This window comes from Phocoena phocoena, chromosome 20 (genome assembly GCF_963924675.1).
Source record: "Phocoena phocoena chromosome 20, mPhoPho1.1, whole genome shotgun sequence".
NCBI classification, from domain to species: domain Eukaryota; kingdom Metazoa; phylum Chordata; class Mammalia; order Artiodactyla; family Phocoenidae; genus Phocoena; species Phocoena phocoena.
The window spans coordinates 22,970,284-23,041,521 of record NC_089238.1 but is presented as its reverse complement, the minus strand read 5'-3'; the positions used below and the strand labels follow the sequence as shown (position 1 = coordinate 23,041,521).

Below are 71,238 nucleotides of genomic sequence, written 5' to 3'. Positions count from 1 at the left end.
GCCACCCAAATGTATGCAGCTTCACTAAGACCGAGGTCACTCCAGTTAAGACCCCAATCAATCCACCGTATGAAAATAAACCATGACCTAGGAGCTTGTCTTGGCTTTTTCCTGATGCTACAATTAGAGGAGCCATCGTGAGCCAGATTCTTACCTTAGCTTAATTATTGTTTAACATCTTTATTGGAGTATAATTGCTTTACAATGGTGTGTTACTTTCTGCTTTATAACAGAGTGAATCAATTATACATATGTTCCCATATCTCTTCGCTTAGCTTAATTTTAATAATAGTGTTTTTGCAGGCTGTAGAGCTTAACAGTCATTTCTCTTTAGAGTTAATTGGAGTCGTCTTGGTCTGCTTACGGGCCATCAAAGACATTTGACAATAGTGAAAATAGGGGATTTTTCAGTATTTTGTTTTTCTCTGTGGCTTTGTTTCATTGTTTGTATCTGGCTTTAGTATAACTTGTTTTCAAGTATAACTACTGTCTGCTTTGTTATTAGTGAGAAAACAGTATTAAGATGGAATATGCCCAACAATGCCAATGAATAAAGGATATTTTGGGAGGTTATGGTTTTAGAACATTGCTTCTCAGAAAATTGGATGTTACGTTAGTACTCACAAATCTTTAAACTGGTCTTTATATATAACCTTTTTTTTAAAAATCTTTTATTGAAGGCATACAGAAAGTTAGCCAAGGAATACCATCCCGATAAGAATCCAAATGCTGGTGACAAAGTAAGTTATTTGAGACTTTTTTCCCCTGAGATTTCTGTTTTAAACTTAAATCACCCTTCTTGGGAAAAAAAGGGAATGTTGTAAGAAAAGTCCATTTATTCCCATAGTGCTAAAGTTTTATGTTAAGAGTATTTTGGTTTTACAATGGGAATACTAACATTCGGGGCAGTGGTAGGTGGTAAATAGGACCAGAATCAAACCAAAGGTAACTTGTAACTTTTCTTTTAGAATTAAATGAATTCTAGATTCCTATAGCTTTTTATTTGTAAATCCAATTGTTTTACTTTTTCTTTATAGTTCAAAGAAATAAGTTTTGCATATGAAGTACTATCAAATCCTGAGAAGCGTGAACTATATGACAGATATGGAGAACAAGGTCTTCGGGAAGGTAGCGGCGGAGGTGGTGGCATGGATGATATTTTCTCTCACATTTTTGGTGGGGGATTATTCGGCTTCATGGGCAATCAGAGCAGAAGTCGAAATGGCAGAAGAAGAGGAGAAGACATGATGCATCCACTCAAGTGAATATCTTTTTTCTTTTTTAAAAAAAATGCTAAATACTTTTTTTCAAGTAGAAGTACTCAGTAAAAGAGAGAAGAGGCATCAAAAAATACTCTGTCCATCAGAAAAAAAAATATCTTCCATTTACCATGCTGTCCTCATTGGGTGACTAAGTTGAATTTAATAACCTGAATGTTGGTATTTTGCTAACAGATCTTAAAGGATGGTTGGTGTTTTTACAGAGTAGGAAGATTGATTTGGTATATGCTTCTGAGGCTGCTTGTTTTTAAATTTTCAATTATGAAGATTCTTTTCTTTGAAGTATTTAGACCTCCTGAGTTACTTTTTATTTAAAAACTTACAAATTGAGTGACCATCTGGCTAGTTTGTTAACATGTTACAGTAACTCATTACTTGTTTCTCAGTCTGAACTGTCCTAAATTGATCTCCACTGAGCTTGCTGGCTTCAAGCCTGACATTAACCTACCAACATATGAATGGTACCTGACCTTGATCTTAGACTGTGAACCCAATATGAAAATAACTATTTTACTGTGCAAAATTTGTGAGATCTTTTGTCCCGTTAACTTTTCATGGACTAATAATGGTTATACTAGCAAATGCCAGAGACTGAAGTTCAAGTGTTTATTTGAAATATTTCATAGTATCTAGTTTATACATTTGAGTAGGTAAGAGGAAGTAAAGTGTAATTTGTTAAAATTTTCCTGTTATTACAATATTTCATTTTGGGTGGCTTTATAATATTCCATTCCATCATTTATTTAATCATTCCCTTTTCTATAGGATGTTACCAGTTTTTTCCTATCATAAATAGTGCTGCTGTGAGTATCTTTATATACAGCTTTGTCTCTCCTTGGCAGAGATTCCTGGGCAGGCATCAGTGTTTTGAGGCTGATAAATATAACTAAATTGCCTTGTAGAGGATTGTGCCAGTTTAGCCCCACTGGTGGAGAGTGCCAGCTTCACTAGACCATTACCCACATTTTTCCTTCTTTTGCCATGTTTGTTGAAGTGAAGATTTTTCTGGCCTCTTACACAGCAGTGTTGCATACTAATTGCAGTTTAATATGTTAGGGGAAGAAGACCTACCTATCATGTAAATGGTTGGTTAAAGGTTCTTAGGAGGAGGTTAAAGCCTGATGGAACCAAGTGCTTCGGTCTAAGGTCTAGATATGCCGTTGTTTGGAAGTGCTGGTAGTGTTTTGACCATAAATGTTTTATTATACTGTCTAGAATGTATAAAAGATAACAATTTTGAGAAAGTTTGAATGCCACAAAATAGTATAGGTGCTTTGCAAAGCACATTTAACTTCTTTTGTTCCTCTATTTTTTTTTTGCGGTACGCGGGCCTCTCACTGCTGTGGCCTCCCCCGCTGTGCCAGGCTCCGGACGCGCAGGCTCAGTGGCCATGGCTCACGGGCCCAGCTGCTCCGCGGCACGTGGGATCTTCCCCGACCGGGGCTTGAACCCGTGTCCCCTGCATCAGCAGGCAGACTCCCAACCACTGCGCCACCAGGGAAGCCCTGTTCCTCTATTTTAAAGTAAACCTTTACCATTAAAGGAGATTTAAAAACACCATGAGAAGGGTAAAACCAAATTAAATGCATTGCTTGCAAATTGTAAATAATATTTTAGAGACTTTTGATTTATATAGAATTTTTTTTTGATGTTTATTTGGAAATGAATGGTCCTGCAGTTCAGATATGCTGTATGAATAAAGACGAGTTGGGTTTTATCAGTTGGGATTTTTAATAGGCTTTTTAACTTGGCCATTTTGGGGTCATAGACCCCTTCGAAATTTTTGCAAAAGTTGTTCAAGTTTTGCTTATAATTCACTGTGTTTTTCAGACATCTAAAACTTGTTGTAGGCTCTCTCTTGGAAACCTATTCTTCTCATCTTTCACACTCTAGATAAGGCCAATTTTTTTTTTTAAGACATATGCAATCTAATTGCCTCCCGTAAATTGTAATGTAACTTTGTAGCGTTTTTGAATTGTCCTTGAAGGGGACAGAGCCTTATAGTAGAGCCTGGACTCTGGAGCCAGACTGCCTATGTGATCTTGGGCAAGTTACTTCTCTGTGCCTCAGTTTTGTCCTGTAACATGAGGATAATAATTTTACCTCATTCAGGGGGTTGGATTAGGTGGAGGTCTTCCTTGAGCCCAGAAGAAGGTGTGATGTTTTGAGTTTGTGCAGTTATCAGCTTTATCAGGAAATGCAGCACAGTAAATTATTGGCCTGATCCTTTAAGTTCTTGCTTTCAGCAATACATATATTGTTTATAGCCATAAACAATTTGAGCTACAAAATAAAATCTCACTCAGTTGATTTATGTAAGATGTTCTTGAATTCTTTGTTTAAAAGGTTATAGTGGAATTTGCTATATCAGCTATCGTTTAATCTTGAATTTAAGAGAACTTGGCAAAATTTGAACCTAATACTTTTCTCCCCAGAGTATCTTTAGAAGATCTGTATAATGGCAAGACAACCAAACTACAACTTAGCAAGAATGTACTCTGTAGCGCATGCAGTGGGTAAGTGTGTTTTCTGGTTATGAAATGAATTTCATCTATTCTTTCAGTGGCACATTGAGTCCATATCAGATAAAAATTGTTCATGACTTCAAACTGACTACCCAACCCAGAACACTTTCTGATACCTCTGAAAGTCTTTAAATACCAGTCATTGGGCGTTGAAGATGAAGGTGAAAAGCACAATTCCTATTTGTCATGGCCTAGGGGGAATATTCTAATTTATACTTTTGCTTGCTTTAGCCAAGGTGGAAAGTCTGGAGCTGTTCAGAAGTGTAGTGCTTGTCGGGGTCGAGGTGTACGCATCATGATCAGACAGCTGGCTCCAGGAATGGTACAACAGATGCAGTCTGTGTGTTCTGACTGTAATGGAGAAGGTATGCATGCCAGTGTTTCTCTGCTTTTATGTTGGATGGATTGGGAATGCAGAAGTTGGAGAGGCTTACAGTTCTTCTTTTTCAACGTGTGTTTGTATTCATCTTATTAAAGATACAGAGGGTTCTGAAAGAGAAATGTAAAAATAATATTTCCTTATGCATAGGCCTAGTGAACACAGATAAACAGTAAACTTATATTATGTTGAGTGAAATGTTAGTCTTTTTTCATTCCAAAAAGATGGGGCAAAGTTTTTTGTCCCTTTATATTTTAAAAAGTTACATTTGGTAAAAGCGAGAGAGCAAATTGTTCAGTTCTCATTCTGATAAGCGGAGAATTTTACTGTAAGCTTTAGTTAGCTTTAGAGGATAGATTATTGCAATTGAAGCTCTTTTTACAGAAGTAAATATTTTAGGCTTTCTGGGCGAATGTTTTCTGAAACTGCTATTCACTTCTGCCCTTTTAGCACTTTTATAGCCACAGACAATATGTAAACAAGTGGGCATGACTGTCTTCTAGATAAACATTACTTATAGAAACAAGGGCATGCCCGTTTTGTCCTGTGAGCCTTAGTCTGCCAGCCCTTGTTCTAGAGCAGTGCTATCCAAAAGAATTTTTCTGTGATGATGGGAAAGTTCTGTGTATATAATGTCTAGTATAGTAGCCACTAGCCACCTGTGTATGACTGAGGAACTGAACTTTTTTTTTTTTTTTGTGGTACGCGGGCCTCTCACTGTTGTGGCCTCTCCCATTGCGGAGCACAGGCTCCGGACGCGCAGGCTCAGCAGCCATGGCTCATGGGCCCAGCCGCTCCACGGCATGTGGGATCTTCCCGGACTGGGGCACGAACCTGTGTCCCCTGCATCAGCAGGCGGACTCTAAACCACTTCGCCACCAGGGAAGCCCTGAACTTTTAATTTTAATTATTTTTAAATTAAATAGCCACATTGGCTAGTGGCTACCACATTGGGCAGTTCTAGAACATCCTTTTCCAAATTGCTTCTGGAAGAGACAAGATAATTTGGAGAAGCTGCATATCATATTCCCCTCCTGGAGCGTCTCAGGGCATTTTACCTTATTAAAGTTGCTAACAATTCCCACTCTCAAGAAATCAGAAGTGACAAATCTTTTCCCATGTGCCATTACCATTTTAAGGAACTGGTGCTTTGCAGAACATACTTTGCAGAAGTAGTGTTCCTGAAGTCACTTACACATATCATCTGAGCATTAAAGTGTGCCACTAGTCAGCCGTCAGAAATTGATGGTATTTTTTTTTCACAGTATACTATGTACAGCTTTGGTTTTATTTTATTATAGCACTGATCAAATATTTCAGAAGAATACATAGAAGAAAAAAACTGTTAGAGTTATAAAGGATGTTTAAATCTTTATTTGGGTTGTCTCTCTCCATTGTTAAATTTAAATGAAACTAAGACAAAAAAATGAAAAAGCAGTTGTAGAAGTTCCAGCATCCGACCACCCATTTTGTTTGCTTGATCATTAGGCTTTGTTTTAACTTAGGAAGTAGAGTCAGGAGTTAAGAAAATATTGTTTAAGATGCTTTATACTCTGGAGTAGAGGAGACTAGGTAGCTGGGTCCTTTAGGTAGCCTGCAGTAAGATGTGAGTTTTTGTTATTAAGAATGATATTTCAATCAGAAGTTCAGGTAGCAGTTTAAAGACATTCAGGAAATTTATTTAGTGAATAAAGGCATTATCAAGACCTATCTTACTTAAGAGTGTGGTATAGTACCCTTGCTGGAAGTTTGAATGACCTCTTTTTCCAGGGGAGGTAATTAATGAAAAGGACCGCTGTAAAAAATGTGAAGGGAAGAAGGTGATTAAAGAAGTCAAGATTCTTGAAGTCCACGTAGACAAAGGCATGAAACATGGACAGAGAATTACATTTACTGGGGAAGCAGACCAGGCCCCAGGAGTGGAACCAGGAGACATTGTTCTTTTGCTACAAGAAAAAGAACATGAGGTAATTTCCTTTTTGTTTTTTATTTTTGCCTCAGAAGACCAGAAATGGGTCTTGTATGCAAGATATAGGTTAGATCAGTTTGAGTTTCCTGAAGCAACACTGAACATAGATGAAGTTGTTAAGTCCTTAGGCTGAGTTCATAAGAACTGACTTCTTTAGTAGACCAACAAGACAGGTGCTGTCAGAAGCACTGTAGAAGGAGTTGGTCTTGGTCCCAGCTCTGCCATTGACTGGCAGTATAACCTTAAGTAATCCTGTTGTGTCTGTACCTCAGTTTCCTTATTTATGAAAATAAGGGCCTTGGACCAGATAATCTAGGCAGCCTAGGTTTCACTGTGAAACTCCTTGGATGGTTGGTGAGGGCTTCAGTCCTCAGTACTGCTCTGTTGACTTGTTTTACATATTGGGTATCTATGTGAGCTTTCTTGAAAGAAAAGGTTCTGCAGTTTTAAAAACATTTTATTAAAAAAATTTTTTTTTTTTGGCCGAGCTGCGCAGCTTGTGGGATCTTAGTTCCCCAGCCAGGGATTGAACCCGAACCCATGGCAGTGAAAGCACCGAGTCCTAACCACTGGACTGCCAGGGAACACCCTATTTTTAAATTGCTCATTGACTCTGTATTGTATCCATTAATGTACATGGCAAAATGTACTGGGCTGATGATGTGGCCTGGTATATGTTATTTTGATTATACCATTGTATCTGTATTTTTTAAATGTGTGATGGAGTATATTTTAAGTTTTTTGTTTGTTTTTTGATTTGGACCATTTTTAAAGTCTTTGTTGAATTTGTTACAATATTGCTTCTGTTTTATGTTTTGGTTTCTTTGGCCACGAGGCATGTGGGATCTTAGCTCCCCAACCAGGGATTGAACCCGCAACCCCTGCATTGGAAGATGAAGTCTTAACCACTGGGCCACCAGGGAAGTCCCCTAAATTCTTGGATATAGAAGCATTTGACAGGATTCTGGCTTTGTACTTGATCGCATTGCCATTTTGAGTTTCTTTGGAACTATTTAGATTACAAGTCAGCCACCTTTTTTAGTTCACACTAAAATTTTCTCCCATTTGATGGTGATTTCTACAAATGAAGTAAATTTTAAAAATCACTTCAAGAATCCAATAGAGATTAAAGCCATATTGAGATGCAGATTCTGGGAATTTGACTTGATTCATTCCCTCATTAGATTGTGGCTTGCTCTCCTAGACAAGCCTTTCTCAAGGTATACTAGTCGAATTTATTGCCTCAGCAAAGCTGTAAATTGCTATATATCTTGGCCTTTTGTGAATATTGCCAAACCTACCAGTGGCAAGGGTCCCTAGATTGCTTTTGTTGTTGTATTTTTTAAGGAGTAATTTCTAGAATTCTGCCTTAGAGTGTTATGGATTAAAATATTCTGTAAGAATTTGGGATTTTAAAAAATAGAAATCACTGACCTTGGAGACAAGGGACTTAAGTTCTGGCTCCCATTTATTAGCTTTAGCTTCCCTGGGCTTGGCTTTGCATACTAAAAAAAAAAAAAGTCATCCCTCAGAAAGATAGTGTAGAATCAAATGAGATAATGAATAAGCTGCTCTTCTTTCTTGGGGCTGTGAGGAGGAGGCATTTGGAAGTAAATCACCTCCAAAATTATTGGCAGCAGTGGAATTGCGTGGAATTTCCAACAGACAGCAGATGTTACTGGTTGTCTAAAGTAGAAAGTAGAAGATGATAAAGGTTAGAATGGAAGTTCATCTAGTAAGAGGTCAAAGATTGTTCCTTCTTGGTTTTATTGTGACCGGTAAAGTAAATTTGAGCCCAAAATGAGATTTAGGTACCTTGTTTCGTTTATACCACTGAGAATATTCTTAACCTTCTTAAGAAAAATTGATTAGTTTGACTAGTTCATGAACATACTTGTTTGTTGTTTGGGGCTTTCTTTTTTAAAAAAACTCAACACTTGTGCTGAAGGAATTGTGAGGCCATGAGATCAGGGTGGGTACTGTAGCTGAAACAGTGTAAATCTTCTGATCAAAAAACAATTCAGCTTTGAGAGTGCTGTGTATGCATGTGTGTCATCTTTCAGTACTGGTGTGTGTGTATTTTGGTAATCTTGCTATCATGGTGCATTTGTACAGCAAAGAGCCACAGTGGTGGGTAAGATCTGGTGATGTTAGTCTCTCTTCTATACTCTATATTTTTATTTTTCAGAAATTATTACAGCTTTTATGTGTTTTACTGTCTGGTTCTTGGTAATTTCTCATTAGTCTGGTTTTTCAAAAATTTCCTGGCCATTCTTGCCTTTTTATTCTCTGTTTGAATTTTAGCATCAAATTGTCTAATATAACCACCCTTCCTGCTGGTCCCCTGCCCCCCTCAAAAAAAACCCTAATACCATTTTTTATTGGAATTACTTTAAGTTGAGCTCTCCTATACAAGAACATAGTATCCCTTCATGCTTCCTACTTCTTTTTTTTTTTTTTTAATTTATTTATTTGGTCGCACTGTGCAGCATGTGGAACTTCCCCAACCAGGGATGGAACCCGTGTCCCTTGCATTGGGAATGCGGAGTATTAACCACTGGACCACCAGGGAAGTCCACTCCCTACTGCTAATATAGCTTTAACCAAAGGATATTTGGTTAAAGATAGTTTTTGGAACAGTAATGTAATGATATGTTCAGAAACACTTTCATTTTATGAACTTGCAAAAGCATTGAAAAGTGCTGCATGAAAGAAACCGTATTGAAGTTAATTTTTCCACCCATTGTGAGAAACACCTGAGTAAACTCTCATAGGAAATATACATTCAGTGGTTCTCAAACTTTAGCATACATTAGAATCCCCTGGAGGGTTTATTAAAACTACAGATTGCAGGTCCTCACCTTCATAGATTCTGATGCAGTGGTTATGGGATGAAGCCCAAGAATGTGCATTCCTAACCAGTTTACTGGTGCTGCTGAGGCTGCTGGTCCAGGACCACTGGTCAAGATAATGGTTTGAGATTAACTTTTCTTCATAGGTAAATTTAGGAGGATAATTTAGGAAAAGAGGATATCTTTCAGATTTCCTCTCTTCTCTGACTGAACCAGCCAGGATTATTCTTTAGAAGAGAGAGCTATTGTATTGAAAAAAAATTAGGTGACCTTTCACTGCAGTTAATTTTATTTCAGCTTAAATTTCAAAAGTTAACTGTAGATATTTGTGAATTCTAATAAGCAAATGTTATAAGTTGGGCATGTGTGAAATTGGATGTATTTTTCCCTACACATTGAGCGCTCATTTTTTAATGTTTATTGAATAACCTTTGCGTTACCTAGTCCATAGGCTTATGGTGTAATAATAAGCCAACTTTAGCATTCGTTTTACATTCACCTAAGCAAGTTTTGAATTTTAGGTGAGGTAAAATTTGTTTGTATTTGTATGAAGCATGGGGTTTGAGCCCCTTTACTGGCTGAGCATTACTGGTTGAGCTTTTTTAGTTGAACTTGGGCCTTCACCTTTCCCTGTTAGAATCACATCTGGAGGAAACTCGAAGTGAACCTGTTCTCCAGAATCCCACTGGGCCTTGTACACCTTTTCACTCACAGGCAGTGTTTCGAAATGGTCCATAATTGTAAAATATACCTGGTTCTGTTTTCTGTTTGTACCTTATGAGTCATTGTTTCCCCAATTCCAATTCTTTCGTGATAGTAGTTTTTAGTATATTACTTGAGAATAGCTAGGTTTCCTTATATAAGTTTAGGAAACCTAGGGATGGTGGCAGTTTGGCTTTTGCAGTAAATGGTAGAACTAAGGTTTTGAAATTGATTCAAGGAGCACAGAACAACAGAGTATGCCTCCATAATTTTTTAAAAAGATGTTTCTGGTGTGCTTTATTTGTAGGTGTTCCAGAGAGACGGAAATGATTTGCACATGACATATAAGATAGGACTTGTTGAAGCTCTATGTGGATTTCAGTTCACATTTAAGCACCTTGATGGACGTCAGATTGTGGTGAAATACCCCCCTGGCAAAGTAATTGAGCCAGGTAAATCTTGATTTTTGCCTGATCCAAGATTCTTTCTGCAGTAGGTGACTCAAAAAAATAGTTGTGCACCTTCTTGGGTAAAATTCTTAATATTTTCCCCTTTATTTACTCCAATAATAGGATGTGTCCGTGTAGTTCGAGGTGAAGGAATGCCACAGTATCGTAATCCCTTTGAAAAAGGTGATCTTTACATAAAATTTGATGTGCAGTTTCCTGAAAACAACTGGATCAACCCAGACAAGCTTTCTGTAAGTGTTCTCTAAATTTAGGCAACAGATGAGTTAAAGTTTAATAATAGTTGTGTTTCTGTGTCACCTTCCCTTTGTTTTGGGTGCTAAGATTAGATTACACAGTTTATTAATTTGAGTGATTGATGGGCTGTCCTGGTTGTTTTTAAAGTGAGGATACCTGATGTAAAAGTTTATGGGGCCAAGTAGGGAATAGTGAAGGAGTAAAGCAGACTGCATGTGAGGTGGTGGTGGGAGGATTGGGGCTCCTTGGAGAACAGATACCTCACCTGAAGAGGGCAACCCCCCAGCTTAGCGTCTACTGGTTGTTCATGCAGGAAGGCATGTCTAGTGTGAAATTTTCCAGTGTTTAAATGTTAGCAACTAATTCTGTTTTTTGTTTTCTAAGCAATAGATGGGTTGCACAAAAGATGTCTACAGATTTAGTCTGTGGGTCATCCATTTGTGATCTCTGGCTTAAAGTGCAAAGACTAACTGTCAAACATATACCTTGGATTGTATCAAAAGGGAACTTGATAGTGGATGAAGATAATCTTCCAGCTAACCTAATTTTTGTTTATTTTAATGAAGGAATTAGAAGATCTTCTGCCATCTAGACCAGAAGTTCCGAACATTATTGGAGACACAGAGGAGGTAGAGCTTCAAGAGTTTGATAGCACTCGGGGCTCAGGAGGTGGTCAGAGGCGTGAAGCCTATAATGATAGCTCTGATGAAGAAAGCAGTAGCCATCATGGACCAGGAGTGCAATGTGCCCATCAGTAAACTCTGCAAACAAATTGCACAGGTGGATTTTCTTTCCACACTTGCCTGGTTTGTTTTCAGCGATCCAGCTGGTCAACCCAGATGAACTGATGGACATCTGTTGGTCTATGTGTAACTTTTAAAATTGGTATAGTATCTACAGAGTGTATAATTTAAACTAACCACAAAGCTTTACATCTTCATTTCGACTGTTCTGTAGCAGAATAAAGCACTTGAAAGGAAACAAGACTCCCTTTCACACGTGGGTTATAAGTTTCAGTCCTGGTATCTGTGCTTGATTTTTATCAGTTTTGTGTAGATTTTATGTTTCATATTTTAAATTCAAATCCCACATTGTAAAGTTTGTGTACAATTTGTCCTGAAGCTTTGTGTTTGGCTGCACCTGCATAAGCTGCTACAAATAGAATAAAGAATTTCATAGCCTGTATCTATCATTTAGATGCATGGAAAAATGGGCTTTGCACACAATGGGTTTGGAGCTGACTGGGAAAAATGGAAAAAATAACATTAGCTGAGCTGTGGTTGTAAAGTTTGGGGTTTCTCCCCCCGCCCTTCTTTTTTCCCTTTTTTTTCTTTCCTTTTTTTTTTTTTTTTTCTACCATCTTGTGAAAGGTTTCTGAAACTCAATAATAAAAAGCAGTTGGTGTAAATTACTCTTTGTCTCACATTTTTAGAAGGAAGAAGTATTTTGAACTGTAAAATCTATCCTTAAACTGGAGAATGTACCCTTAGTTCTGGTTCTTAAACAGCCCTTAAAAACCCATTGGCCTGAAGCTTATGCCTCAGGCACATGCCCATTTTATAGTTTCAAAAGACAAAAGAAAGTTTGATATGTTGGTAGAAACAGGCTTTATTGGCTTCAATTAATGCTTTGTAGAGTCAAGGATATCTGAGTTATGTAACTCTTAAGTTATGATCCTGAGCACTGGGGCCAGGTTAACCTGGCCTGTATTTCCTCACCTCACCCCCTTTTTAAAAAAATAAGGTAACAGTAAATCAATATTAGAACCATGTCTGCATAGAACCTGTTAAAATGCTCTGTTTTCATTAAATGTTAAGTTAAAGATTCTCTTGTGTCCATTAAGTTGAATATTTGAGATTGGGGTGGGGGAAGCATTGATTACTATTGTTTTATAGAAAAGTAAGACTCTTAGGCTGGTATGAGAAAAACCAGGTAAAACTACTATGAAAAGGATGTTGTATTGCTCTTCTTTCATCTTCTACTACCTTTTCATTCCCAGAGTAGGTATTTTTAGAACACACTTTAATTTTAGGGAAAAGAGACATCATTTATAGATTTTACATTTGTAAAAGGACAAATGGGAGAAAGCCGAAAACTAAAAATTTTCAATGTATTATGCCATCCCTGAGCCTAATTGTAGTACTTGTAGTTTATTTCTAGGTCTACTAGAACCTGAATGAAAAAAAAAAAAGGTGTCCTGGCATTAATCAAGGCCTTGAGGTTTAAATTATTGCCCTATCCACTCTACCTCCATTGTACAAAAACTATTTTACAACCAGCCTGGGCAAGATGGAACAGCATAGTAGTTTTGTATCCAAGGTTACTTCCCCACAACAACTTTAAGTAAGAAATGCAGTGGCAATACAAAGTTTGTAGCCATTCCAATAAAGTTTTATAAAACATTAGAGCTGTTCAGTGTAGTCTTTCTTTCAGTTCTACCCAGGTTTTTGGACTACAGTAGAGAACCATATGGAAGGGGAATAAAACCTTGTTAAGGTCTGTTATTTCACTGAGTCTACTGGCTCTACGTTGTAGAGCATCTGTCTAGAGAATAAGCATATATCATCAGTACAAAGAACCTTTTATAACAGCTTTATTGAAATACAATTCATATATCATTAAATCTACTTTTTAAGGAATGTGTGCAGGGAATTTCCTGGCAGTCCAGTGGTTAGAACTTTGCATCCACTGCTGGGGCCCTGGGCTCTATCTGTGGTCTGGGACTAAGATTCTGCAAGCTGCGCAGCCAAAAAAAAAAAAAGTGTGCAATTCAGTGGTTTTTAGTGTATTCACAGTGTTTTGCAACCATCACCACTGATTCCAGAATATTTTCATCACACCAGAAAAGAAAAATCCATTAGTATTTACTTGCAATCTCTAGTTTCTAAGTATTTGCCTATTTCAGATATTTTCTATAAAATGGAATCATAACAATATGTAGCTGTTTGTGATGTGTTCATTTAGTATGTTTTCAAGGTTCATTCCTGTCATAGCATGTATTGGTATTTCATTTTTATGGCAAAATAATATTCCATTGTATAGAAATACCATATGTTTGTTTACTCATCCATCAGTTGGTGGACATTTGAGTTTTTTCCATTTGGAATAATGCTGCTGTGAACATTCATGTACAAATTTGTGTGTGGACATGTTTAAAATTCTTTTGGATAAACCTAGGAGTGGAATTGCTGGGTCACATGGTAACTATTTAATCTTTTGAAGAACTGCCAAACTTCCAAAAAGGCTGCACCATTTTACAATACAACAATGTATGAGGGTTTCAATTTTTCCATGTAACTGCCAACACTTGCTGTCTTTTAGTATAGCTATCCTAGTTGGTATGAAGTGATTTTGATTTGCATTTCCTACAACTAATGATGTTAAGCATCTTTTCATGTACTTACTGGCCATCTGTGTGTTTCTGGAGAAATGTCTATTTCAGATCCTTTTCCCATACTTTATTCAATAGATTTTCTTACTTTATAACCTTTTTCTGTTCTAGGACACCATCTTACACTTAGTCATATCTGCATAGGTTCCTCTTGGCTGTAACAGTTCTGATTTTATTTGTTTTTGATTGGTGACCTAGACAATTTTGAGCAATAGTAGTCAGGTATTTTGTAGAATGAACAATGTAATATTAGTATTAACATGTAAAAGTTGATTCTGATAGTACTAGTTGCAGGAATGTATCAGTATGATGTTTAAAAGAAAAACCTGTTTTCTCTACTCATAACACTTGATACTACCTGGAGTTAGACCCCACAGGTTAAGGGCTCAGTCCCATAAGACTGCCTGGTCTTCAGACACCAATCACAAGTCCCAGATTGTCACCTGTACTTTCGACCAACTGGTTATAAATGCAGGGTATCCACAACCCCCTCCTCGGTTTCAGTAATTTGCTAGAATGGCTCATAGAACTCAGGAACACTTTTCTTACTAGATTACCAGGTTATTATAAGAGATAAAACTCAGGAACAGCCAAATGGAATAGGGTCTCGGGGTCTCCTCTTCCCAGTGGTCTAGGGGTGGGACCGAAAGTTCCAACCTTCTTACCATATGGTTAGTTCACTCTGGTAAGCAGCCCCCCTCATTAATATAAACTCAGGAATAGCTGAAAGTGGCTTGTTTTAAATTTAAAGACACACCACTAACCCCTATCAGGAAGTTCCATGGGTTTGGGGAGCTCTCTGCCAGGAACCAGGGATGAAAACCAAATTATTTTTCTTATTCTGTCACAGTGTCACAGTGTTATTGATATTTCAGTGAAACGGCTGCATATTATAAACTCTGTCAAGACGTGTGTAAAAGTTATTTCTAATGGTCTTACTTGCATGAGTGAATCATTGTGTGTACTTTAGGAGAAACATGGGAAACGTTGCTCCCACCATTTGCCAACTTTTTGCTTAGTTGTTCAATTCCAGTATACACGTATGGTAGTATCAGAATTGTTAACCCATACCCACATGGGAAAAAAAAAACCTAATCAACTGGAGTACAGTGCTAAGCATAGTTTCTTTTATCTTTAATTTCACAGACTCCATTTCCAAAGTTACTTAGGAAAGGAGCCTTTCCCCCTACCCCCTTCCATGAGATTGTTTCATACGTTTGTAATATAGTTAAATTGTGTGATTGCATTCTACATTCTATCCTAGGAACCACTCCACCAACACCTCCTAAATGATTTTTTGAAATCTGCGTACAGGGAATTCCCTGGTGGTCCAGTGGTTAGGACTCCATGCTTTCACTGCTGAGGGCGCAGGTTCAATCCCTGGTTGGGGAAGTAAAATCCCACAAGCTGTGCAGAGTGGCCAAAAATAAAATCTGCATACATTGAGGGTCACTCTGTGTTGTGAAGTTCAAAATGTCTTGACAAATGCGTAGTGTCATGTATTTACTAGTATGTCATACACAATAAAAAAAAATCCCCTAAACTTGACCTATTCAACTCCTCTCCCACTTCTGATTCTGTGGCAAGCACTTACTGTTTTGCCTTTTCCAAAATTTCATATAGAGTAATATAGTATGTAGCCTTTTCAGTCTTTCACTTAGCAATATGCACTTAAGATGTGTTCATGTCTTGGGGACTTCCCTGGTGGTCCAGTGGTTAAGACTTCACCTTCCAATGCAGGGGGTGTGGGTTCAATCCCTGGTTGGGGAGCTAGGATTCCACATGCCTCATGGCCAAAAAGCCAAAACACAACAGAAGCAATATTGTAACAAAAATTCAATAAAGACGTTAAAAAAAAATGGTCCAAATAAAAACCTTAAAAAAAAAGATGCGTTCTTGTCATTTTGTGGCTTGATAGCTCCTTTCTTATTATTGCTGAAAAAGATTCCATTGTATGGCTATACCACAGTTTATCCCTTATCAGATTTATTTATTTGTTTATTTTTGGCTGTGTCGGGTCTGAGTTGTGGCACGTGGGCTCAGTAGTTGCGGTGCTCAGGCTTAGTTGCCCCTCAGCATGTGGGATCTTAGTTCCCTGACCAGGGATCGGACCCACGTCTCCTGCATTGGAAGGGGGATTCTTAACCACTGGACCACCAGGGAAGTCCCACCTTATCAGATATTTGATTTGCAAATATTTTTTCCCATTCCATGGGTTGTCTTCACTTTCTTGATAGTGTCCTTTGAAGCACAAAGTTTTTTTAGTTTTCATTAAGTCCAATTTATTTCTTTTATTACTTATATAAAATTTTTAACCAAAGGGTATAACACTGGAAATGACCTTCAGTGTTCATTGAGGTATAGTAGCTGGTTTTTTACATACAGCAGTCATCTGGCTCTGGGAGTACGTAGGACATTGTAGACCTTGCTTGGTTATTAATAATTTACTTGGGAAGCCTACATGAAGTTACTGTTCAACAGTTACATCAATTAAGTCTTGGGTATTTTGCCCCAAGTACTGATTTTATTATAAAGAAATATTTCTTTCAGTTTTATTGAAATACAATTGACATAAAGCACTGTATAAGTTTAAGGTGTGACAGCATAATGATTTGACTTTCATAATCATGAAATGATTATCAATAAGTTTAGTGAACATCCATCATCTCATATAGATAACAGTAAAGAAATAGAAAAATATACTTTTTATGTGTAACGGGAACTCAGGATTTGCTGCCTAAACTTTTATATAATATATAGCAGTGTTAATGACATTTATTATGTTGTACATTACATCCCTAGTACTTATAACTGGAAATGTGTGCCTTTTGACTGTCTTCATCCAATCCCCCCCCACACACACCTCTGCCTCTGGTAACCACAAATCTGATCTCTTTGGCTATGAGTTTTTGAGTTATAATTGACCTACAACTTTATGTTAGTTCCTGGTACACAACATAGTGATTTGATATTTCCATACATTTCAAAATGATCCTTTGATAAATCTAGTTGTCATGTGTCATTATACAAAATATTATAGTATTATTGATTGTATTCCCCACACTGTACATTTCATACCTGTACTCATTTATTTTGTAACTTAAAGTTCATTACCTCTTAATCTCTCTCATGTATTTCTCTCATCCCCCCATCCCTCGTCCCTTGGCAACCACCTGTATGTTCTCTATATCTATGACTCTGTATCTGTTTAGTTATGTTTGTTCATTTGTTTTGTTTTTTAGATTCCACATGTAAGTGGAATCATATACTATTTGTCTTTGACTTATTTCACTTAGCATAATTATCCTCTAGGTCCACCCATGTTTTCGCAAATGGCAAGATTTCATTCTTTCTTGTGGCTAATATTCCACTATATATATATATATATATATATTTATCCATTCATCTATTGATGGCACTTGGGTTGCTTCCATATCTTAGCTATTTTAAATAATGTTACAATGAACACACGTGCATACATCTTTTCAAATTAGTGTTTTCGTTTTGTTTGGGAAAATGAATTGCTGGATCGTACGTATGGTAGTTATAGTTTTATTTTTTTGAGAGCTCTTCATACTGTTTTCCACAGTGGCTGCTACACCCACTCATTTTCTTGCTTTTCCTTGCTAACCCATTTACTTATGCCACACTTAGTAAGTTAGATCCATAAACCTAGTCTTCCTTTTCTGGCTTACTAGCTTGGAAGTTTTTATAGTATTTCATTAAGTAAACACATTTTATATTAATATAAATAGCTGGAGTTTGATTACAAAGGGATGCATGTAATCTAATAATAAAGACACCCGGGAATTCCCTGGCAGTCCAGTGGTTAGGACTCGGTGCTTTCATTGCCAGGGCCCTGGTTGGATCCCTTGTCAGGGAACTAACATCTCGCAAGCCGAGTGGCTCAGCCAAAATAATAATAATAATAAAGACTCCCAAAGTCTTGTGATTAAGTCATCTCCGGTTGCAAGGGATTTGATAAAATTCTGGAGCCCACGTAATCTGGCACAGACTTCTAGAGAATATTGTTAGTGTAATTCTTGTTTTTAATTTCTGAAATTTCAGTTAAATCTCTAGTCAAAGTGGGCCAAATGAGTCAAGCTAAAGATGCTAGAAGACCTGACTTCTCAGCTATAGGAAGAAAAGGGCCTGAGAAATCTCTTTAGCAGGGATAGGTTGAGAACTTTCAATCAGTTGGTGTACTTTAATAGTCTATGTGTGAACAGCTAATCCCCTCTTGTGAGCCACAAATTATTTTTTCTGTTAAGAATGCAGTACATAGCCATTAAAAAACCAAGCATTGGGCTTCCCTGGTGGCGCAGTGGTTGAGAGTCCGCCTGCCGATGCAGGGGACGCGGGTTTGTGCCCCGGTCCGGGAGGATCCTGCATGCCGCAGAGCGGCTGGGCCCGTGAGCCGTGGCCGCTGGGCCTGCGCGTCCGGAGCCTGTGCTCCGCAACGGGAGAGGCCACGGCAGTGAGAGGCCCACTTACCGGAAAAAAAAAAAAAATCAAGTATTAAAGAACTATGTGCTTGGAAATATGAGTAATCCACTGCCCCCATCAAATCCCATGCTCATGAGACTATCAATACAAATAGATTGGTCTTTATTCTTCAAGATTTTTTTTAATGCATATAGAACCAAATTTCCCATCTTTAATCCTCCTCCCACAGGCAACCACTTTTATCAATTTCTTGTGTGTGTAAAAATGGGATACAACTTACTTTATAACTTTTCTTTGGTCTTATTATTCCTTTGCCATATTTGCATACTAATACATAAATATCTATGTCTTCTTTTTAGTGATCTCAAAGTTCTATTGTTTGAATGAACCATTATTCATTCTTCTATTGATAGATATTGGGATGTTTCCAATTATTTCTTATTACAACGATATGCATAATATCTTCATAAATATGTCTGTGCATTTGTGCACAATGCACAGATTACAAAGTGAAGCTTCTAATGCAAAGAACACTGGCACATAGTAGAACCTAAATAAATATTTATTGAATGAAGGAAGTGACTTGATCTTCTCATATGGGCAATTGGTTTCAGCTGGACTCAAGTCTCTGAGGTTCCGACCTGGCTCAGGCATCTAAAAGGTGGATTCTACAGAGCTCACCAGGAGAGTTAGGCCATTTCCTTGAAGGCATAGCTGATCCTTTGTTCTCAGTGCTCTTGATGACCAGGCTCTCCAAAGAAACCTATCAATATGGATGGCAGTGGCATGACAGGACAACATGGTGATACCCTAGCCCATTCTCCTTTCATCCCGTTGATCCAGGAGTGTCTTATTTAAAGCTCCTTTGGTTCTAAGTCCTCTCTTGTTTGATCCTAGACATCAGTTAGTAGCTAGGTACCCAGAATGATCATCCTAGGTAAGACAGGCAGTGTTGGATATTCCCTGTGTATCCCAACAGTCTAGAGACATCCACAATAGTGGCCCCACTATAGGAATTTATGCTTTGAATACTTCATTTCTTGCTATCAAAACAAAACAACAACAAAAAAGAGAGATTCAATTACTGGCTAGGCTCTTGCCATAGCTGATCCTTCAGAGGTGGGAAAGTTCAAAGACCAAGGATGAAGAAGCAGTGCTCCACTGGCCATCAGTCCTTTAGAAACCCTCTGACTCATTTTTAGAACGGCTTTGGCTTCAAAGAGTTTGTCCAGAGTTTCCTTGTCCTTTGTATTTACTCACAGAGGACTATTGACTACATTTGTTTTTTGCCATACACGGGCCTCTCACTGTTGTGGCCTCTCCCGTTGTGGAGCACAGGCTCCGGACGCGCAGGCCCAGCGGCCATGGCTCACGGGCCCAGCCGCTCCGCGGCATGTGGGATCTTCCCGGACCGGGGCATGAACCCGTGTCCCCTGCATTGGCAGGCGGACTCTCAACCACTGTGCCACCAGGGAAGCCCAGATGTATATATCTTTGATGAGAGGGCAATAGTGTTGTGGACTAAGAGGCTTAGCAGGATGGAAGCTTGCTGTCTTCTATATCTCAGGGTGCGGACAGTGTCATAGCAGCCATCCAACAGCATGGAATGACTGACATGTGCCAGGCTCAGGACTTAGTGTTTTACATATGTTACATCACATAAACCCCACAACAACGCTGTAAGGTAGAAATTACTATTGCTCCAGTTTATAGGTAAGGAAGCCAAATCTCAGAGATATGAAGAAATTTCAGAAAGGTCACATGGCCAATAAGTGATGAAGGGAGGATTCCAATTCAAGTCCAAACTCCAAGGCCCAGGCTCTTTAATACAGTGCTATACAACCAAGTCAGCAAGCCTGTAAAAGCAGCACCTCTTTTTCCACCCTCCTAGCACAAATCCTGTGTGGGGTGCCCATTGGCCTGGTGTTGGTCATGTGCCATCCTTGAACCAATCACTGGGGTCAGGGGCACCAGGCTGGGTCCCGTGTCCAACTGTGAGCCTGAGGTGGGGCCATTCTCACCTAAATGACATGACCTGGGCAGTGGCAGTGCCAGCATTTTCATATAGAAGTGTTCGGGACTGGAAGGTGAGAGCATTTTGTGTGTTTGAGAAACATCAATTGTCCACATTTGTCAGGGGGTGGGCAGGGAGAGTCCGGGAGTTGGTGTGTTACCTCCACTCCTGGCTGTTGTGCTCTGTCCTTTGTCATCTTTGACCAGCTGGAATGTTCGGAAGTCATCCCTGGAGGACCCTTTCTGACAAAGCGATGTGTATCTACCAGGGAATAGAGCCTGTGGGACAGCACCTGAATTAGTATCTTGACAACCTCTGAGGCAAGTCAGTTGTTAAATATCTTGGTTTCCTTCCCTGCAACCTGGTGAAAGAGTCTGATCTGGCTCTCAAAGCCAGTCAAAGGGTCTAAATAACTACAAGACGGCCTACAAAATGAGAATGTAGCAGAGAGAATCACCTGCAGGCTAAAACCTGCCCAGTGGATGTTCACACCTGACTAGAGTCTGGTGTGCACATCCACCCACCCACCCAGAACCCATCCTGCCTGCCACTGCACAGAATCTCTACATTGACACATGTCCATAATGTCTATTTAATCCATTGTTTTCTGTCTTGGTAAGAGTGTTTCAAAGACTGGGGGCTCTGTTAAGTGTTCCTGAGTATCAGGCATTCTTTAGGGGCTGTGTGCCCAGGTGTTTTGCACTTTCATCTCACAAAGCTGAAATATGACACAAGAGATGGGCTCAGCTACTAAGTTCAAGGGCGAGGGTTTGCTTTTAAACACACACACACACACACACACACACACACACACACACAGAGCCTCTGGGTATCGGATAGGTGACCAGCTCCCCCTGGTGCTTAAACATTTTTTCATCTGGGAATTACCTTTCTAGTCCTTTATCTTGGGAAAATTATGACTGTGCAACAAGATGCAATACAAGAATGTTTATTGAAAGATTATGATTGTAAGGAATTGAAAATTACCTGAACATCCCCCCATTAAACTTTGTTACATCCATTCAATGCATAGTATGTAGTTGTTAAAAAACAATGTTGTAAAGGATGTTTTATGGCATGATGTCAATTATATACTAGAAAATGCATTCAATGTTGCTGTTTTTAAAATATATGCCTGCATAACTGTTCTGATAGGATGTACGTGAAGTTGAAAATAATGATTTTTCTCTGCATTTGAAGGTTACAGGTATTTAAAAATGCTTTTTATTATGAAAATATACACAAAAGTCAAATAATAAAATGAACCTCTATAATCTATTGCCCCTATTCATTAATTATCATCAATATTTGGCCACACTTGCTTCACCTATTTTTTTTCCAATAAAGAAATCCATTTAATCTTAAAACTTACACTACTTTTTTGAGCAGTAACATTTCACACCTATTTTTAAAAACAGACCTCTCTCTCCTGAAGTATTTTAAAGCAAATATCAGACATCATTGAATGTTATCCCTATATAATTCAACATACATCTTTGAAAATGACATTTCTTATGTGTTTACAATGCCATTATCACACCTAACATATTAACAATAAACCCTTCAGTTTCTGCACTACCCAGATTATATTTGCATTTCCATGAGTGATTTTCTCTTATTTTTTCTTATCTGTGTTTGCTAATTTTTTTTTACAAATAAACATAATAACTATTATTAAAAAGCCACAATTTAAACAATTAAAAATCCTTTGAGCAGAAGCAAGAAGAACTACAATCGTGCAGCCTGTGGAATGAAAACCACATTCACAGAAAGACAGACAAAATGAAAAGGCAGAGGAATGAACCAGATGAAGGAACAAGATAAAACCCTAGAAAAACAATTCAATGAAGTAGAGATAGCCAACCTTCCAGAAAAAGAATTCACAATAGTGAGAGTGAAGATGATCCAAGACCTCAGAAAAAGAATGGAGGCAAAGATCAAGAAGATGCAAGAAATGTTTAACAAAGACCTAGAAGAATTAAAGAAAAAACACCTAGAAGAATTAAAGAACAAACAAGCAAAGATGAACAGTACAATAACTGAAATGAAAACTACACTAGAAGGAATCCATAGCAGAATAAATGAGACAGAAGAATAACCTGGAAGACAGAATGGTGGAATTCACTGCCATGGAACAGAATAAAGAAAAAAGAATGAAAAGAAAGGAAAACACCCTAAGAGACCTCTAGGACAACATTAAATGCACCAACATTCACATTATAGGGGTCCCAGAAGGAGAAGAGAGAGAGAAAGGACCCGAGAACATATTTGAAGAGATTATAGTTGAACACTTCCCTAACATGGGAAAGGAAAGAGCCACCCAAGTCCAGGAAGCACAGAGAGTCCCAGGCAGGATAGACCCAAGGAGAAACATGCCAAGACACATAGTAATCAAACTGACAAAAATTAAAAGCAAAGAAAAATTATTAAAAGCAACAAGAGAAAAATGACAAATAACGGAACTCCCATAAGGTTAACAGCTGATTTCTCAGCAGAAATCAAGTCAGAAGGGAGTGGCACGATATATTTAAAGTGATGAAATGGAAGAAACTGCAACCAAGATTACTGTACCCAGCAAGGATCTCATTCAGATTTGACAGACAAATCAAAAGCTTTACAGGCAAGCAAATCTAAGAGAAATCAGCATCACCAAACGCGCTCTACAACAAATGCTTAAGGAACTTCTCTAAGTGGGAAACACAAGAGAAGAAAAGGACCTACAAAAACAACCTCACACCAGTTAGTATGGGCATCATCAGGAAATCTACAAACAACAAATGCTGGAGAGGGTGTGGAGAAAAGGGAACCCTCTTGCACTGTTGGTGGGAATGTAAATTGATACAGCCACTATGGAGAACAGTATGGAGGTTCCTTAAAAAACCAAAAATAGAATTACCATACGATCCAGCAATCCCACTACTGGGCATATACCCAGAGAAAATCATAATTCAAAAAGACGCATGCACCCCAATGTTCATTGCAGCACTATTTACAATAGCCAGGTCATGGAAGCAACCTAAATGCACATCAACAGACAAACGGATAAAGAAGTTGTGGTACATATATACAATGGAATATTACTCAGCCATAAAAAGGAATGAAATTGGGTCATTTGTTGAGACGTGGATGGATCTAGGGACTGTCATACAGAGTGAAGTAAATCAGAAAGAGAAAAACAAATATCATATATTAACTCATGTATGTGGAACCTAGAAAAATGGTACAGATGAACTGGTTTGCAGGGCAGAAGTTGAGACACAGATGTAGAGAACAAATGTATGAACACCAATGGAGGGAAAGTGGGGGGGGGCAGTGGCAGTGATGGGATGAATTGGGAGATTGGGATTGACATATATAACTCTAAAATGTATAAAACAGATAACTAGTAAGAATTTGCTGTATAAAAAATTAAAAAAATAAAATTCAAACAGAAATTTAAAATCCTTTGATAGGGGCTTCCCTGGTGGTGCTGTGGTTGAGAGTCCGCCTGCCGATGCAAGAGACACGGGTTCGTGCCCCAGTCTGGGAAGATCCCACATGCCTCAAAGCAGCTGGGCCCGTGAGCCTTGGCCGCTGAGCCTGCACGTCCAGAGCCTGTGCTCCGCAACAGGAGAGGCCACAACAGTGAGAGGCCCACATACGGAAAGAAAAAAAAAAAAAATCCTTTGATTTACACATTTTTTTCCCAGGAACACAGATTACATTAAGCGATTAAATACTAAATCTGATGAATCCAGCAAAGCTCTAAAGACAAGTAAGGGCTTGCAACTTTTTAGCTGCTTAGTGATTCTTAAGAATTCTTAAGGATTTGTCAGCTTAAGTATTTTAGGGCAGAACAACATTATGAGGGAAAATCCTTTGTCTTTAAGAGACAGACAGAGACACAGAGACTGAAAGAGACAGAGACAGAGCAAGTGAGAGAGACTGATTTCCATAATCAAATACTAGTCAGGAACAGAGCTATCTCAAGGTTACCCAGGAGACCCCCACTCCCCGCTCAAAATCCACATTTCTACCTTTAAACAAAACTAGCCCCAGCCTCACTTACTGCCCTGATAAACCCAGCAACAGCTGTGGATAGCTGTGGTCACACTATTTCCTCCTCCCAGTTCCCTTTATTAAAAATCAAGCTGAGCAGTTTGAGCATCTATAGACCAGATATATATACATACATACATATATATATATATATATATATATATATATATATATATATATATATATAAACTTTTTTTCCCCTCAATTTTCCTTATGCATATACTAACATACGCTTTGTCTGCAGCAACAGGAACTTAACTCTGGCTAACATGGCCAATAGGAGAATTTATTGGCACTTAGGATCCAATAAATCAGATAACCAAGCCACAGGAACAGCGAGGATGTGGCTGGGAACTTTGAAAACAACTGAAGAAATTCAAGGCAAAACCCGTGAAGGCCTTTGGGCCGTGGACTCTCATCTCTGATCTTCTCTGAATGTCAGTTCTGTTGTCTCATTGAAGACCGCTTTCCTCCATGAGACAAGATCCATGTTTTTCTCTGGGGCTTGAGTTTCATTTTTTAAAAATAATTTAGCCTTTCGAGAATTAGACCATATTTCAAGTTAGACAATCCTGGGAATGGACTTACTGATCCATCCGCAGTCCAGGAGGTACAGGCTCACCTTAGAGTGAGGCAGCTCCTGACGCGGGGGGAGAACATTCCCAAGAGAGGGTGAGTCTGATCAGACAATACTGAGATGTCCACCACTGTACTACGTATGGCAATTGCAATTGCAACTTCAATTTAATAGTGGATCTTGGATGACTTTTCATGTCAGTAGATATAGATGTACTAATCTGGATTAACAGTTGCATGGTATTCGTTTGGAGGGATACACCAATCCCTCATTAGTGGATATGTAGGTTTTCCCCCTCTTTTGCTATGGCCAACAATGCTGCCAAGAACATCCTTGAATACTGTCAGTGAAAATTCAATTAACTGTCAAGTTAAGAAGAAACAAAGGGCATTTTATTCAAGCCAAACTGAGGATTATAACTCGGGAAACAGATTCTCAGAAAGCTCTGAGAATGCCTATTAGAAGTTGGAGGCACAGTCATACATTTTTGAGACAAAAGATCGTACATGAAAATGACATACTGATACGATACATAAAGTTCACCAAGGTTACGTAGTGCAGATAAGCACGTACAAAGTGAGAAGCAAGCCATCATGACCCCTACAGAGCTGGGAAAGAACATTATTCTTCTAAAAATTTACACTGCTAGTGTCCGAAGAAAGAAAAAAAAAGAGATCTTTATGGTTGAGCAGGCACTCCCATCTTTGAGGAGCTCTGGTTAATGTAATGTAGATGTGCACTGCACATTAGGGAGGGGGTAAGGCAGCCCAAACAAACACAGAGAGAGAATTTTATCTTTAATTTTTTCTTGTCCTGCCTTAAAATATAAATTTTATTTCATATATATATATATATATATATATATATTTATATACAAACACATCTTTCACAAGTGGGAAAACATTCTAGGATAAATTCCTAGAGGTGAAATTTCTGGATCAAGGATGTATTCCCTTCCCAACCCCAGTAAAGTCTGTTGAGTCATAATTTACTTACAGTGAAATACACAAATCCTAAGTGGACAGTTCTATAATTTTTGACAGATGAATGTAACAGTGTAGCACACAGCCCTATGAAGACATGGAACAGGAAAAGTTTGCTCCAGGCTATGACGGAGTAATGGGCACTGGATTTACCCAACCACCTTAAAAAACTAAAAACTGAGTGGAAAAAACACAGGAAACAATATTTTTCAGACAATGGACAACAGGCAACACAAGACAGTGTTCCCTGAGAGATGGGGACCAAATGAAGGGAGCCCTAGGATGGCCCCAGCTTTCTGCCTCATGAGAGATTCCAGGCCACAGTGCAGGGAGCGGTTCCCAAACAGAGCCTTCGCAGACAAGGCCTCTGTGGACATGTGTGGACATTTATTTTTCTTAGGGAAACACCTAGCTAGAAGTGGAATTACTGGGTCACTAAGTAGATGTATGTTTGACTTTGTAAGAAGCCACCAGTCTTCCGAAGTGATTGCATCACCCCCGAGATTTTGGTTAGTCCATGCCTTCAGCATTTGGTATTGTCAATCTTCTTCAGTTTAGTCACTCTAGTGACATCTCAGTGCTTTTAATTCGCATTCCTTTCAGTCACTGATGATGTTGGGCATCTTCCCATGTGCTCATTGGCCATTTGTATATCTTCTTTTGTGAAGTGTCTGTTCAAGTCTTTCCCATTTAAAAACAAAATTTTTTTTATTGGCGTATAGTTGCTTTACACTGCTGTGTCAGTTTCTGCTGCAGAGCAAAGTGAATCAGCCATATGTATACACACATCCCCTCATTTTTGAATTTCCTTCCCATTTATGTTGCCACAGAGCACCAAGTAGAGTTCCCTGTGCTATACAATAGGTTGTCATTAGTTATCTATTTTATACATAATAGTGTATATATGTCAATCTCAATCTCCATCTCCCAATTCATCCCACCTCTGTTTTTTAATTGGGTTGTTTGTCTTATTAACTTTTGAAGTTCTTTATATACTCTTGTTAAAAGACTTTTATGAGATTTATGTTCTGAATATGTTTTCTCCCAGCATGTGGTTTGTCTTTTAATTTCCTAATCGTGTCCTTTTAGAAGGCAGAAGCTCTTAATTTTGATGTGGTTCAATTTATCAATTTTTTTTGTTTTAAGATTTGTGCCTTTTTGTCCTAAGAAATATTTACATCATAACTCGCAAAGATTTTTCTCTTATGTTTTTCCTCTAGAAGATTTATCATTTTAGCTCTTAAATTTAGGTCTATGATCCACCCCAAATTTTGCATATGTGTAAGGCAGGAGTTGAAGTTCATTTGTTTCCCCATATGAATACCCAGGTGTTGCAGCACCATTTGTTGAAGAGACTTTCCTTTCCTGCTGGATTGCTTTAGCATGCTTGTCAAAAATTATTTTGTCAATACAGATGTGCCAAAGATACGTGTGTGTGTGGTCTCTTTTATGCCAAAGTGATAAATGTATGTGGTTCTATTTCTGGACTCTATTCTGTTCTTTATTTTTTGTCTCTCCTTAAAGTAATACAATACTGTCTTGATTACTGTAGTTTTTTTTTTCTTTTTAAATATTTATTTATTTAGTTAGTTGCACCAGGTCTCAGTTGTGGTGGGCAGGCTCCTTAGGTGCGACTCACCGGCTCCTTATTTGTGGCATGTGGGCTCCTTAGTTGTGGCATGGGAACTCTTAGTTGCGGCATACATGTGGGATCTAGTTCCCTGACCAGGGATCGAACCTGGGTCCCTGCACTGGGAGTGTGGAGTCTTATCCACTGCGCCACCAGTGAAGTCCCAGTTACTGCAGTTTTAAAGTTGGCATGTGTATACTTAATGTTGACCGTGCCAAAGTGCTCTCCCAAAAAAATGGTACAGACTTATACTCCTATCAACAGTGTATCACTGTTACTTCTCCCACTCTTATCAGCATAAGCATCATCAACCTTATAAACCATGAGACCACGTCTTACTCACTGCTGGTTCCCCATCACCAAGCGCTGTGCCTGACACACAGCTACTCAGCCAGTGCTAGATGCATGGCAGGCGTTGTTAGCATTTCTATGACTGTTGCCAACGCTTATTAGGCTGCCCTGGTAGGTAACAAAGATGAGATGATCAAGCTAAATTCCAGGCAAATGATTCTGAAAGCACAAAAGATTATGTCATTAGGATTAGGGTGGAGTAATAACAACAACCAAAATAATAGCAAAATCTTACACAGTGTTTCTGCACAAGAAACACTTGTTGTCATGTCTCAGTTGTCACCCATGCATTCCAAGAAGTTAGAGGACAGGATAAGGAAGAAAAGGGACGCAGGGCAGGTTTCTCCTAAGGAAAGTTCCCAGAAGCTGCCACATGACACTATTTATGATGTCCCATTAAATTTATGGCCACACATAGCTGCAAGGGAGCCTGGGGAATGTAGGTTTGACTTCTCCAGGTCTTCTTGACTTCTCAGATTTGGTTTTCTGTCATGTACAACCAAAAGAATCCTAACATATACACTCTAACTCCTGGAGTGGGGCTCTGTCACTCAAAGTGTACCATGATGCTGACTCAAACGACTGGGAGCATTTTGTTTTAAAGTTTTAAGGTGGAAATTGCAAATAGCAGCTTACTTTAACCATAAAGGGAAAAAGGTCCACAAAGTTCCTTTTGGGAGAGGACACAACTCCATGTAAATACCAGTTCCTAACTGGTGCCAGCAGGTCAAGATAGACCTGCACCAAAAACAAATGTCCAGTTTCACTAGAGTTGTAAAAGTGTTTTTTTTTTATTGGACCTACCTCATAAGGAGTCTAGTGTAACTGGACCCAATGCATTTTTATTTCAGAAACTGTGACAAAAAAAATTACCACTGACAGAAAAAATAACCTGTGTACTTTGTCTAGCAGAATATGTTCAGAAGTATTGGGAAAGAGTCCTCACTTCCTCTACGTGTCATTTTCACATTGTATCTAGCATTCCAAGGGTATATTTTTCCCTTCAGTTTAAACATTTATTGAACATGTATCATATCAGCACTGCTCTAAAGATTAATCAGATTATCACAGAAAGTGGTCAACAAATGAAGCTATTTGCATGAGATATGCTAATTCCCCCCCACACACATACATTTTCCCATTCAGTGCTCATAGTTGTTCTATTACCCCATGAATAGGTATGATTAGCTCCATTTTGCAAGTGGCAACACTGAGGCTCAGTGACCTCTTAGCTGGTAAGTGCTAGAGCCAAGGTGTGCACAATGATTTGCCCAGCTCTGGCTCTGCCTCAGGAGTGAAGGACCTGGAGGTTCATGGAAAACACCCACTCCTGAGCATGTTCCACAACAAGCCTTAAAACACAAGCGTGAGGGAGGGGAATACCCTCTCTATGTATGGATGTATTAAGTGGCATTATTTTAAAAAACCAGGAACTGTATATAATCTAAATGCTTAAGTGTGCAGTTAGCAAGATGACTATTTATCCATAGCATTGATGAAGTAGCCAACCAAACTGCTCATCAGGCACTTTGATTAGCATGTTCTAATGTTGAAGGGGGAAAAAAAAAAGGATCTAAACACACACATACATCTCAACCATATAAAAATACTCTCAGGAAAAGGACAGTAAGGAATGTTAGGGGAATTCCTTGGCGGTCTAGTGGTTAGGACTCCACATTTTCACTGCCAAGGGCCTGGGCTCGATCCCTGGTCAAGGTTGGGGAACTAGGATCCTGCAAACCATGTGGCGCACCCCCAAAAAAGGAATGTAGGCTTGATTAATTCTGGTTAGAGAATTACAGGGGATTTTAAAATTTCTTCCTTGACTTTTATTTTCTAGTTTTTCCACATGAACATCTTTACTCTGATAATCAGAATACTTTTTGTTTTACACTGTGATTTAATGTACACTTTTGTGCTCTGACCTAAGCATCACTAGGATTCTTGATGTTTTTACAGTTTTGAAATTTAATATCTTCAAAAGGACTTCAAGGTTATGCATTCAGAGCAAAGCAGACGAAACTGGGGAGGAGATTAAAAAAAAAAAACAGGGGGAAGGGTGAGCTGTGACAAAGCGAGAGAGAGGCATGGACATATATACACTACCAAACGTAAGGTAGATAGCTAGTGGGAAGCAGCCGCATAGCACAGGGAGATCAGCTCGGTGCTCTGTGACCACCTGGAGGGGTGGGATAGGGAGGGTGGGAGGGAGGGAGACGCAAGAGGGAAGAGATATGGGAACATATGTATATGTATAACTGATTCAGTTTGTTATAAAGCAGAAACTAACACACCATTGTAAAGCAATTATACCACAATAAAGATGTTAAAAAAAACCAGAAAAACATGAGAGTCAGCCCTTCATATCTGTGAATTGAACCAACCTCAAATCAAAAAATATTTTTTTCAGAAAATTCCAAAAAGCAAAAGTTGAATTAGCCACACACCAGCCACTATATACATTGTATTTACAACTATTCATGTAGCATTTACATTGTATTCGGTATTATAAGTGATGTAGAGATGATTTAAAGTATATGGGAGAATATGTGTGAGTTATATGCAAATACTGTACCATTTTATATAAGGGATTTGAGTATCCTCAGGTTTTGGTATCCTGGGAGATCCTGGGACCAATCCCCCATGGATACTAAGGGACGACTCTATATCTTCTAATTTTTTTAGTGACAGATTCTTTTTTTAAATTGTAGTTGATTTACAATATTATATTACTTTCAGGCATACAGCATAGTGGCTCAGTATTTTAATAGATTATACTCCATTAAAAGTTACTGCAAAATAATGGCTATAGTTCCCTCTGCTGTACAATATATCCCTGTGCTTATCTATTTTATATATAGTAGTTTGTATCTTTTAATCCCATACTCCTATCATGTCCTTTCCCCTTTCCCTCTCCCCACTAGTAACCAGTAGCTTGTTTTCTATACGATACTGTTTTGCTATACACATTCATTTTTTAGATTTCACATATAAGTGATGCAATACACAATTTGTCTTTCTCTGACTTACTTCATTTTGTATGATATTCTCTAGGTCCATCCACATTGCTGCAAATGGCATTATTTCATTCTTTTTTATGGCTGTATTCCATTGTGTGTGTGTATGTATGTATATATACAACATCTTCTTAAGCCAATCTTCTGATGATGGGCACTTGGATTGTTTCCATGTCTTGGCTATTGTAAACAGTGCTGCAATGAACATTGGAATGCATGTATCTTTGTGAATGAGTGTTTTCATTTTTTCCAGATATATACCCAAGAGTGGGATTGTTGGATCATATGGTAGTTTTATTTTTAGTTTTTGAGGAACCTCCATACTGTCTCCATAGTGGCTGTATCAATTTACATTCCCACCAATAGTGTAGCAGGGTTCCCTTTTCCCTGCACCCTCTCCAGCATTTGTTATTTGTAGACTTTTTGATGATAGCCATTCTGACCAGTGTGAGGTGATATTTTTTTTCTTTCTTTCTCTAATAATTAGCGACATCAAGCATCTTTTCATGTGCCTGTTAGCCATCTGTTACATCTTCTTTGGAAAAATGTCTATTCAGGTTTTCTGCCCATTTTTTGATTGGCTTTTTTTTTTTTTTTTAACCTTGAACTGTACGAGCTGATTTTGGATATTAACCCCTTGTCAGTCAGGTCATTTACAAATATTTTCTCCCAGTCCGTATGTTCTTTTCATTTTGCAAATGGTTTCCTTTGCTGTGCAAAAACTTTGAAGTCTAATTAAGGCCAATTTGTTTATTTTTGCTTTTATTTCTTTGGCCTTGAGAGAGAGATCCAAAGAAATATTGCTACGATTTATGTCAAAGAATGTACTGCTGGGCTTCCCTGGTGGCGCAGTGGTTGAGAGTCCGCCTGCCGATGCAGGGGACACGGGTTCGTGTCCCGGTCCAGGAAGATGCCACATGCCACGGAGCAGCTGGGCCCGTGAGCCATGGCCGCTGGGCCTGCACGTCCGGAGCCTGTGCTCCGCAACAGGAGAGGCCACAACAGTGAGAGGCCCGCGTAACGAAAAAAAAAAAAAAATGTACTGCCTACATTCTCTTCTAGGAGTTTTATGGTTTTGGGTCTTCCATTTAGGGTTTATTTTTGTAGGTGGCGTGAGGGAAGAAATGTTCTAATCACTGTTTTACATGTAGCTCTCCAGTTTTCCCTGCACCACTTATTGAAGTGACTGTCTTCTCTCCATTGTACATTCTTGCCCCTATGCCATAGATTGATTGACCATAGGTGTGGGGGTGCCTCTTATTTTTTCACGTGGGAGAATGAAATAGGAAACTCTAACTGACGTGTCCTCTTAAGGAAGAGAGTTGGGTGGGTGTCTGGCAGTGAGTTTCATCTTTCTTTTTCTTGAGGGGTCTCCTGGCTCAGTGGCAGGATGAAGCTCAAAAGCAAGATATATGGAAGACCTCAGAAGGCATTGTGGAAAGAGTAGAGGTAGGTAGAGGCGCCCCCAACTAGGGAGAGAACAGCATCAGCCCCTCCCTCCTTTGCGTCACCCACATACTTCTTTTAAGCCCAGCCCTGTTGGGTGGATGGGATTTGAGCACTGAACCATCTGGTGGCCATTCCATCTGTAGGCTTTTTGAGGACAGTGACCACATCTTATTAGCTTCTGATTCCCCATTCCCTAGACGTCTGTGGCTTATGCTTTCAAATCAAACATTTGAAAGCTTTCTAGGTGTGTTTACAGCAAACACTATACCAAAAATAGTCTAGAATAATTACTGTATTTCCCCATCCTTGCCTATTTAATAAAATCTTTGTAGAATAAACTACACTAAGTTTGCTCCCCAGACAAGGAGATGCACATGTCCCTGTGTGTGTGTGTGTATGTGTGTGTACAGTGTGTGTGTGCAGAGCATCTTCAGTCCCCTTGGTTATCAACCAGTAATGACTTTCAACCTGCCTTGAACACACCACCTCCTTCCCCAGCCCCTCTCTAAAGAGCCACCTGTGGTTAAATGAGGTTTGTGGGTGTGGCACCACCTCCAGCCCCCATTTCTGTGGGGAGCAGCTTCTCCTCCAATGGCCCTGATGGGTCTGGCGATTCTAGACCCTCCTCTACCACCGCTCATGCACAGGGCCAGCCGAAGGACTCCTCTATTCTCAAGGGCCACAGTGACTGTTCAGAGAAGGGCATGTGGACCAAGGCAGAGCCCTTCCGTGGGATTTTTCGATGCAGAAGTGGACAGATGGACAGGCAGGCTTTGCACTTAACAGTGCACATCAAAACTAAAGTCAGCATCCCTCCAGGATTTCAATAAATTCCTCTTACATGGCACAATAAATTCTCTTCTGCTGAAGCTACTTTGAGTAGGTTTCCATGTCTTCCTCCTGAAAGAATCCTACTTTTTAAAAAATATATTTTCCAAATTTTCTATAATCAAGACAGACGTTTCTGTTTTAAGTGAAAAATAAAGTTCTGAATCCCAGAACCACACTTTAACATTGACGTGGATCTGGGAAAGGCTAGGGAAATGAATGAAATCGCTTGTATAGGCAGCTCCCCTTTCCCCACTGGCCTCAGGACTGCTTCTCTGGCTCTCCCTGCCTGCCTGCCCTCCCCTGCCCCCTGTGAAGAAGCTGCTAGTTCCTGTTTCACTCCCACTAGAAAATCAAGGTCTGTTTTCATTTGAACAACGTTCTAAAGAATCGGTGAAGTTTCCCCACCTCAAGCAACAAAAAGCAGCCCACAGTCCTTGGAGTTGACACCTAAGAAGAAATGGAAACTGAAAAGCTGTGACTTAGGAACGTAAGAATGAACATAAGAGTGAAGATATACAATTAGTGATGTCCGCTTGATATTTAGATTTAAACTACAAAGCAAGTTAAACACAGTCACCATTTTGGACATATATTTTATTGTTCAGAAATTTCCACCAGAGCTTATCATGAAGTACCTTTGTCAGGAGATGCCTACGAGAATCCAGAATGGCAAACAGGGACAGGCAGGCCTGTCAGCTCTTCCTGCAAATCCACAAACATGGGGACAACCAGTCTGGCCTCAAGGTGCAAGGTGATGGACCAACAAGGTATAGCCCAGCATCCCCACAGGCAGATCTAGATGAACAGCAGAAAACTTCACAGGTGTGGATTTAAAGTGCGACCTCAAATGACAAACGACTTACTCTGGTGGTGCCCAAACAAGACATCACAATCTGCAGAAAATCAAATCTATCATGATCAGCGTTCCTACCTGAATGAAGTTAACCTCCTAAACCAGCTGACCTTATTAAGTTTTTACTCATTTATTTTAAAACCAAACCAAGTGTATATGACATCTTTTTAAAAAAATCATGTAAACATTGCAAAGTTTTTAGGGGTTATTTATAATCTGAAGAGATTTATAAAAAAAACTACTGGGCTTGTTAAAACTACAAATACTAACCCTACCCCACCCCCCATGAAAAAAGCAATTGTTACAAAAATATAAAAAATATACTAGCTTCTACTATTTAACCTTTCCACCAGAAATCTCACAACTCTGGGACACATCCTGGTTTTTATACCATCAACAAGCACAAGTGCAATTTTCTCAAATTTTTAAGGAAGAAAAAGTCCCCAAACATTCCCTTTGTTACTTGAGGTTGTGGCTACTTTCTTCATAGGGACTGTAATGCTAGTGGTAAGGACTCAGTTTGAAGTTTCCTATTGCATCCCCTGCATGGACCCGGCATGGGAATTATAGCACAGGAGGCTGCTTTCAAAGCTCACTCCTTTAGCCTTTTCAGATTTCTCTCCAGTCCCTTCAATTCCACTTTGGGACTTGCTGGATCCCCAGACTCCTGAGCTGGCCTTGGCTTCCCTAACCGCCCACCAGGGAAGGCCCACAGTAGGAAAAGAGGGCGTAAGCCTGCTGCCACCCGTAGTGCCCACTTTCTGGGGGCACAGGTTGGGCCCTGCACCCAGGTTTGCTCATACCAGGGAAACTGTGCACTTGGTGGATGATCCCCCAACTCCCCCCCCCGCCCCCGAGAGATGACTGATGCTACAGGACAGTCTGCAGAGTCTGGGAGGGGAGCCAGAAGATGTGGAGGCAAAACACTTTGCATATAAGGTAAAATACTTCTATTAACTTTGAATCGGATCACATGTACACAGCAGCCACGCTACCAGGCACTTTGACCAATTAAGAGCTAGGAAATGGACCAAATTCCGCTTGAAACAACTCAACAAACACTATGGGAAGGGGGTGTGGTTTACCTGTCTTCATGTCCTTAAGGATACCCCTCCCTCACTAGGACATTTTCAGTGTTTCCTTGCCCTACTATCACCTAAAGGCTCACTCAAGCCCTTGGATGAGACTGCTTGTTTGTTGGGTAACAGTGGGATGGATCCACACACCACCAGGTAGAATCCCTCTACGTGACTGGGATATTGCTGGGCTGAACCCTGTGCCCCTGGAGTCCAGGGAGATCCCTGGACGGGCGTCCCAGCCTAAGCGTGCCCAAGAGAACCCTTCACCCAAAGCCCTCGTGTGTGCAGAGTCCTCACTACCTGCTGTGTGCTCCCACGTGGAGGCCCGGTTCAAATTGGAGCCTGGCTCACACCCACTCCTCCCCTGCAGGACCCTCTGACCTTGGCCATAGTCCCCGGTGCCCGCCACCACCTAGTCTGGCATGCGGTCCAGCCCCATGCGCTGCTGCCCTTACCATTCTTGTCTGAGAGCAGGCTGTCTGCCTCCAGGTCAGAAGGGCGGGCCGTCTCGGAGCCTCCAATGGACTCTAGGCTCTCCTGTTTGAAGGACTAGATTTTCATACCGCTAAAGGTTTTATTTCACAGATCATGGTGGTGAGTTTGCGATTTCCAGTCCTCACCATGGTTAAGTTATACATTTCCCGACACCTTGTTTCTCCAGATCTGAAACAGCTCACCCAACACACCCTGGTTGTTTCAACCCCAAAAGACTTTTCCAAAAGCAACAACAACAGATTCAGAGAACACCACCACATACGCTGAGCAAGTCCCCTCTACTTTGGTTGCATCAAAAAACAGGGCTTCTGAGACAACCCCAATTCACATTTGCTCAGAAGAGAGGTGCTCCCAACATCAAGGCACAAAGAGAGAAGTCTCCTGGGGCAAAATGACGATGAAAGCGACCAGTAGCCTTCGTAAGGCCTGAGGCGGAGTCGCTGGGGGGGCGAATCCAGTCTGGGCTGGGTGGGCATCAGGAGGAAGGCTGAGGGCCAGGTCTCCCTCTGGGGCCTGAGGAGTCCTCACGCGTACTTCTCCAGGAACTTTATGTGAAAGTCCTTCACCTTCTGTAGAACCGTCTTTAGCTTCTCCACCGGAGGAAGAATGGTCATTCTGTCAGGAAAGAGAACAGCGTCAGTCGGAGACAAGTGGCTCTGGAAAAGGGGAGAGAAGTGAACCTGGCAGGTCACTCCTCCACCTGCAGCTGCAGAGACCAGGTGGTGCGGGCAAGTTGTGTGGGGAGGGACAGGCCTGTCTTGTCCACTGCGATGGCTCCAGGCCCTGGACAGCACCTGGCACTTGTTGAGTTGAACCACTTTCTCCCACCATTCACACATTTTTTTACCCAACTCGTATATGTGAACAAAAGCAATAAGCTGGTGGCAGCATCTCAGCTCACTAACACATCCACCCATAATCACAGAAGGTCTGCCCAACACTCTGACAGGTGCATAGAACTTTCTCGAGCGCATGACTCTTGGTATTTCCTATGGCTACAGAGCGAGACTCCATTCCTGCTAGACAGGCCTTTTCCATCTCCACCATCTGTCTCACATTGAGAACCTCCAGTCATAACTTTCCTCCACAGGAAGTCCCACATTGCCATGGTAACTAACTCCTCCCTCCAATACTGTCAGCCTGCTTCCCAGCCTTAAGGGCAGCCCTCGAGAAGTAACCACTTCTTGAATGAGCTGTGAATTGCCAAGGTGAACCCAACAAGGGTGGAAAGGCCATCCACACCACCCACACATGTTTGTCCACTGCGGGGGGGCGGGCCCTACCCATGACCTTCACTGCCTCAAGACTTAGCCTCAGGTGCTAAGCCCATGACATTTCTTTTTTTAGCATCTGCTGCAGGAAACATCTGAGAGTGCCGTGCATGGAGAGGGTGCTGTTTGGAACAGAACTGGCCTCAGCAGAAGACCAGGCTGAGCTGCTCCGGCTCGCCCAGCAGAGTCACATGCCTGTGAAAGGAGGCACAGCAATTCCACCATGTCTCAGAGGCAACATCTCAGCAGGCTTTTGGTGCAATGGACAAGCTATTGAGCTCCTGGATGCTGTATGATACCATCACAGAGTTGAAAAGGGACAGGGGAAGGACAAGAAAACATAGCACGGGAACACTGCAGATGGCATATGATAGATGGGGGCAGTGGAGGGGAGACAGAGCAGTCAAGGAGATGACCTTGGCGTCGCCCAGAGTCTTCCTTAGTCCCTGGTACAGGGTCTCAGCTATCTCTGCAGCAGGACAGAATGGGAGTGGGATGGGGGGACAGGGGCTCCACATCCCAGTCTCTGTAGGTGCCTTGATGTTAAGAAGCCCAAGTTTCCCAAGACAAACCCGGGACCAGCCCGCTGGTGCAGAGGAAGTGGTACCTGAAGTGGTAGGTGCCTTCCCTCTGCCCAAAGCCACTGCCGGGCACAACACAGATGCCCGTCTCCTCCAGGAGCTTCATGCAGTAGAACATGTCGGGGGCCATCTTATGGGCCTGTGGGAGTGGGACAGAACTTAGGATTCATTCCTGGTTTCGCACTGTACAAACATTACAATCTCAAAGCCAAATACACTTGAGATGGCAGGTTCTTGCCCATGGCAGGGCCCTTCTGCCCTCCCCTCCTGTGAGAACCAAGGCAGGATGCTGGGTGCTGTAAGCAGCTGGGGCCAGGAACAAAGAACCCAAAGGCCACTGTGGGACAGCCATGGGCTGCGGGGCTTCTGCTCTCCAGTGGGGAGTGCCAGGCTGTTGCCTGTGTACCCTACCCCCACGGAGCAGCTCCACAAGCATTGGCCATGTTCTATACGCCAAGCCAGGGCCCTGAGGTCTCTGCCCAGGGGGCCTCAAGGAACAAGCCTCTCAGGGGCCCTACTGTTGGTGCTTCTCACACTTCGGTTTGCACAACCAGGCCACCTGTTAAATAGGTTCTCAGGCTCCAACGCCCGAAATTCTGATTCAATCGGCTGAGGGGTGGGGCCAGATTTTGAATGTTTAGCAAGGTATCGAGGAGGTAAGCAGGTATAAGGACACTTTCAGAGATACGGCTCTGGCCCTTGATCCTCAAACCAGGGTCTGTGGCACCACCTGAGAGCTTACTAGAAATGCAGAATCTTGGGCCCCTCCAAAGATTTCTTGAACCAGTATCGGCATTTTTAACAGGACCCCAGGTGATCCATGTACACACTCAAGTTTGAGAAGCGCTGCTCTAGAGTACTGAGGCCAGGTGAAAGAGACTGCTCTTGATGCTTCCCCAGCATCTGTTCAGTTTTTTTTGTTTTTTTTTTTTCGGTACGCGGGCCTCTCACTGTCGTGGCCTCTCCTGTTGCGGAGCACAGGCAACGGATGCGCAGGCTCAGCAGCCATGGCTCACGGGCCCAGCCGCTCCGCGGCACGTGGGATCTTCCCGGACCGGGGCACTAACCCGTGTTCCCTGAATCGGCAGGCGGACTCTCAACCACTGCGCCACCAGGGAAGCCCTCTGTCCAGTTTTAAATGCATCATATCACACGTGGGCACCTGCCTTCAGCACACCGCTCACCTGGGGCCGGCCTCACACCTGCGGCATCAACGCAGCATGCTGCAGGGCTGGGTCTCTGAGAGCCCGTCATCTTTACACACTAAGTACCATCTGACCAACGGATACACAAAGTTCAGAGCCTCTAGGGCCAACACTTTAGCTCCCCATGGCAAGAAGCAGTCCCATGTGAACCCAGTGAGAGAGCCAGCCCTGACCTGGCACCCCTGACCTGAGCTGCCTCCATGGCTTTGGCAGGGATGAAGATTCGAGGAAAGGCGTACATGGCCCCCTGCAAGGGGTTGCAGTGAATTCCTGGGACTTGGTTAAACAAGTCTTCTGTCAGCTTAGCTTTTCTGGCCAGATTACCCAAGACGGACTCTTTCTCCTGATGAGACACAGAAAGCACAGGAGTTAGCATCTCTGGACATCATGGCTCAAGACCCTGGAAACTATCCCTTCAAACTGGGGCGTCAGGGCAGACTGGTGAAGGTGAGCTTGCGTGTGCATAAGCACAGCAAATGGGGGAGGTGGGCGAGACACATGTCCCTCTGCAGGAACTTCTTCCATAGACGCTCAGCCCATGAGGCTGCCATGTGCCCTGGGGCAGGAGCACACGGGCCACAGGTAGGTCCTAGGTAGCCTGTGTCATGGGTTCTACTCTTTTTTTGTGGTACGCGGGCCTCTCACTGTTGTGGCCTCTCCCGTTGCGGAGCACAGGCTCCGGACGCCCAGGTTCCACGGCATGTGGGATCTTCCCAGACCGGGGCACGAACCCGTGTCCCCTGCATCGGCAGGCGGACTCTCAACCACTGCGCCACCAGGGAAGCCCATGGGTTCTACTCTTGTACCAGGATGTCATTCCTGAAAATGAGAAAAACCAGTCCCTGCCCATTGGTCTGAATGAACTTGGGCCTGGATGGAACACCCTAGAACATGCTTCTAGGAGACAGCCCCACCACTTCATTTTGGGGAGTCACCCTTCCCCCAATCCATGTGGTGTGTTTGGGGCACGTGATCCAGGCAAAGCACATCAGTGACAGTCTCAGAGCTGGACATGTGTCCAAAAGCTGGAGCAAGCAGTCCAGCTCTTCTGCAAGTACTACTGGAATATGTGGGTGAAGAGCTGTGGCCTGCGGATGAGCGGATCAGCAAAACGTAGCATGTACACACAGTGGAATGTCACTCAGCCTTAAACAGGAGGCACAGTCCAACACATGCCACAACAGGGATAAACCCTGAGGACATCATGCTAATTGAAATAAAGTCACAAGAAGACGAACGCTGTATATGAGGTACCTAGAGTAGTCATATTCACAGAGAGTAGAATAGAGGTCACCAGGGGCTGGGGGGAGGGGGAAATGAGGAGTTATTGTTTAATGGGTACAGAGCTTCAGTCTGGGATGATGAAAAGTTCCTGGAGATGGACGGTGGTAATGGTTGCACAACAGTTTGAGTGTACTTCATGCATTAAACTGTTCAGTTAAAAATGATCAAAATGGTAAGTTGCATGTTCTGTGTATCTTACCACAATTTTTAAAAAAGGTTGTGAATCTAGAACAGCTGGGAACTGACTTCTTGGTTATATGACCAATAAATTCCATTTCTGTTTAAACTACTTAGAGTTGGGTTTTTCTCACTTGCAGTTAAAAAGGTTTGACTGCGTCACTTCAAGCTGCAAGGACAGCCTGCAGCTGTGTCTTAAGCCACAGGCAGGCCCGTGGCCTAGAATCAATGCCATGCTCATCCATCTCCCCCTTTTAGTTTAGTAACAGAATCATTCCCCTCCCACTCCCACCCAGGGTGTTCTCAGGACACAAGGCCATTCCCTCTGGGCGCCTGCCCATCCGTGGTCCTCACAGGCGAGAAAGAGGAAGGGGTGCACCCCGCCCCCCCGACATGCAACAGTCCTCTCACTTCAAATACAGCCCAGCTGCATCCTGAGACTTAACCTCATTGGGGTGAGTCAGGCGCCACGTGGAACCACAAGCACCCCCGGGAGGCCATCTAGACAGAGGCTGGCCATTGAGACAATACATGGTGAACACTGGCCGCAGCAGTGATGCAGACATGCCATGGGACAAGCTGACTCACCCTGCTGAACTGCTCGAAGGATTCCTCTCCTGGCACCGGGGGGTTCACAACGATGTCCATGGCAGCCTGCCCAGACACTGGTGGGCACAGACGCACGGAGAGCAGCTTTACCAGCTGGCCCTTGATCTCAGGGTGCAGGTTGATCACCTCCATGTAGCCTCCTCTGTAGCCACACCTAAAAGGTTGAAGACAGGGAGAGGACCCACCAATCACAGAGAGACCTCTACTAAGTGCATCCAGCTGGCCAGAATCTTCTGTAAACATCCCCATGCCCAACACTGAGTTTCCAGGTGTGGCCGAGTTCTTGCCAGTGGAAAGTGAAAGGGAGTGATATGTGTAAATTCCGCATCACTTCCTTAAAAGCATGCTCTCTCCTTCCTCTCTCCCTTTCCCCACTTCCTGAGAAATGCACACGCCAGAGCAGCAGCCTCAGTGCCCCATGTTGAGAAAACAGAGCCAGCCCACCAGCCCACCTCTGAATGACCTCACGGGGCAGAGCCAGTCCTGGACTCCCCCTACCTTTGGGCTGTTATCACAGAGACACACTTCCATCTTGTTTGAGCCACTGTATTTTGGGGCCTTTTGGTTAGAGCAGCTTAGCCTGACTCTTAACTTATACGCTAGCCCTGCTCCAAAGGGGCAGGTGATTCAGGCTGGGCACCCCCTGCACAGGTTCGAGGGGTGGGCATGTGAGCAGTAGCCTGAGGATTTGGCTAGAACTTTCTGATGCCTGAAAACAAAGCCAACGCAAAGGAGAGCAAAGCAGGGAATTCCCTGGCGGTCCAGTGGTTAGGACTTGGCACTTCCACCGCCGAGGGCCAGGGTTCAATTCCCGGTAGGGGAACTAAGACCCCACAAGCCACGCAGTGTGGTCAAAAAAAAAAAAAAAAGGAAAGCAGAGCTGAGAAAGAAAACAAGACAAGTCCAGAAAGCAGAAAGAGATCTGGTGACACTTTTAAGCCCCCTGATTAAACTTTACTCTTTGACTTTTTAAATTTTATTTATTTTTTATTTTTTTTTGGCTGTGTTGGGTGTTTGTTGCTGTGTGCGGGCTTTCTCTAGCTGCGGTGAGCAGGGGCTACTCTTCGTTGCGATGCACGGGCTTCTCATTGCGGTGGCTTCTCTTGTTGCGGAGCACGGGTTCTAGGTGCGCGGGCTTCAGTAGTGTGGCTCGCGAGCTCTAGAGCGCAGGCTCAGTAGTTGTGGCGCACGGGCTTAGTTGTTCTGCAGCATGTGGGATCTTCCCAGACCAGGGCTCAACCCCGTGTCCCCTGCACTGGCAGGTGGATTCTTAAACACTGCACCACCAGGGAAGTCCACTCCTTGACTTTTTTTTTTTTTGCGGTACGCGGGCCTCTCACTGCTGTGGCCTCTCCCGTTGCGGAGCACAGGCTCCAGATGCGCAGGCTCAGCGGCCATGGCTCACAGGCCCAGCTGCTGCGCAGCATGTGGGATCTTCCCGGACCGGGGCACGAACCCGTGTCCCATGCATCGGCAGGCGGACTCTCAACCACTGCGCCACCAGGGAAGCCCTCCTTGACTTTTTACTGATAAAGATTAAAAAAAATTTTTTTTAAGATTATTTATTTATTTTTGGCTCCGTCAGGTCTTAGTTGCGGCACGTGGGATATTCGTTGAGGCGTGTGGGATCTTTCATTGTGGCGCATGGGCTTCTCTCTAGTTGTGGCGTGTGGGTTTTCTCTCTAGTTGTGGCGCGTGGGCTCTGTAGTTTGTGGTACGTGGGCTCTAGTTGAGGCGCGCAAACTCAGTAGTTGTGGCGCGTGGGCTTAGTTGCCCCATGGCATGTGGGATCTTAGTTCCCTGGCTAGGAATCAAACCCACGTCCCCTGCATTGTAAGGCGGATTCTTTATTTTACTTTATTTTTTAATTTTATTTTTGGCTGTGTTGGGTCTTCATTGCTGCACGCGGGCTTTCTTTAGTTGCGGTGAGGGGGGGCTACTCTTCACTGCAGTGTGTGGGCTTCTCATTGTGGTGGCTTCTCTTGCTGTGGAGCACAGGTTCTAGGTGTGTGGGCTTCAGTATTGTGGCTCGAGGTCTCTAGAGCACAGGCTCAGTAGTTGTGGCGTACAGGCTTAGTTGCTCCGCGGCATGTGGGATCTTCCCCGACCAGGGAATCGAACCCACGTTCCCTGCACTGGCATGTGGATTCTTAACCACTGTACCACCAGGCAAGTCCCTGTAAGGCAGATTCTTTACCACTGGACCACCAGGGAAGTGCCCTGATGTGGATTTTTAAAAAAGCCTCTTTGATGTAGGCCAGTTCAACTTGAGTTTCTGTTACGTATTTCCAAAAGGATCCTGACTGATATACAGTCAAATCTCATGAAAATAAGCTGAGATCATACAGTCAAAAACAAAACCAAAAACCTTTCAGAACGAAATTAGCTCCATCAGCCATACTTTCTGGACTGTGATTGCTAACATTCAGACTAAAAAGCACAGAAACGCAGGCACCAGCTCCTGCCTTCCTCTGTATGTGTACCACACCCACACAACCTCAGAGCACCTGATATGATGAGACACTCGATAAAACACTTTTGGGATCAGGCTGCAGAATGAACTGGCAGAGACAGATCCCCATGTGATCCCTCAACTCGCTTTTCCAATGCAGGAAGATAAATTCTGGCATCTCGGAAATGTTTCCTGTAACAAAGTTGAAAGAAGAAACTTTCTGCTTTATTCTCTGCTGATGAGCAGAATATCAAATTGGGCAAATCAGTCTGATCCTAGGTAATCAGGACCTGAGGGCAACAGGATACCACCTCAGGTTACCAACATAAAGGGTATTACCATTAAAACAGTCATCAGTAACACAGATGGAAAGATGGGTGGGTATGTGACAAACACACTTGAGTTTGAAAAATGAGTTAATGGAGAACGTATTTGTTTAGGAAAAGAGCTACACAACACATGAAAGCCTAGCAAGGAGACAGCATCACTACTGGGGTAGACCAGAAAGACCAGCATAGATCAACCCCTGCCCACATCAAATATAGCCAAGAACAGTTGGGTGACCATCCCAAGGGGACAGCTCCCTTGACCTGGCTAAAATATTTCTTGAAGCTTCACAGTTACACTGGCCTCCAGACCCCCTCCTGACACCTGGCATAAAGCAGAACTCCCACAATGCTGGGGAATGAACGTCCTTCGCTGTAAATACACTGGCCTTTCCATCTCAGTCTAGTTTGTAGGTTCCTCCTCTCCTCCTCTAATTGCTGAGCAGGGAGGGCCTGGGCCCAGTCCTTGGACCTCTTCTCTATCTATACTCACCCCTGGTGAGACATCCAGGCTCAGAGATCTGTCTAACAACTCATACATTGACATCTCACAAACTTTAATCTCCAGCTGGATATCAGCCCTGAGCTGCAGACTCACACGTCCATCTCCATCTGGACATCCAATAGGCATCTGCAAATTCTACACATCCAAAACCAACTTCTAATTCTAACCCAAAACCTGCTTCACACACAGCAATCCTCATCTATTGATGGCAACTCTATCCTTCCTGCTGTTTGAACAAAAAACTTGGGAATCATCCTAGACTTCCCTCTCTCACACCCACCTTTTCCATCAAGCAACACCTGTCAACTCCACCTTCAAACATATCCAAGATCAAACATCTTCTCCCCACCTCTACCCTGGCCCACGATATCTCCCCTGGACCATAACAGCCTTCTGACTCGAATGCCCACTTCTGTCCCTACCCTCATCACACAGCAACCAGAGAATCTCGTAAAACATAAGTCAGGAGAAGTCACACCTCTGTGTAAACCCTCCAAGGGTTCCCATCTCACTCTGAGTAAAAGTAAAAAATAATCTAAGTAGCCCGGGTGATCTGGCCTCCTATGACTTTTTTTGGTCGCAACTTCTGCCACTTTCTCTCTCACTCCTTTCTATTCTCCTTGCCACTCCTCAAACAGCTGCTCCTTCCACCTCAGGGCCTTTGCACGTGCTGTTCCCTCTGTCTGGAATGCTCTTTCCTCAGACATCTGTGTAGCTCCCCACAACCCCTCCCTTGGGTCTTAACTCAAAAGCCAACTCCTCAGTGACCAGACCCCACCTCTCGGCCTTCCCATCTCTTCTCTAATTATTTTTGCCCACTTGACATGTGATATTCGTTTGTCTATTGCCTCTCTCTCCTCACTGAAGCATAACTCTGTGAGGCCAGGGATGGCTGTGGTTTGCTCACCGCTATAACCTCAGTGCCGAGATCAGTACTGGACTCATAGCAGGTGCTCAATAAATATTAGCTGAATGAATGAATACAGGATTGAAGCTGACTCTGGCCCCAGAGGTCACACAGTGCTAAGGAAGGGTGCATACAGAGCTCCTGCACACAGAGCTTGCCCTACTGGCCTGACAGCATTTGTCCACTCAACCTGCCCTCCCTGGCCCTCAGAGTTCAGTCAATGTCAGAGCAACAGTGACATGGCTGGCAGAAAACACTAGCGTTGGAAGCTGCTGTGAGGTCCTGTTTTCATTTTCATCACAGCCTTATTTTACACGAGCCCTTGCACAAGGTCTGTCCTCACACCACCATGCTCCCTTTGGGGAGGTGTGGTCTGTCTCCTCCTGCTTCTTAGATCAGCAGAGTCGGTGGATAAGGGCAGCTGTCTCTGTCCAGCAGACTGAGGTGGGGCAGAGCGGAGAAGCACAGGGACCAAGCAGGCCCAGGGGCAGCGGGAGGGAGGTGGGGGCCCACATACTCGCCCATGTAGCCCTTGGAGGTGGAGTGGAAGGAGGCGAGCTCCACGTTGCTGGAGTACTCGGGCCCCATCTCGTAAAGCACCTTCTTAAAGGAGTGAAATCTGCAGTCTGGAGAGTACACGTTGTCCTGGTACACCTGCAGGAGGGGACGGGATGGAGACAGTCATCGCAAGTCCCCCAGAAGCCTGAGCCACCTAGGCGGCGGCTGAGGGAGGGCACAGGTGCTCCAGGCCAAACTGCAGCCAGGCAGCCTGCCGTGAAGCCCAGCCTCGGACACCACTGCCAAGCCAGACATGCTTGAGGGAACCTTACAGAAGAGCAAGGAGGGAAGGCCTCGGGATGGATGCCCAACTGGATTCTCCCACCCAGTCTCCAGATCTCCTTTCTGCCTCATGTGCCAGTGACGACATCAAGTATCCCACCTGCCCAAGCAGGTTTCCTCCCGGGGTGTGATGCTCACTTCCATCAATAAGATGAGTGGTGAAAGCAGTTCATGTACCTGTCCTGACCTCCGCACCTGAAGTGTTAACTGTGTACCCTCCACACGTCACGGCACTCACCCAGCTCTCTGTCCACCACTGCTGTCAGCGCCCACACTAGACCCAGCAGCGCCCACACTGGACCGAGCAGCCCCCACACTGGACCAAACAGCGCCCACACTGGACCCAGAAGCCCCCACACAGGACCAAACAGCACCCACACTGGAACCAGCAGCCCCCACACTGGAGCGAGCAGCACCTCCCTGTCCCCACACAGTCTAGCGCGCCGCAGGCAAGCGTCCCATCTGCCCTTGGAGATGAGCTTCCCATACCCAGTTTGGACATCAGGGAAACCGAGGCTCTCTGGAGTGCTGTGGGTCAGCAGGAGGGTCAAGCCAGCTGCACCTTCAACAAGCCAGGCAGAGCTTCCTCCTCCCCCACCCCTCCCTTCCCAGACCCTGAGGGAAGAGGTTTGTGCACCAGGTCACTCTGCTGTACATTCTCTCCTATAGAAATGAACATTTTAGGTCCATCTGCTATTAATCACGGCAACAATTTGGTGGGTAAGCTCTGTGTGTGGGGCGGGGCGGTGCGGGTGCTGAGAAGCAAAGAAATGAAGCTTGTGTGTTAGAAGCTACGACTAACTAGAAATCATGCAGCAATGAAGAAATGAAAACAGGATATGACGGGTCTTTCATTTCTTTCCTTGCAGGAAAAGAATGGGCATGCCTTGTCTCCAGAACTGGGGTTCAAGAAGCAGCAGCTGTGGGGGGTTAATTAAGACTCCCCTCCTCACAGGACATAGCATCAGGCCCACCTAGCACCCACTTTCCCTGCTTGAGAAAGAGGCCCTGAATTTGCCTCAGTGAACACCCCCCCCACCCCGCTCTCTGCAGGTTTGGGGGCACAGGGCAGAGACACTGCCCCATGCCCAGGCCTGGTCAGTTTGCATATTGCAACCACGGGGCCACAGTAATTGGCTCAGCAATGGGTGTTTGACCCAAGCTGCACCAGTGAGGCTCAATTCTGAGACTTTTGCTGGAACCACCAGGAAGAAATGCTCTCTTTCTAGACTGGGAAGATAGCAGGCCCGTGTGTGAGGCCAAGGCAGCAGGATGGAATGAAAGGAGGTGGAAGATGTGGTTTGAGTCCCTGGATCCAGTCCCACTCCTGAGACCCTACCACCTTTTTACTTTTCAAGTTTAAAGTAGTTTGGGTTCGATTTCTGAAACTTATAACCAAGATTCCAAACCAATGTTGGGATGATTTTTGGTCAGTCTCACAGGGTGTAACACTGAACATCCTCAACCTTGTTAGAATCTCTCTTCCAACACCTAGAAAATTCTCTCTGGCTATAGAAAAACCAGGCCTGGCTCCCTCTCCCAGAAGAGAAAGTGCACCCTCACCTCTGAGAGCCAAGGCTGCTCTTACCTCATCAGCCAGGAGAAAGAGCTTCTCTTCCCAGGCAAAGTGAATCACGTCTTCTATGCACTTTCTGCTCTGCACCTGACCTAAAAAGTCCCCAAACAAAAGCAGAAGGTAGGTTGTAATGCTGTTTAAATTGTCCCCAGGTAAGAACCCCAACCAGAATCGCTCAGGTATCTGTATTCCCCAGGACCCTGTGGGACCACCCTCCCTAGCTGCTGTGACTCGGGGGGTTCAGTCAACCTCCAGGGAGCCCTGATGGTCAGCCCCGTCCCTCTGACTCACTTAAGTTGGGTACGTGGAGGGAGCAGTGTTTCACACCCAACCTTCTTGCTATTCTTATTGGAGGTGTGTGTGTGTGTGTGGAGGGGGTATATTTGTATTAATCTGTGCTGGAGGGCAAGAAGGCATGACAACATCATAAAGAGCAGGAAAGTTAAACTGAAGGAGTTTAATCATTCAGCCCCACTCTCCTCCTCACCCCACAGCGGCAACATCAGGAGAACTGCACTGGCTACACCTTCTGCCCACACAAGCTCCGTGAGGCAGGGACAAGGTCTGTGGGCTCAGTGCTGACCCTCAAAGCCAGCACTCAGCAGGGCCCCGGTAAATGCTGTGGAATAAGCTCTAAATGAGATGAGCCTGCCTGCTAGCTCTGGCTTCTCCCGTCAGCAGCTACATGGGAGCTGCGCCCTCTGAGCATGCTTCCGGGTACCCGCAGTGTCCCTGCCAGGGTCTCCCTTCAGGGCTTGACTCAGCATTTCATCCATCTTAGAGAAATGAGTGCCAGCCAGCAGCAAAATATTCACCCATCAGTTCACAGGAAATACTGTGGGTTTAGGTGGGGAAAGGAACAAATGCAACAAGGTAGAAATGAACCTTTTCCCAATATTTCCTGAGGCCCACTGTAAGTGTGGCACTGGGTTGTCTGACGTGCTCACATAGCCTCTGGGAAAGCACTAGTCAGGCATGCTGACTTCTCACAAAAGGCTGTTTCTTTACTATACATAAATGTACATCTATGGATGTTACATATATGTATATATTTATGTGTGTATGTATGTGCACATGTGTTATTTATATATGCATCTATATCTTGATGCAAACCAGTATGTAGAGTATGTTACCTTCTTGTTAAAAATAACTATATTCTTGTCCATGTAAGAATAACAAGAATAAGTCTTAGAAAAAATATATAGATGTATCTTAGAAGAGTATGGTATGATTCAGCCAGGATTTCAGACTTAAACTGTCTAAGCAATGAACCAATTCCTTTCCTAAGGGACCAACCTGTCTCCTGCCAAGAAAGGGTCAACCGGGCTTCCTATGAAGCAAGCTCATGGCTCTGGGAATTAGGAAGGGTAGTAGCCCTGGATGCTACAAGGAACCAGCTGCTGTTCCCACAGACAGACAGGAGCTGCCTATCCAGGGGGCTGAGCCTGCCTATAAATGCTGCTGGTCTTCTCTCCCAGGGCTGCCATCCCACAAAGTGTATCCTGTTAGAATGCAAGCAAAGGTTTGAGCACCAAGCGCATCAAACCATGTGTACATACTGCCAGGGGGAGTGCTGAGAGAACTGAGTAAGGGCCAGGCCTCAGGAAGCCTGTAGCTCGGGAGAGGAAAGGAGACCTGCTGTGTGCAAATAATCCCTGTGATATGAGCGATGCAAACTGTAGGACAAGGACAGAGCTTACTTCTCTCCAGTCTTCGCCTGGGACGAAGGAGTCACTCAGAACATGACTGCTTAGCCAATGGATGGACAAACACACATGGTGGTACAGGAGGAGTCACATAGGCTCTAGAGGGGCAGGGCACAGCTGTGCCCAGCAGGGGGAGACATGAGCCCACTGCACAAAAGAGGTGGCTCTGCTGTAGGCCTCAAAGCTGGGGAGGGGTCTAACTGCCCCTTCCCAGAGGCCAGGCCAAAGGAATTTCCCACAAACTAATGGGGATACCTGTTGCTTGCACCAGCCCTGCATTCTGCCCTTTTTTGAGCAACAATGCTCAGCTGTCCCAGGGAGAACTCCCTCTCTTTAAACTCCAGCAAGGGACATGGGATACAGACCCAGCCAATCAGCCTCAGTGATTTAACTAGGTCAGGCACGGGCAGGTTGGCCAACGTGGGCCAATGAGAGTCTGGCCTGTGGCTTTGGCTGAAACTATAGGCAAGGCTCTCTGTGGAGGACGCTTAGGTCCTGGGCAATGACTGGAACTGCTGAAGGCCACTCCCAGGACAGATGCTTCCTGAGAAGGATTCCAACCCAGAGAAGAGCAGAGCTGGGAAATGGCGTGGGGTTCCTATGACAATGACGCTGATTCAGGTGTGCTGCTTTACCCTGGACGTCACAGATCCACTCCCTTCAAGTCTTAAGATGAGTTTCTGTCTTGAATCCCAAAGAGCCCTGTTAGCCACTTATATCCCAGTCCATTTTGATACCTTTTAGCCAAAGTGGTCACAGTGTGTGGTTCAGGCAAGATACGTGGTTACCACAGGTAGGTTTCTATTTTCCATCCCCCATCTTCCAATAGCTGATTTTCACCCATTAAGACCCCAGAGAGGGAATTCCCTGATGGTCCAATGGTTAGGACTCAGTGATTTCACTCTCAGGGCCCAGGTTCAATCCCTGGTCGGAGAGCTAAGATCCCACAAGCTGTGCAGCATGGCCAAAAAACCCCAAAAAACTGCTTATATTAACATATACTCACATGATTCCCCCACCTTTGACCTAAAACAGGAAAGTCTCTAGTGCAGTTATTTCTCCCAGGACGGCCAGGTGAAGATTTATGTTAGCACCTGGCCAAGAAGTCACCAACCCTATGATATAAACTAGGTATACAGAGTATTTCCTAAGATGTAGGGCCTACTACTCCAAGTTTGGGACCAGTAGCATCAGCATCACCTGGGGGCTTGTTAGAAATGCAAATTGTCAAGCTCCACTCCAGCCTAATCACATCAGAATACCTAGAAGTGGGGCCCAGCAGTTTGTTTTTTTCTTAACAAGCTAAAGTTTTAGGACGATCATCCTAGGGCAGTGCTTCTCATCCTCAGCTGCATAGAATACTGATGCCTGGGCCCCATCCCCAGAGATTCTGAGGTGCAGCCTGGCCTTTGACATTTTTAAAAGCTCCCTTCGTGATTCTAATGTGCAACCAGGATTGAGAACCCAGCTCTGTCATTTTCCTACTGAACCAGGGTTAGACCCTTCATCCCTTCCCCCAAGCAGTTGGTGTAAATAAACCAGGGTGGAGGGCAGCTGCACCCATTTTCTGCGCTCAGGAATTCAAGTGGCGCTTTCAGCTGATTGAAGCATCATTTGATGTTCCCAAGAAACAGATTCCACAATCAACTCCACCATGCTTTGGCCCTGACCCAGTTTATCTCAACAAAGGAGGAGAGAGGAGCCCTTGTTCTCTGCATCCGAATAGCATCGGGGGCACATGAAGCCAGCAGCCTGGAAAGATCAAAACAGGCAGAACTGTGCATTTTTTTTAAAAAGAAAAATACACAAAATTAGGAGTGATTTTCAACTTCTGGAATCAGGTTTTTTTGGTTTGTTCGCTTTTGTTTTTAATATGGCATTTCCTTTTCAGGCCTCAAAGTACACAGTAACGCTGTGTCAAAGAAAAACAACGCACACACCAGCAATCTGAAAACTGGTTCAGAAAAACAAGTAGGAGTAAGGGTAAAATGAGGCCTATGATTAACGGTGATGGTTTGTGCGTGACCTCAAAAAGAAGATTCTTTGCAAATGCAAGAACAGGAGAAAAACTGGTCTTAATACAACCCTGCCCAGGAAAATGCCTGCATTTGCTCACCTCCTAAGGTGGCCTGCGGCAAATTTTATGGCTTTAGGTTAGCAAATCTGAAGTTGGATTGGGAACCTGGGAGCAAAGAGGACTTCATTATTTCTTAGATCTTTAGTGTCCAGACATCCAGTACTGCAGCCACCCTGCCCCTGCTCCCCAAGAAACTGGCAAGGTAGTAAAGCACAGACCTGTGGGGTTCCCGGGGTTGATGATGCACAGCACCTTGGGGTCACAGTGCTCTTTGGCCTCCCGCACGGCCCGCCGGAGCTCATTCACGTTCAGGGCCCAGCAGTTGTCCTCATCCAGGTAATAGTTCACCTGGATGGCATCGAGTTCAGAGATGACCGCCGAGTAGAGGGGGTACTGCGGGATGGGTATCATCACACCCGTCCGTGACTTGCCACCCCCGGAGACCAGGATCTTCAGGATCGTCTGCAACCGAGAAATCACATCTTGCAAGGCCACTGCCACTTCCCGCCCGCGGGGTCTGACCAGCAGCAGGCAAGCTGGAAGGCCCCAACCCCGCCTTTCACCAGCCACCCCACTGCCTGCCTCCAGTGCAGCCCCATGGGAGCGGCTGAACTTCCCCGAGCCTCACGTTCCTCATTTGTAAAATGAGGTCTGCTGTGAGAAATAAGCAAAATGTTTTAAAGTCCTCAGTACAGTGCATGGTATGTAGTTTAACACGCAATACTTGTTAGTATTTTTTAAAGAGGTCTTTTAAAGCAGTAGCCCACAAACTGGCCCTGTCTCAGAATTATTCTGACCTCACCCCTGAAACTCATTCTGTATGTCTTGGGTGGAGCCCAGGAATCTGTCTGGTCGGTAGCTATCAGTGCCCAAGGCTGGACAGACCCCTGAACAAGGGATTGTTGAAATGGGATAAAATACCCAGCTATGGCCACCAGGTGGCGCTTCAACCTGGCTGTTTCCAAAGCTGAGTGTGCCCTAGGTTCATAGGATTCCTGAGAAACCAGGCCTGGGGAGTCCTGTGGGGCACTGGTGGAGGTGGCAATAATTCACTGGATTAATAAGCCCAGACTCTTCTGGGCGAGTCCCCACCTTACACACAGACTTAGCTCCTTTCTCAGGTTCGGCTCCTTGCTGCAAGAATGCCACTGGATTAAAAACTGCAATGACTTGATTCTTTCACTAAATCTTGAGGACCCCTCCCCCAACCCTCCTCTGGAACCTCTACCTATACCTGGGCTTCTCTGGGAATAGAGACGGGCCTTGGCAGAACACAGTGGAAGATGCCATGGTTGGGAGCCTGAGTCCAACACTAGAATCTCAAATGCCACAAGAGGCTGACTTAGAGCAGGCAGACCACCTAAGGTCTCTGGGCCTCAGTTTCCTCCTGGGTTCCAGGAAGAGTTTAATGCATTTGAAAGGCTTTAGGAAAGGACTAAAGCCTTTAACAAACAGGAGCCTTGGAAGTCAAGAGGCACAGACAAAGATAACTCCATTAAAGGAAGGGTCAGACAGGACAGGCACCCTGAGTAGGGAGAACAAAGTGAGTGGATGGCACTCAGCACTAACTGGGCACGGGGGCAGGGTGCTGGAAGGGGAGGGAGGCTGCAGGTTCCTCAGGCCCTGGGTTCAGCCCCTTCCGCTATGGAACACTTGATACCAGCCCCTCGTCACCTCTTCCACGGCTGATCCCCAGCCCAAGCCACCTCTTCTCTTGCCTCCTAAACACTCCCTTACATCTATTATGCCCCCTCCTGCCACACTTAAAGCTTAAGAACCTAAATATAATTATGTCCCTCCGCCTACTTCAAATCCTTCAGTGGCTCCCAGGCTCTTAGGACAAGGCCCCACCTGCTTCCCAGCCCACTGCTGGTAACTGGCCATCACCATGTGTGCTCGTCCCCCCTGATGCTGTTTCCAGACACACAGCCTCCTTCCAGCTCAAGGCCTCTACATATGCTGACCTTCTGCTCCGAACCTGTCTCTCCTCTGCCTTCCTGAGTTCACAGGTACGCAGCTTCCAGATCTCTATCTGTTCGGCCTTCCTTGGAGAAACCTTCCTGCCCTCCCCAGCCCCCCAGGTCAGAGTCCCTGCTGCTCCCTCCTGTAACACTTTGTCCTCTTCCAGAAGAGAAACTGAAAGCTTAAGATTTGACATGTATTTATGTGCTATTAATGCCAGTCTTATCCAGCACTGATGTGTAAGCAGAGGCCAAACGTGTTTGTCTCCCCAGTACCTGGCACAGTGCCTCGCAGAGCAGATACACCGTATGTGCTGAGTGAGAGAAAGGCCGATGTCGCCAGGAAGACGGGCACCCTCGAGTGACCCCTGACTCCTCCCAGCTGGACCTGCTGGTGCCACTCTGGAGGGAAACTGAGGCTGCAGGGGTACCCAGGTTCATGAAGACTGAACAAGGTAAGGAGAGCAGGCTACCAGGGTGGGGCAAACAGCAGCGACCAGAGGGAGGCCAACCTCTCCTCCCAGGCTGTCTCCCTGCTAACAGGCTCACACACTCAGCCCTAACGTGCAAGGCTGTTCTTCACGTGGGTGAACAGTGGACAACAACAAGCTACCCTCACACGTACGGAAATGCCGTCACTAGCTCCAGTGGTCAGGTAAATGTTATCCGGGTCTGCAGGTACACCACCATCTCTCCTGGTGATATAGGCAGCCACATCTTCACGGATGCAGTTGACGCCCTGGCTAGCGCTGTAAGATCCTGTTAAGACAGCAAGCAAGACAGTGACTAGAGGCAGGATGTCTGGCTCCATAGTGTCTGTGATATCCATATAATTAACTGGGAGTGGGAAGGAGGGGGAGGTCAGGGAGGTCTCAGTGTGGCCCTATTCTCACTACTCTAGGCTCTGGAACTGTGGCAAGCTGCTTAACTACCTATCTGGGCTTCATCCACCCATCCTGTCATCCATCCATCTACCCACGCATCTGCCCACTCACCCAACCATCTGCCCATCTGCTATCCATCCATTCATCCATACATCCATTCACCTGCCCACCCACCCACCCAGCTGCCCTTCTGTTCATCTGTCCACCCACCCACTCATCCATTCATCCACCCAGTATTTGCTGAGAACCTACTTACACATCAAGCATTATTTCAGGCCCTGGCTTCTAACCAGTTGAACGGTGCCCATACCTGCTTTACCCACCCTACTGGGGTTTACACGTTCTATGACAGTATGTACCATTACAGCTGGGACTGCCATGCTTCCATCACTGTTGCCTACACATGGTTCCACAAAACTTGAGAGAATGGTCACCCCAAAATGGCACCACCTGCCAGCCCAGGAATCCAGAACCTTCACCAGCACTAACCACAGATTCCCTGGGGCTGTGAGGCATGACCCACCTACCCCCACTCCATGCCAACAGCATGCTCAGGCTGCCAATTTGGATCAAAATCCAAACCACCATTTACATGAAGTTCAAAGACAGTGGTGACCACTTTGGGCTTGGGGGTATTGACTGCAAAGGGGCACAGAGGAGCCTTTTGTGATGCTGGGAATGGTCAACGTCGTGATCTGGGCAGGGGTTACACAGCTGTGCACACATAGGTGCTGTACATTAATATTTGTGCTTTTTACTGTTTGCATAAAAACTTTTTCAAAATGTCAAGCCACTCCTTACGTTTTTAAAAAGCAACTGAAAATAGGTACCTGCACATGCACAAAATCTCTCTGGAGGGAGACTCAAGCTGGTGAGGTGAATTCTCTGGGGAAGTGAACCAGGAGGCTTGGGGTCAGAGACGGGAGGCAGATCTTTCACTCTATATCCTTTTATACCATTTGAATTTTATACACATTTAAAGAAAACCAGCTCATTCCTTCTAAGACTACTGCAACAGCACCACCAGGAGGCAGGATGGAGCTCTGGAAAGTGGCCAGCTCTTCTCTGGGTCTCAGTGCACAGCATCCAAGGCCCAGCACCCAGGAGGTGCTGGGTTTCAGGGTCTGTGCAGCACTGGGCTGGCCTTTCCCCTCTGACCAGTTGTAAGTGGGGGTGGGGGTGGGGGGAAGGAGGCTGGACCACTTCTCTAAGGATCAAGTGGCAAACATTAACACGTATCAAACCTGGGTGGTGAGTACAGAGCCTTGTCACATTATTTGGGGTATCGAATGCATCTGAAATATTTTGCAAATAAAAAAGTGGGGAGGTACAGAAGCCGGTGTTAGCGAATCCTTCTACTGGATGTCTTATTTGATATTTCTTGAGCTCCCATGCTCAGAAAGTTTCCTGTGCTCCCTATTTCCCTCTGCCTTCTTTCAGTGCCCTCCCCTCCACTCCATGAGGCCTGGCCATTTCCACACCAGCTAAGCCTCCTCTTCTTCCTGCCTTTAGTTCACCTGCTTCCCTGAATTCCCAGACCTTCCCCCACGGGCAAGCTCCCTGCTCCTGCCAGCCACAGACTTCCACCTTCTGTTATGCTCTGAACCACATTGATCCTTCACAACTCAGACCTAGTCTCTCTCTAGGAAGCCTGAGATAGGGCCCCACCCCAGCCTTTCTCCCAGTCCGTGATTTCTCCAGTTATCTTATTTTATACAGATGAACCCTTGCCTCCCCATGTTGACTTGAGGGCAGGGACCATCACCTATTTCTTCTGTTCATTGCTGTAGAGCACCTACCCCTGTGTAGGACTCTGCCCTGGGACCCATGGCAACCTGCCTCCCACTGCCCACAAACTGGCACCATCTGCCAAACCCCCAGCGCCATCGCAACCAGACCCTTTCACTCGATCACACTCAGCCTTAAACCTCAAGGCCTTTGGGCACACCATTTCCTCTGTCTGGTGTGCATTGACTCTCTTAGTCATCTTCCACATGAATTTGAATGCCAGTTTCTCCTTAAACCCTCCCTCTACATTAGAATCCCTTGTTATAACCCCACAGCTCTCTGCTCTTTCTCTAAGAACTCATGAAAACTGGGGATTATGTTTCTGTGTTAATTCTTTTAAATGTTTGTTTTTCCCAAATCTGACAGTGAGCTTCACGAGCAAAGAAACTCCACCTGCCTTGTTCACCAGTGTCCCTCAGGGCCTAGAGCAGAGCCTGGTACACGGCGTGGGCTCAGAGAGGAGCCTGACGAGGGCGTTATCTCCCGGCTCCCACCTCCCCCAGGTGCGTCTAGGTTTCACCTCAATCCTACTTAAGATCCGGGACACAGCCTGAGAACTGGATTACTCATCAAACAAAAAATAAATGGAGACCCAGTAAGAAATAATTTTAAAGGGCATGATAAAAACACGTCCAGGTGAGCCCTAAGACCTTGTGTACACATTTTATAATCTCTCCGTGGGCCAGGGTAGCCCTGGGCATACTGACATTTTCCATTTCCTTTATTTTTGTGGGCAGGTGCTCAGGCTGCCCAAGCCTTAGTTGACAGAGCAAGCACCATCCCCGCATTGTCCCAGTCTTGGCCAGGACACTGCCCCTCCCCCAACGATGGGCAGGAACAGGTAGTGACCTCCAGGGCGGGGCTTCTCCACACCTGACAAGGGGCACAAATGCCAACCTTCCTGCAAGCCCGGGAGGTGGGTACAAAGTATCTCCTAATGCAAGCATGAGGAAAGAGGCTCAGAGAGCACCTACCTCACCTGTCCTCATGAGCTCCCCAGACAGAACTCAGTGCAGGTTCCCAAAACCCCAAAGGCCAACAGTCCCGACTCACACGGACATGGCCTCCCAATGCCATTCTCCCAGCCCTGGCTGACACAGAAAAAAACTTGTTGATGAGGCTTAGTACATGGAACAAGATCCCCTCCCCGTTCCCCAGACATTAACATCAGATATGCAAGAGCAAACCCCCTCCCTCCACCTCTGGGTTGCAGTTCCTGGAGTCTCAGGCCCACTGCCATGGGTCTTCGAGAGGCGCCTTTGTCCTCTGGGCTGGGCAGAGGGTGCAGGAGGAAAGGAGCCTGGAGGCCAGGCCTCTGGGCTGGCCTCTGCCAGCTTGTGGTTCAGTCCTTGCCACACAAGGTGCTGGCCCACACCCCAAGCAGGCTGGCGGGCAGGGAAGCTGGCCCCTTCCTGAGAGGGACACTGTGAAGGACACAAGCTTGGACAGAGGGCTGGTAGGGTGACCACAGCCAGGAAAGTAAGCATAGGGCTCTCCATAAAGGAACAGAGCAGAAAAGGGGGAGGGGAAAGGCAGGGAGGTGACAGAGATGCCAATTGTGGCTGATCCCCTGCTGAACAAGCCACATGAATCCCCGTCCCATGTTTTGAAACATTCAGGCACTAGTCCTAAAAAAGCCCTAAGGACAACGATTTTCCTCAGGACAAAGGAAGCTGGATTCCCTATGTAGGCACTGGGCAAAGGAATGAAGCAAAAATAAACAGGAAAAAGAACATGAGATGAGAACAAAGAGCCAGAGGCCCAGAGGCTGGAAATCCATCTCAGCAGGGAAGGGAGAGAAGATCATTTTCACATCTACAGGGCCTTCCTCCACGGAGCCCTCTGGTGCTGGGGGCCGAGGCTGGGCCTGGGCTCCCAGCACAAAGGAGCACAGTCCGGTGACGGGAACATAACACACAAGTTGGGGGCGGGTGGGCGGCACCTTCAGAGCAAGGAAACCACCAAAAGGGGGCCACAGGCACCTCACAGCGTGGCCACAGGGAAGTGAGAAGCCGGGCCAGCGGGGCATGTGCCTCCCTCTGGCCTCCGGCTTCGGAGGCTGCCTCGGGCTCAACCTTCTGCTCTGAGGGTGGGCTAAGCATCAAAGCCACCTCCCAGTGTAAACCCCAAATCCAGCCAAATGCAGGCTCTTGTGCCTGAAGTGCCCCAATCCACCAAAAGATGGCATTGACCCCATAAGCTCAGCAAACAAGAGGCTGACAGAGCACGGACAAGAAGAACATTGTCATTTACTCTGCACGTCAGCCACCACACACATTCACACACTCACTCAATGTGTAACCCTTCATTCTGGGCCGAGGCCCAGGCCCACGCTGAGAACACACGTTCTTTTCACGCCCGCTGGGACCTGGCAAGTCGGGGCCTCACCCAAGCTGTTCCCGCCACAAGCCTGTAGGATCCGCCGGGCTCGTTTCTTAGCATCTTCTGGGAAGCTGGGGCTGTCCAACAGGTTCGGGTAGGTACAGAGTGCCATCACCTGGAGGAACAGAGGCATGGGCTGGGCTCCCAGCACCTCCCACCCTGGAGGGGCACAAAGGACTCTGGGCAGGCGACGGTGTGAGATGACAACTCTGAGGGACAGTGCCCTCACAGGCCTCTCCACAAGGGCCCCAGCCTGTGGGGGCCTGGGGACAGGCGGGGAGGAGGAAAGTGGACGCTCTGCAGCGGAAGGGAGATGGTGAGAGGCAAGGTCCATGATGACCTGGGCCTAGGCGGAGGGTAGGCCACCACCCTCCGAGGAGCCAGGGGACAGAAGGAGGCTGCTTACTCTGCCCCACCTCCTCCATAAAGGACAGCAGCTCACATACCCAAGGCCACAAGAACCAGGGGTTCCAGAGCAGGGGGCTGGGGCTGAGGAGGCAGGTGCACCCCAGATGACAGGATTGCACAGACCTCTGCCTACAGCCTGAGCACCCCCCATCACCCCTTTTCCTGGCCAGAACTGAAAACCAAGTCAGCTTTTTCATCTCTGTAACAGAGAAAATCACCCTAACCTCACAAATTAAGAGGATTAAGCAAGGAAATGTTTGCAAAAGTGCTGGCAAACCCCCGCTCACCAGGCAAGTCTAAGCTGGAAGCTTAAGAGCGGTGCCAGGAGCACTGAGGCAGGCTGTGGCTCACGGCTGGGGGACTTTGGGCGGGTGCAGGCTTCTTGGAGCCCAGCTTTTCTTCAAAAAGATTTGTGCAATAGGCAGTGACCCAGCCTGCCCTCCTCCCTGGGGTGCTTGTGAAGGCTGGAGGAGGCCAGCACCAAGCTGGATCCGGGAGTGTGCCAGCCAGCCAGAAAAGGCTGAGGCAACAGGAGGCGCCCCAGGCACGTGTGGGGAACCTCTGCAGAGGGAAGCCACCTTGGACCTCTCCTCTCCTAAGCTGTGTGCTTCCAGGACAACCAGGATGCTCTGACCTCCTCTTGCTCCACTTCCCTGGCAGAGCCTCTCTGTCTGGTCTGATCCACTTCCTCCCCATGGGCCCAGCTTGGGGCCCCTGACATTCATGGGCAGCTGGCACGCTCCTGAGGTCTGCAACAGTGGCCATAGGAGTCCATGCACTGGATGTTCCTGAGGTCGTTGCCAGCCTTGGTTCTTCTCCCCCATACCCTGTGTGAATTCCCTGAGGGGCTGCAGCCTGAGGTCCTGGGGCCCCCAACAACCCTCCACCCAGAGAGCAGGGTAGGATCGCCCCTCCTGTGTGCCAGTCCCTGCAGCAGGAAGTACGGGCAGGAAAAGACCAGGGCATTCAGCACTCAGCTTTGCTGCCTGCCCCAGCCTGCCAACCTTAACCACACAAGGACCAAATTTTGCCCCATTCCTTCTCCGGGAAAAAGCTTTCGCTGTAGCTGGTCTCCAACCTCTGTCTAGCAGGCCCTGGAGTACTCTCCCACCTTATCTCTTCCCCTCTAGCCCACCAATCCCACAGTTTTGGCCCATGCAGCATCCTTGCAATTGGCACTCAAACTGAAACACTGCAATGTGCCTCCTGAGGGCCTTCACACTCTCCATCTCATGGAGTCCCCCAGCAGTCCTCCGAGGCAGTGTCTGGTGATTTCCACTTGCCCAAAGCCACCCAGCTGGTAAGCAGCAAAGCCAACACTCAAACCTGGGGATTCTCACTTGGGAAGCCATACCTGGACCCCCACGTACCATCTCCCAGCCCACTGGGCCTCTACCTCTCCCATCTACTCTCTGATGCCCTCACCAACCCAGCTCCAAACTCAGCATCCAGGACCATGCACCTGGGAGCCTTGTATACTAGAGCATCCTCAAAATGGGTTTAGGAATTTTAGACAGCTTTGGAAGGGGAGGAGACTGAGGGAGAGAACCAGTGGGGACATCAGGCACTGGAGGGGGCTGCTACTTCAATGGCACCTCCCTGTGGGATTCTGGTGTCTGCTGTGTCCTGAGGGAGCTGGACAGGCAAGGAGGCAGAGGTAATGTAATGGGTCTGGCTGGCTGGTTCCCTGCTGTCCCAGTGGCCTCTGTTCCTGAGGGCCAGCTCACCTGTCGGAGGAAGGTGATTGGCTGCTGGCCCATGGCTTGGGCATCCCCGATGTTGGCACGGATGACCTCAGTGAATGGTTTTTTGATACCCTGAGTAGAGAGAAAGCAACAGGTGGTTACTCAGTGACTCTCAGACCCTGGATTCCAGAGGCCAAGCGATGCTCAACAAGATATTAATAAGCAGCCCTATTCTGAGCCTTGCCAGGTGTCAGGCCCAGTGCCCTTGACATGCTTGGTCCCATTTGACCTTCACAAACACCCCTGTGAGGAAGGGCCAGTACTGGGTTGGCCCAAAAATTGGTTTCGGTTTTTCGGTTTTTCATAAGATGTTATGGAAAAATCCGAATGAAATTTTCGGCCAACCCATATACAACCCTTTTTACAGATTAGGAAATTAAAGCTTCAAAAGGTTACCCATTTTCTGAAAAGGCCAGAAGAGCTTCCTGGGCTGCCAGAGCACCCTGAGGCAGCTGCAGGTCCACGCTGACCCTGGGGCAAATGTGGTGGGAGGGAGGGAGGGGTCTGCAGCAGAAAACATCAGGGAGAGGATCCCACAACTGCCGGCTCCCTCCCCCCAAGCGCAGCTCCACCTCCACCCCTAAGTGAATGACTGGGACACTGCAGCCACCCTCCCCTCCAGAAGACACTGATCAGCAGGGACCTCTTGGGGGTCATTCTCTTGCAACCCTGTCTTTGCAGGATGAAGAATGTGGGCTGATTTTCATATTGAAAAAAAAAAAAGCGTCAGGGATGAAAAGACTGGCTGAAGAGCAAAACTGAGGCCACTGCCTGAGCAATGCGTTTAGCACAGAACAGAGATGGCAGAGAGAGGAGGAACTCGGAAACCCTGGCAACAATGTCACTGGGGAGGTGACTGCAGGACACTCCGGCTGCTGCTAGGGAGAAAATGCATTTTGGATGGAGAACTGTGGGGATCTGGAAATGTGGGAACTCCACGCAGCTCACTGATAAATCCAGAATTAGCCACTGTAAGAGTTAGAATCAACAGCAGGTTCAAGGACCTCCCAGGGCAGCTGAAAGGATTATCTGAGACAAACAGTATGAAAGCACTTGGCAGAGTACAAACATCATCATCTTACAAAGCTGGACCAGGAACAAGGTCACAAGGGTCATGGTGGAGGAAGAAGGCGGTGGGGCAAGGGGTGGCAGTACCAAGGGGGGGTCTGGGTGGAATGCCTGGCCACCTTCCCATATCTCCAGCTGCCCTTTCCCCAAAGGCACCCTAAATACAAATTTTAAAGGTACAATTCTATGGTTCTGACACTTGCCTTCTCCATTTCACACAATGTGTGCATAAAAGCAACTTTAGAAAACTTTCCCTTTTTTAACTCAGTAATATACCCCTTAAGTAAAGACCAGTGGGCTTAAGGGATGAAAGCAGCTGCCTGCCGAACAAGTCTTCCTGACCCTCATCTGCCACTCCTCAGCCCCTCCCATACAGAAATTCTCCAGCTGCTTCAAGAGCCAGGAGGCATGGGGCGTTGAGGAGGGCACCCCAGAAACAGCACTGGACCGTCATAAACAGGGCCTGATAAGTCTCCAAAAGCTACGTTTGGTGGCGGGTAGCGGGGAGAAAGGCCTTTTAATTACCTCCTGCTCCTTTTACCAAGTTCTTCAGGGCTGGCCAATATGGAAAGACATCTCAGGGGACCAAGGCAGGGGGACAGCACCACCCACTGCCCAGGGCTGGGCTGGGGTGATGGCAGGCACCCTGGAGACAGGCTTCGGAGCATGTGGCCTCAGGGCTCGTCCCACAGGTGGAGCAATCCAGGCCACTGTGTGCAAAGGGGCAGACCTGACCCACTCCTTGGCACTGGCCTGGGCTCCTGGCATGGGACGCTCTGTCAGCCTGACTCAACTGCCACGGTCCCCCAGGCCTGGCTAGCTGAACTCAGGTGATTTCCATGGTGTGGGCACAGCCCATTCTTCGGTAGGGAGTAAATGTGTCACAGTCAAGGGCCAGGAACTACAACACACAGCTGTGGGCCCTCAGCCAGCCCAATGCAGGGAGAGAATAATGCCTGGAACAGATCCCTGGATGTTCCTTTCCTGTGTCCTCACCCTGCACTGTTCAACCAATCTGGGGCCTGCCAACAAGCAGCCTAGGAGCATAGAGCATCTCCTTTCTCGGGTCTGGGTACCTATGGTCTCCAGACACTTCGTTCGCTATGATGGACGAGCTGCAGGGTGGGAAACTGGCTCCTCTGAATGGGCAGGGGACCAGCCTGCCCAGCCAAGGGCCACCATACAAAGGAGACTCCTGTATCTAGGCACTTGAGATCTACATGGGTTGGGAAATACCAAGGAGTCAGGGGCAGGCTCCTGCCCACAGTGACTCATCCAGGCCTGCACGCACACCCAATGGCAACCTCACCTCAGCCCCGCCCTCCGGGAGCCTGCCAGGTCAGCACATAGCTTTCTAGTTCCAATTCCCAGCATCCTAGAGCCCACCTGTTTAACTCATCTGCACACATCCTGCCCAGAGCTGCCTCCCTGTGGGGCACTGAGATGAGAGCCAACACAGGGGGGCTCTCTTCCCACAGTTCAGCTCAAGGAGGGCTCAAGGAGAAGGCCCCCAGGCTCTGGGGATGGCTTATTTCAGAGGGTGTTAGCAGGGAGAAGGAAAAAGGAGCTAGCATTGTCCTTCCCAGCTCACAGGCCCAGCATTAGGACAATGGACAATTCTAACAGGCACAAGGCAGTTTCCTCGAGGTAGGGGTGGCTCCTGTCATTTCATGTGACGTGCGAGCGGGAAGGTTTGGTAGGACGGTGAGTCCCCAGAGAGCCTCCCTCTCCTTCAACAAACACTTATGAATCATGCCCTGTGACAGAAGTGGGCAACACAGGAGAGGCTACCACCTTCAGAGCCCAGGCTGATGAAGAAGTGGACTCAGAGAAGGGAGAGAGGGCACAGCTGGCTCCAGGCCAGGAAGGCCACGTGAAAAGACCCCAGGGCCATGAGCAAGACTGGGCAGGCAGGAAGTCCAACAGAGAGCTCCAGACGGAAGCCCCAGAGACAAACCCAGCTAGTCCCCAGGGTCCCTGAAAACAGGTGCGCTGCACAGCTGAGGAAACCGAGGCTCAGCACGGGGTCTGGCCCCGACCATTATGACAGGCCAAGCTGGAAGAAACCGAGCCAAACCTATACAGGCCTGTGATTAAGAGATGAGGTGGGGGCTTCCCTGGTGGCACGGTGGTTGAGAGTCCGCCTGCCGATGCAGGGGACACGGGTTCGTGCCCCGGTCCGGGAGGATCCCACATGCCGCAGAGCGGCTGGGCCCATGAGCCATGGCCGCTGAGCCTGCACGTCCGGAGCCTGTACTCTGCAGCGGGAGAGGCCACAACAGTGAGAGGCCCGCGTACCGCAAAAAAAAAAAAAAAAAGAGATGAGGTGGGAGCTCCAAGGGCTGAGTTTCCTAACCATGGAAGCAGGGAAGGCTGGACGTAGGTTCCTGAAGTCTAGGGGCCTGTGGGAGGGTCAACAGTAGAAGCTGAGGTTTGCAGGGATGAAAGCTGAACGAGCTCCAAACAGGATAATTCAAGATAGCAAGGCTAAGGCCCAGGCAGGAGAGCAAACCCCACATTCCTAGACCCAGAGACTCAAGGGGAAGGCAAAGAAAGAGTGACCCCTGGCACTCTCCCCAAGCAACTCTCATTATCTTGAAAATGAAGACTCTTAAGAGTTCTGACTGGGGAATTCCCTGGCGGTCCAGTGGTTAGGGCTCCACACTTTCACTGCTGAGGGCATAAATTCAATCCCTGGTAGGGGAACTAATAAGATCCCACAAGCCATTTAGCGCGGACCAAAAAAAAAAAAAAGAGCTCTGACTGGTTTCTAGCTGTTCAAAGCATCATCACTAAACATCTCCAACTAGTCTTTAGGAGAAATACATTGGGCTCATTTTGCAGAGGAATAACTGAGGCCAAGGTGCTCTGAGTAACTTGTCTGAGGCCCACAGCACATAAAGGCAAAGCCCAGGATGCAGGTCCTTGGTGACTTGGGCAGGGTGGGTGGGTGGAGGGTTCATCCAAATGGAAGCCTACACCACAAATTTCTTTATTTTAAGATAGTATCTAAGCTCTAAAGAAAATGATCGATGAGATTTCACCTCTTGTGCTTGGCACATCCAGAGTTTCCAGACTTAGTTCTTAGCTAACGATAAGGAGGTGCTACAGCATTCTCCACTTTTACTGTGTTTAGTTGCAGCACACACTGATGTTAACAGTATTCAGTTTTTCCCTTCGTAAATGTTTTGCCCTGACTCTGTGTACTTTTACAAACAGAAGCCTTCCTGTCTCCACTTATGCCAACCTCCTCCCTTCCCCCAATAAAACAAGGGAAAAAGAAGTAGGTTGAGGAGGAACAGACAGATCTTTTCAAAACTCCTACTAATGGCCGCTTATTTTTAAATGCTGCTCCCAATGAACACCAGGATCTGAAAAGCTGATAGGTTCTCCCACTTAGAGCTGCTGTCAGGGAGAAACAGGGCCTCCCTGAGAGCACACAGCCCAGGCTGGAGGAGAATGGCCCCTTTCACACACCCACTTAGTCAAGTGCCCCTCCTCCTTCAGGCTCTCCTGAACATTCTCCTCCACTCCTACCACCAAGCAAGATAGATGAGACTTGCCTGGCAAGCCACCCCACAGTCAAAAACCAGAGCCACATTGACATATATACACTACTAAATGTAAAATAGATAGCTAGTGGGAAGCAGCCGCATAGCACAGGGAGATCAGCTCGGTGCTTTGTGACCACATAGAGGGGTGGGATAGGGAGGGTGGGAGGGAGACGCAAGAGGGAGGGGATATGGGGATATACGTATGCGTATAGTTGGTTCACTCTGTTATACAGCAGAAACTAACACACCATTGTAAAGCAATTATACTTCAATCAAGATGTTAAAAGAAAAAACAACCAGAGCCACGTGTCCAGCCAATCAGCCGGTACTATTTACAGAGCACCTGGTGAAATGATTCCAAAAGGCAGCTTAAAGGTCTTCAGATGGACAAAAAGGCACAAAAGTCAGGACCTGGGGAAAAACCCTGGGCCCACCCGACCTTCCTTTTATAGACTAGGGAAACCAAAGCCCAGAGAGGATTGAAGATTTACCCCAAGTCACTCAACTCTACAAATCCCATCTCTAACCAAATCGAACCCTTTAAAATAACATCAGTCCAGTTTTGATCATTAGAGTTCAAAATGGAGGTAGAAAAAACGAAGCTGTGCAAAGCCAACGCAAGCCAAGCCAAGCCAAAAAAAAAAAAAAAAAAGACTGGGAAAATATGGCTCTCTCAGAAGGGGCACTGTTTAAGCTAGCAAAATGGAGAGGCTGTCTCTAGAGAATGAAAGGTTTAAGCAAGGCTATGCTGGCTTGGCTGGGGCTATTATCTCCAGCACCAAGAATCAGGCAACTGAGATTCGACCAAGTGAGAAGAGAATAAGAAGGGATGAATTTGAACGAAAGCACCGGAGAATGTAGGTGGACAGAAAGAATGTCTCAACTTACTCAGGGGTAGAACATGGCAGTGGGGCCATCTGTCCTAGAAATCACAGGGTGTTTCCAGCCCAAATGACCAAGAAATTTCTCCACCTCAATGATGGAGCCATACCCTGTTGGAACACCATCCTGGTTCCCCATTGCACACCAAACTTTGCACCATAAAGTACTGAGCCCAGCACACAAGACTCCAGTCCCCCTTTTCCATCTTATTCATCTACCATATCTCTCTGCCAGACAGTTCTCTCCAAATGGCACCAATTCCCTTCCCCAAATGCCCAGAACTTCCCAACCTTCTGTCTTTGCTCACAGCCCTCCTTCCACCTGGAATGCTCTCACATTTTCTGTGCCTGCTAAAAAAATCCCACCAATCCTTAAAGAATTGGGGGAAGAGAAGCTCAGGTCCAGAGGACAACATGGCAATCAGATATCTGAAGGCAAAGACAGTGTCCCCTTCTGCCTTAATCATCCTTGTACTTCATGGAGCCCACACGCGAGCTGCTATTTAACAACAGGCAGAGATAATCCGTGGAACCCCTACAAGTTCTGGAACCAGAAAAATCAGTTGTAAAGTGATAAACCGGAAACAATTTAATCTCAGCCTTATCAGGGAGACTGTTGTCTTAAGGAGGGCCAGCTAGAGTCTGTCAGGTATCAGCAAGGAGCAGAGCAGCAAAAGCCCGTTTTCTCTGCCTGTGGCCCACCTTCGGGACAGGGAGGCACAGAAACCGAGCCAGCCTTCTGTGGGCCAAGCTTTAAACTTAGCCCTGCAAGGAGTCAGAGGGAGACACTGGACTCTGACTTGTCCAACTCACTGTTTTGAGTCAGCAGAACTGAGTGTCCCAACAAGGTCTCAGCAAGCCATGAGCTCATCAACCCCCCAAAGTCCCCATGTTAATGTAATGGTCCCACCACGGCTTCCTCCCATGCATTCAAGGAACGTTAAGTGGCCAACTCACCCCCAAGACATCCAGTTCTGGTGCCTGTGAGAGCGAGATCAAGGAACCCTCCCCTCTTCTGGGTTAGAACTATCTTAGGCAAGCAGCTGGGTGACTGCTGTCATCAGTTCTTACAAAACTTAGGAGTGTTTACTTTTTTTTACATTACCCTCTTGACTCCGCCTCCTGAATTCCACCTGGGTTAGAACTCTGGTATCCTACAGGGGCATCTCTTACACCCACCCCAGCCGCCATGGTTGCAGGGAGGCAGAAATCACTACTGGGTGTGTGGTCACTTTACACACAGCTATGAACTCAAGTTAAGGTCCCAGCCAGCCGGCCACCAGGAGGAAGAACGTCCCAGGGCCACCCTACCAAGGCCCAAAAGGCCCAAGCCTCTGCTACCCACTGGGAGAACAAGATATGGCTGTCAGTCAGGGTTCCAAAGGGGGCCTAAGGGAAGGAATTGTGCAGGACACTCTGCAACAACTCCACTTTTGTCAGGGAATCGTTACTGGCAAAATGACCCAAAAGGTCTCAGACAGAGAAAGAAAATCTTCGTGAGCAAACCTAAGTCTCCTCAGAGCCTTCCTCCCTCCCCTGGTACCTAATGTGATCTCTGAAATTCTGGTTTCTTTCTTTACTGCCTGTTGTCGTCCTCACCCCCACCCCCACCCCCCCATGGATCTTGGTTCCACGCGGGTAGGACGGCCACATAGCAGGCAGTGCCTGGCACTAAGGGCAGCTCAATTATAACTGATGAATTCAATTCAACAAGTGAACCGTATCTGAGGGCCTTTCTTTGTGCCAGGTGCCAGGCACTGGCGGGTAAAGGTATGGGGGGAGGGCATTCTATCGTTTTAGCCAAGGTGGGCCGAATGAAAGAGCTGGCCACGCGGGTGGGAGAAAGTCCAGCGGGCGAACCCCAGCAGGGGACAGCTGCTACTCTTCCCCCCCACCCCACCAGTGCCCCCTAGCCTCCCAGGGCCCTCCCGCCCCACGGACCCTGGAGCCAGCGCTCACCCTCTGCAGCTCGAGCTCGATCTCGCCGGCCTTGAGCACGATGGGTCCCCGCACCGCGTACTCCACCGCCTTCACCTGCGGGTTCATGGACTCGAGCGTAAGGATGCGGTCGCGCCGGCTCCGCTCGGGCCGCACCTTGAGCACCGCCGAGGCCTCGGCGGCCGCGCTGCTCTGACCACGGCCCCAGGGGCCGAGGGTCCGGGGGTAGCAGCCCCGCCGGACCAGCGCCGCCGCCCGCTGCATCGCGCGCCCGCCCAGAGAAACCTTGGGACAAAAAGGGGAAGAGAACACACACGTCACGCACAGCCCAAGGCGGGCACGCCGACACCCGTCCCCAAGCCCAGCCAAGGGCTCTTGCAGCTAGCGGTGCCAGCCTGGCTTCTGGGACGGGTGCCCATCCCCCGTCGACTCGGACCCTGCACCTCGCCGCTGCAGAGCCAAAGCACCGCACGACAGGGGTTTTGCAAAGTCTGCTCCCAATGCATGCATGCAACGTGCCTGTCGCCACCTGGCCACCCCCTCTTCTAGTCCGGCTAGAGCGCGCGCCTGGAGCTGCTCCTCGGCTCTGGCGCCCGCAGCCGCATCCCAGCTCCCGCACCACACGGCTCCTGCTCTCGCACACCCACAGCCGGCGAGTCCGCCCGGGCCTGCCAGCTGGCTCCTGGGCCTTGTAGTTCCCTAGTCTGTTTTCAGAGCAGGTGTGGAGAGCTGGTCGAACTACAAGTCCCATAGTGCCCCGCGCTGGCCTGATCGGGGGCCGGGCAAGAGGCGGGAGCGGTGGTCTGGCTCTGCTGTAGGCTGGGCGGGCTCTTTTGTGTGGCAGAGGGGATGCGGTGCCGGGACGGGTCCTGGCGGGGCCTGCCCTTCTCAAACTTCTGCGAATTTAGAGCTATTTGCAGCTTCTCCCTGGAAGCGCATCCTGCATTCCCCCCTACATCCCTTCCCCCAACACCTGCAAGGACACAGGCTGAGAGATGGTGCAGTCCTCGCCCCGGGTTTCATCATCCAGGGCCCGACGGTGGCAGTGGCCGCTCTACGGGGGCTGGTAAGAAGGGGGCTGGTAAGAAGCGGGGCTTAGGAGTTTTGGGCTTGACTGCCACTCTTACCCGTCTCAGCGTCGGTTTCCTTGTCGTCAAAACGGAGATCAGCTCACAGCCTCTGAGGAATGTCGTGAAAATTAAAGGACTAAGCAGCTGGTATATACCAGGTGGTCAGGCTTCCTGACAGCTCCATTTGAAACGCTACCACACCTCCGTTACCTGTGTTAATTTCCTTTCTACCCCCATTAACCATGAAAGCTCTAGAGAGCAGGGGCAGCGTTTTTCTTGTTCATCATATTCACAACACCTCTGAGTGTTCGCAGTACATAGTAAGCACCCAGTAAACGTTTGCTGATGAATGCTCAGCGCATGGTAACTATTATTTTGGCTGAGGTACCTGCAGGAAAAGGCATCCTGGCTTACCCAGAGTGAGTGCAGGGCAGGAGTAGGAATGGAAGACAACTGTTCTGAGACAACAAAATCGACAGAGAGGATGTGGGAGAAGTCACTTCCTGTCTCTGGGCCTCAGATTCTCTATCTGCAAAATAAGTTGGATTAAATGACCTCTGAGGTCCCTCCTGGGCTTGGAAATTCTGTGTCTAGGTGTTTTCAGGCAGATAAACAGTCCAGAGCTTCCTCACCCCAACAAATACACACACATTAGATTCGTGAAAGTGGGGGGCAAGAGGAACTTAAAAAACACAGCAGTGTAAGGGAGAAGGTACTAGAAAATCTGGGTTTGAATATAGGTGCATATAGCCACTTACCACTTGGCTGACTTTGAACATGTTACTTAGCCTTTGTAAGCCTAGTTTCCCCATCTGTGAAAAGGGGTAACACACCTACCTAGTGGGACTCTGGGGAAAGTTCAGTGAGGTAACTGTAAAAGTCAAGAGTTTGGAACCTAGTGCTGTGGATGACTCTTGTTCATCCTTATCAAGGGAATGCCATATACTTTGATTAAATAAATTGATTACCAATGAAGGGGAAAGGGGGATGGGGAGAGCAACAGAAACCAAAGATCGCGCTGAGAATTCCTATGTTAGCAAACTGTCTTGGCCTGCTGAGGTCCCTGGAAAGTTATTTGGGCTTCTCATCACTGGTTCCATCCCCAGCACCTGTGTCTGCACTAGCTCCTTCCTAGCCTCTGTCTCAATGGCTAGGTATTCAGTCTCCAGGTAAAAGATTCTCCCCTGGGGAGCTTAGCTTCTCTAAGGACTCCACTGCCTTTAATGTCATATTCTTACTCGCTCTGCCCACTTGGGGAGCCACACACCCACATGCTCCTTTCTACCTCCAAAACACGCTTAACCTTGACCTGTGTATGCTGTAAACACAGTCCCTTCCTGCTGTCTCCACCCCTGATCAGAAGGGACAGTGGGCTGGGAGGTAGGGCGGGCTTAGGTGAGCACAAATCCAACTGCGCAACTGAGAAAAACAACACCCAGCACATAGCCCATCTACGCCCAGCACATAGCCCATGTACGTGGGCTCCCACGTCACCATTGTAGAAAACTAGTGTCCCAAATATGTCCTTTGCCAACCTGTCATGATTGCATGAGAAGAAAGCTCCCTTACTTTCCTGTGAACCACACTTCACAATTTGCAAAGCACTTTCTTGCCTATCACGGAGTTCGAACCTGATAGACATCAATGAAAGAGAAAGGGCAGACATTATCCCTATTTTACAGTTGAAGCTCAGAGAGATTGACTTGTTACTTAATCTTTTCAGGTGGCACAGTTAAGTGTAGAGCAGGAAGTGTGATTCCTAACCCAGTGCTGCAGCCCATACATGCAGAGACCAGGCTTGTGGGTTGGCCTGGACTAGGGTGTGGGGTGATGGGAAATGGACAGGCTCCTCTGCATCCCTAGAACCTGGAATGATACCTGGCACACAGAGGTTCTCAGTAAATTTTTGTTGAATGAATGAGGAAGTCAATTCTACAAGGTCCATGCTCTCAAGGTGTTTGCAGTCCAGCAGGAGATGGGCAGCACGTGAGTGCTGAATAGAGACATTTCACAAAAGCAGTATTTGCAGTTCAGTATTGAATTGATAACATTTCAAAACAGATGCAGACACGTTGTGGTCTTAGCAGCTGACTCAACAAAATCCACGTATTGGAGAACAGGGAGAGGGAAGAGTAGAGGAGCGGAAGAGGAAGAACAGTTGTATAAGCTTCAGAAGCAAACACAACCTCCTTTATTCAGAGTGTGTCTGTTGTTCCACATTCCTTGATTTCTTGCTCCCTGGTCTTGCCGGGATATGAGGACTCTGACTTTACTTCTTCCATGGAGGACATTTGGGAAAGGTTTCAGAAACAGTCCAAGGGACTAATATAAAGAGAATCCTTAGCAGCAAACTCAATGACCTCAGCTATTCAGCGCCCAAAACAGACAAAATATTAAGCAATGGCTCAAATCAATACTTCCAACTGGTTTACCCTCTGAGTTTTCCCAGATATTTTCTTCATGAAGCCACAGAATCTT

The 71,238-nt window shown here is 45.8% G+C and overlaps 2 protein-coding genes across 3 annotated transcripts in view; one reads left to right on the top strand and one right to left on the bottom strand.

The window, feature by feature from the left end:
• Window positions 1-11,594, top strand: part of DNAJA2 (DnaJ heat shock protein family (Hsp40) member A2) — a 12,750-nt gene extending 1,156 nt beyond the window's left edge. Inside the window, exons 2-9 of the mRNA XM_065898747.1 lie at window positions 681-740; window positions 1,038-1,261; window positions 3,716-3,796; window positions 4,037-4,170; window positions 5,955-6,151; window positions 10,015-10,159; window positions 10,280-10,407; window positions 10,978-11,594. Coding sequence (XP_065754819.1) covers window positions 681-740; window positions 1,038-1,261; window positions 3,716-3,796; window positions 4,037-4,170; window positions 5,955-6,151; window positions 10,015-10,159; window positions 10,280-10,407; window positions 10,978-11,169 — 1,161 coding nt within the window. The 3' untranslated portion in view covers window positions 11,170-11,594. The remainder of the gene's footprint in view (window positions 1-680; window positions 741-1,037; window positions 1,262-3,715; window positions 3,797-4,036; window positions 4,171-5,954; window positions 6,152-10,014; window positions 10,160-10,279; window positions 10,408-10,977) is intronic.
• Window positions 11,595-35,453: 23,859 nt separating this feature from the next.
• Window positions 35,454-67,954, bottom strand: GPT2 (glutamic--pyruvic transaminase 2). 2 transcript variants are annotated; one of them, XM_065898857.1, is made up of 11 exons: window positions 67,712-67,954; window positions 60,232-60,321; window positions 58,103-58,211; window positions 53,668-53,801; window positions 51,300-51,543; window positions 47,311-47,390; window positions 45,400-45,536; window positions 40,672-40,846; window positions 38,810-38,965; window positions 37,444-37,556; window positions 35,454-36,180 (listed from the first exon to the last, which is right to left on the bottom strand). In XM_065898857.1, the coding sequence occupies exons 1-11, from the start codon at window positions 67,952-67,954 to the stop codon at window positions 36,090-36,092; spliced, it is 1,572 nt and encodes a 523-aa protein (XP_065754929.1). In that variant the 3' UTR covers window positions 35,454-36,089. The 2 variants fall into 2 exon arrangements, with proteins under 2 accessions (XP_065754929.1, XP_065754930.1); XM_065898858.1 differs by having other exon boundaries at window positions 36,090-36,180; window positions 37,444-37,547; window positions 38,801-38,965; window positions 67,712-67,819.
• Window positions 67,955-71,238: the final 3,284 nt, after the last annotated feature.

Bases quoted from the DNA above. Each gene is read 5' to 3' on its own strand.
- GPT2 (XM_065898857.1), bottom strand. From the start codon at position 67,954: ATGCAGCGGGCGGCGGCGCTGGTCCGGCGGGGCTGCTACCCCCGGACC. The intron at 53,802-58,102 runs GTGAGGCCCCGA...CTGTCTTAACAG, and splicing joins TTGTGGCGGGAACAGCTTGG to GATCTTACAGCGCTAGCCAG. The intron at 45,537-47,310 runs GTAAGAGCAGCC...CCCCTCCTGCAG, and splicing joins TCTTTCTCCTGGCTGATGAG to GTGTACCAGGACAACGTGTA.